The 60948-nt window shown below is 42.4% G+C and overlaps 1 protein-coding gene across 4 annotated transcripts; it reads right to left on the bottom strand.

Annotated features, from left to right (window-relative positions):
- Positions 1-9932: 9932 nt before the first annotated feature.
- On the bottom strand, positions 9933-36696 carry TRIM67 (tripartite motif containing 67). Of its 4 annotated transcripts, none has more exons than XM_044448601.1 (9): positions 36564-36696; positions 35940-36446; positions 35746-35903; positions 25334-25429; positions 24190-24312; positions 22339-22449; positions 21402-21555; positions 11228-11385; positions 9933-10079 (listed from the first exon to the last, which is right to left on the bottom strand). In XM_044448601.1, the coding sequence occupies exons 1-9, from the start codon at positions 36694-36696 to the stop codon at positions 9933-9935; spliced, it is 1587 nt and encodes a 528-aa protein (XP_044304536.1). The 4 variants fall into 4 exon arrangements, with proteins under 4 accessions (XP_044304536.1, XP_044304544.1, XP_044304552.1 ...); XM_044448609.1 differs by having other exon boundaries at positions 11228-11373; XM_044448617.1 differs by lacking the exon at positions 22339-22449.
- Positions 36697-60948: the final 24252 nt, after the last annotated feature.

Below are 60948 nucleotides of genomic sequence, written 5' to 3'. Positions count from 1 at the left end.
GGCACCCTTCAAGTTTCCCATTCCCAGAACCCTTCCAAATATATGTAATTAAAAGAAAGTCCTTGGAGCTTGTCAGGGCAGGCCTCTTCCTCTCTGCTTCTAGCCCTGCAGTTTCTATCCCTCACCCCTTCAGTTCTCTCTCCTCCTCATAGCCCTAGCTTGGCTCTTTCTGGCACACGCCTCTCTACCTTGCATTTGGCTAGCCAGACCTCACTGGCAGCTGTCATGTGACTTGCCACTTCGCTAATTTGTGATGGCGCCCACAGCCATTTCTCAGATTTCAGAGAGAATCAGGGTCCTCTGCTTTTGATTGATAGTAAAACAATTCTGTATGAAATTGCCATAAAAAAGAGTAGGAATCATAATTTAGAATTCACACACAGAAAAAAACACAATGGATTGGAATGCCATAGTCAACAGCTAATAGAATTAACAGAACAATTTATGCTGAATTGCTATGTAGTAATTTCTACAAGATTGAAGTTTTATCATTTGACATTTTTTATGACTGAGTTATTTGAAGGCTTAGAGAAATTAGGAGGGATTACATAGATTGTTAATGAGAGTAATATTCAAATAATCCTGACAAATTGAGACATTGACTTATAAACTGCAAAACACATTTATTGTAAAGAGGTGAATAAGTCTGTAGTTATTTGTATTTCAGTCCCCTCTGACTGCAGTTTACCACCCTTCCCCTGCCCCACATTTGTAGCTAATTTTAAAGTGTCCATGAACATAACAATGCCAGAATAAGCTTGCTTGTCTTTAAGGACTCACAAGATTCTTTGCTGTTATTGTTTCAATTATACAGTGTGTCCACATGGCTAATGAAGTGTTTTATAGTTAAATACCAGGTGATAAAGTTTACTGGTGGGCTGAATAATGGAAAATATATGCACTCTAATGAATAAAATGTCAAGAATCTTCAGTAATTTTCAATATTTTTAATTAAAGAGCAATGGCTTGGTTCCTAAGATAAATTAACATAAGGAAATTCACAGTAGGTCAGTTTCCTCTTCTCATCTTCATCCTATAGCCACCTGCTCCCCCTCTACAGCTTTTCCACAGCCCCAGGCTGCTGGAGGAAGGAGAATTGGTCTAGCACTGGCAGAGGCTCATTAAGGAGACCAAAGGGATTGCAAAATAGGACACACCTTTATTTCACAAGGTTTATGGTTTGTATTTTAATTATGAGGCTATGCATGAAGTACAATATGATATGGAAATATGATGCTTTTGTTTCCATAGCAGCAAAATTGTTATCTTTGGAAACTGTCAAAGCGCCAACTTGCCTCCAATTAAAGGGTAAAGGGTAATGATTTAGTGAACTGCTCAGCTGTCCAAACTGAGTGAAATTTGTAGGCTAAATGATGATGGGCACATCATAGAAAAAATTAGGAAGAATGGCCTTTTCTTGGTTAGTGAAACAAAACCATGGTGTTGGCATTAATGTTTTCAATTTGCTTGTATCTGACATTTGTTTTGTGATATCCTATGATTTCTCTTTTATAAAGCCGAAGTATAAAACATTTATAAAGCTTTTGTTTGTGTTTTTATACTATAATATGAATTGAAATTAATGTGGAAAAATGTGTTTCCCCTTGCTCTTTCTACAGAATAGCTTTCCTTGAGATCTTGTGCTCTTTCACAAAATAGGTTATGTGCCCAAAATCCAATATGCTTAAAAACACATCCATAAAATAGGTTTCTAGGACAATGAATGTCTGTTGCTATCCTGTCAGAAAATAATCATGGCCGGAAAGCAGCATAGGCCATTTCAAAATATTCTAAATTTAGTACAGATTAATATTATTACTGCTCTAAATCTAATCAGGATTTTAAAGGGGCACGGATAAGTGCTTTTGATTTTTATTGTTTTCAGGAAATACTACTCTCAGATGTTTAAACATTATTCATAATGTTTCATAAGAGAAGAATAAAAGGAAACATTCTTATTGACTTTAGTCACTTTTGAACAAGTATCAGTTAGTTTTTCCATCCTATAATGGAATGCAAACTGGTAAGGATTCTTTCCCAGCTACATCCTTTTATTTGTGATCCTGCTGTAACAATGCAATATGCCAATTGTCTAAAATAGTTGCCATTCATCTTTCCATTCCCAAACTGACTGGTCAGAAGGGACCAGAATTATATATTTCAGTCCAAATAGTGAAGACAAGCAACTGTATGTGATTTCGATCTAACAAATTAAAAATACATTTTTAAACTTCAGATTTTGAATCTAGTGAAAGCCGGGGCCTGATATACAAGGTTAAACTCCCAGATCTGGTGGAGGTAGGGATAGGAAGGACATATATCATAGTATAGAAGAGTTGGAAAGGCTCTATAAGGCTATTGAGTTCGGACTCCAAGTTAAAGCATCCCTTATTTGGAACCCTGCACTGAGATGGGAGTTGGACTCAGAGGCCTTATAGGCCCCTTCCAGCAATACTAATCTATGATTCTAAGCCCTGAGCTTGGAGCTAATAAAATCCAAGTTGCTTGAACTAGCCCTGATGAAAGAGTTTGAAAAACAAGACCTGAGAGTAGAGAAAGACTCCTAAAAATACTCTTCAAGAATCAAGTGTGTGTTTGTTTTTATACAATGGGCAGGGAGACCTTGAGGGCTACATGCAGACAGGTTTGATGGGATATACATCATGGCTTTAATAATGAGCTGGAGTGACAAAATGGCTAAGGAACTGAGCTTTGAATCAGGGCATCCCCACTTGGAATTACTACCATAAACTCACTCAGTGGTCTTTGAGCTTTTCTGTACAAGATCATTAATTGAGATTTGAGCTCTACAAAAAGGGCTTCTTTTCCTGCTTTTCTGTTACACCAACAGTGAATTGCACTGTGCTATAGCACTGGCGAGAAGCTACCTTTTCTTCCACTTTCAGAAAGAATACATCATTTTCTCCACTCGAAGAAAAATCTCAAGAAAGTGATTTTAAGAAACAGAAGTGAAACTGGAGAATCACAGGTGATGATAGCTGTAACAATCATTGCAAGATGTTGCAATGATCGCAATTATTTGATGATGTGAAGTGCTCTGAACACTTGACAGCACTGCACAAATGCACAATCAGTGGGGCTGTGCTTATTTCCTCTCTTTCGCTGAACTGCCTCTGTGTCGCACGATAAAGCAGCACAGTTGCTCCACAGAAAGACAGTACCCCCTTAGACGAAAGCCAAGTATAGTTTCACATTTTCTCCACAACTGAAAACAGACATAGGTAAGCTGGAGAAGATTGCGAGGTACAACAACAAAAATAGAGGGCTCTGCTTTAGAAGCATAGCAGATTATTATTATTATTAGAACATTTCTATGCCGCCCCTTGCCGAAGCCTCGGGGCGGCTTACAACACAATAAAATACAACATACAAATAACAATATACAATTAAAATTAATAATATAAAATAAATAAAAAATATAAACGATATAAAAGAAGTTATAAAAGAAAAGTTATAAAAGAAAAGAAAAGAAGTCGCCCTGGCCAGATAAATAAGTAAATATTGTTAACAATTAAAATGACGTTTAAATAAAAAGGTCTTCACCTGGCGCCGAAAAACAAATAACGACGGCGCCAGGCGGACCTCTCTGGGGAGCGCATTCCATAGATTGATGAAAAGGTTAGACTAGCGAAGGAGTGATTCAGACTCTACCTAGCCAAGCTCACCTCCAGAATTATAGCTTGATTGAAGATACAAGTGATGGGAAAGAGAGCGAGTGCTGAGGATTCAGCACAGTCCGTTTACATGTCCTTCTTGCTCTAAATATCAGTATCCTTCCCTCTCTTCGGTAGAGGCCGACATTGTCCCAGTGCTAATGATGCTGCACTAGCATAAACTAACCCTTGCAAATATTACTAGCACAGCATGCCTTCTTTAAAAGAGAACTGTCCCTTCTCTGCCACTGTGCTGCCAAATTTCAGATGCAGATTGCTCCTTTGTGCTATTCTTAGTTTTTGTCAGTAAAAGAGTAGGGAACCGCAGGGCCAAATCCTGCCCTCCCTGGAGGCTAAATCGGGCCCTCCAGGGACCCCTAGATGGCCACAGCCCTTCCCCTGCCCTGCCCTCTTTCCCCTGACCACTGGATCAGTGATCACTGGTAGTTTCCAGGCTTTTGTGCAGATTTTCCCTCATTCTAAATTACTTTCCTAACCCTTAATAGCAATAAGCTTTAAGGGTAACGTTTACTGTCCCTCCAAAACTGAATTTGATCCTTGGGATGAAAGAGATTCCCTCCTCATATCCCTAATGGCCTTGATTTGTAAGTAAGTGGGTACAGACCCAGGTCTAAAACAAAGTATATGCCAAGGAGCAAAGTATATGCTAGTATACCACCCAGAAAGCTTCAGCTATGGGGCAGTATGGCAATGAAAGTAATAATAATTGTGCCCAGATGTAAATTGCCTAGGGTATTATAATAACAATAATAATTAAGCTGAGATGTATAATGTCCACAAACATCCAACAGGTCAATACAGCAATAAGCCTCTGTTTCATGAGAGAAGTTGGCATACACTAGAATTTTTGATGCATGTTCTAGAAATTTGGAGAGGGATATTCACCAGAGGTCTTCTTAATTACATGGCTCTTGAGGAAAATGCAGGGAATGTCATTTATTAGGAAAATAAAAGAAAACTTAATGTATGCTTACCGGTTGGTGTGGGAATTACAGTGCATGAACCAGCTGCGATTATTGTCAACATACATAGCCCAGGCCTTGTCATCTTTTCCAAGCATCATATCTTTGACTACATTAATTCTAGCAATTCCAAAGGCTGGATCAGGATGGTTATCGTAGCGATCTACATGCAGTTCCCAGTAGTGGACTCCTTTTGAGAAAGCTGCTGTGCCCAGAACAACACGATCGTCATAGCTGCTGCAGGTGGCAGTCTGGTTATCATTTGAAAGGACTATGTCCCTGTGAGCTGAACAGGGATCAAATGTAAACCAGGCCACTGTAGAGGAAGAAAGATGCTACAGGTTAGAAGGGTACAACAGCAGGACCTGGTTCGTTACGTTTCACCCAGAAAAATCAATGCTGAGCTATAGGCAAAGAAGGCTGCCCTGAGTTCCATGAAGAAAGGTGAGCTATAAATCGGCCAGATAAATACATCACACTTAACATCCATTGATCTCAGTAACAGAGAGCTAAGCATGTTCTACAGAATCTAGGAAACATTTCAGACAACCAAACTATCCCAGAGTAAATGTCCTTCATTATCTTTTGCAAGTGTAAGGAGAAAATTGCCCACATTCTCACTGCCAAGGTGTGGCAAAACATTATATGGTAAAATGTTCCTTGTATGGGATGAAAAGTTTAGCACATAATGTGAGGCATCTTATATTATTCTCAGGCTGGCAGGGGCTGCTTGTTCTTTTCAATGAAAACTGCTCTCCCCCTGCAGTATAAGCTAAGTGTGGAGTGTTGTTGAACTGTGCTAACAAACCATGGCTTGTTAACCATAAACAACCTTTGAAAGGAACCCATGGTTTGTTGTTGAGTTGTGAACTGTAGCTAGTTTACCATGGTTAGTTATCTCAGCTAGCTTCAGACAACACAACAAGCACTTATTTCAAGAATAATCCTCAGTTTAATGGCAACCCACACTCAGCTTCTGTGTGTGGATTACCATGTTGTCTAAACTCATTTACTGCTGTTCTCTGTTAAGGAGTTGATAGTCACAGTTTAGTGCCTTCCGTTCATAGCACTAAATATCAGCAGGAAGAATGATATATGGATGAACAGTCTGGCAGGAGGCACATATCTGCTGGAAGATTTCATCATGGCTTAGCAGTCACATGTGTAGTATGATGCAGAACATCCAAGCTGTGCCACCTGAATAACAAACAGTTCCATACTTGGAGACAGGTTTTCATCTTGCACATTCCTAAATTATGAATAGCAATAATTAAGTTGTAAAATATTCCTCAATTCAAACATGCATATTGTTATAAAGTAGTTTGTTTCATAAATGGGAAGGTTCATTACAAATGAAAACTATTCTCAACCAGGCATTTTAAAAAAGGATCTTTGGAAACAAATATTTTTTTCTTGACATACTCCAGCAGCATTAATAATAAAGAGATAATGAGTTGAACATGTGCTTTATGATTCATGAAAGTTAAGTATCATTAATCAAGATTAATTTCTGTGGTTGCTCATATGGATAGCAAGTGTAATTACATGGAATGGAAGCATGAATTAACACCCATATTTTAGAAGGCATTGTTAGGAAATTATTTCCATAGAGGTAAAAAATGCAATTAACTTCTGGAATTCATCACTGCTATAAAATGTGTGTGTGAGGGGTGGGGGGAGAGTCTGCAAAAGCAACGGGCCTCTCCCTCTGTGATCCACTCATGCTGCTGAGTTCAGATGTGCTTTAAAAATGCATGAAATCTTAGAGGACGTTTCATTTCCCTTTGCTTTCAGACAGTCACACCAGATTCTACTAAAAAATAATCCTGCCAGATTTAAAGTGACAGCTGAAATAAATATCACCCACATCAGATTTCAGGGTATCAGTCCAAGAATGCACTTGCGATAGTCAAACATGAGTTGCCTTACCTACGCAACTTCCTTGTATGTAGGTTCAGCTGTACACAGCAGACCAAAACCAGGGGGGAAATTACTAAGGGAAAGGGGAATCCATTTGCACCAAGGAAAAGCATCAAAAATGGAAGAAGTACATGCAGCAAAAGGTAGAGGTGCTATTTCCCATTTGGCAATGTCATTCTCTGGCTATTAAGTGTTAAACCGACAGTTTTTAGTATCCTCCACCTTGTTGACCCTTTCCCAATTCCCAAAAAAGGAAGTATCTTCTCCCCTGCAACCTTTGGCCACTCCTTTTCAAGCACTTTCTGCTTAGTAACTGTGTTGACCTGACAGTTCTAAATTAAAAAAAAAATGAAACTCTTAGGAGGCAGCTAAATGGGACCAAGCAAATGGTGCCCCGTGGGGAAGGCAAAAGTACCACTGGTGCTAGCGCCCAATTCACTGCACCCCATTCTGCCACCTCGAAGCATTTAAAAGCACTGTAAGGAAATGTGCACATTTTGGGGACAGTGGGAAATATATGCAAATTAAAGGCTGAGAAGTAAATGGCAGGGAGACGTGCACACATTAAAGGGCTAGGAAGTAAATGGAGGAGAAAGTGTGTGCCTAGAATAACTGAGCAATGCAACATATGCAGGAGTGCTCTCCATTTTCTTCTCGCTCTTTAATACGTTCAAATGTGCAACTATGCCTTTCCCGGCATAGTTGCAAAATTTCCCAGCATATGCATTTCCCATAACAATTGTGCAAATTCTGCCCCAATTTATTTTCCAGACTTTAGATTTGTGCACATTTCCCATTGATCTAGTTCCCAGTCCAAAAAACATGCAAATGTTCTCTTCAATTAACACACACACAGCCCCCTCCCTCCCCCCCCCCCAGAGGGTGGCCAAACAAGATGAAGAAAATGAGGCATCAATAGCAGTAGTATTTTTGCTTCCACCTACCCCAACTGGACTTCATTCACTTCACCCAATGCAGCCACCTTCTCAGGATTAAAAAAAAAAAAAAAACTGTCACGGAATTAGAGCATCTGCATGAGTAACTGCTCCAAAACCATGTTGCAAAAAGGGGTGGGACAGCTTCCTCTGCTTCTGGAACAACTGGAGTCAGGGGAGGGTTTGACAAATGGATTATAGCGCTAAGTGTCAGTTCAGCCCTTATCCACATTGCCTACATGCTGATGTTGCTCCATGTGCCTTTTGGAGTGCTTCCTGTCCCCCACCCACCCAGCCACCCACCCTGCATTGCCAGTACTTCTGACTTGCATCGCTGGGTCCCTTCTCTCCTTTCCTATTATTCCTCCCCCAGCCCTTCCCGAGTATATGCAGGTTAGCCGGTAGGCAGCCTTGCCTTGTCCATTGCCTTATATGTTGCCTGCTCCGCTTCACTGCTCCCTTTGACAGCTGAAACATTTGAGGAAATTAACGAGGCAAGGCTACAGCCTCCGAGAGCCAGAAGAGCACATTCTGTAAAATGATAATCCTTCCATAAAATTGCAATCCTGATTGTGCATCTGTGAGGCTCTGATTTTTTAAAAAATGCATGGAAATGAAAAAGGGAAACCACTGGAGTAGGTAGAGGGCTGGGGTGAGAAGACAAGAAGGCTGCTGTTGCAGAGTCCCTGGGATGTGTGCTGGAGCCAGCCAGAGGATGGAGGGAGGAGGAGGCCAAGTACAACTCACAGCAGGCCTGATTGTCTGTCAGGCCTACCGCAGGCTGGGCCATGAATCGCCCACACTGTGTAGCTTGTTTCAGGGGTGGCTTAGCGTGATGTGCAGACCTGTTCTTTGAGATGAACGGTGGTTGATTTGTTTAAAGAAAGTTCCACAGAAATGTAGTTTAACCCAGAAATTGGTGACAGATTTGAAATTTTGCAGGCCATACCTCTCCCCATAAAACACTGACATTAAACCTACCAGAATCCATTAGCAAATCTGGCAAATTACTATTTTACTATTACTATTTAAAGCTTTTATATCCCGCCCTTCACAGTGTTTCAGAGAGGTGATACAATAAAATAAATAAGATACAGCATCAAAACTTACGCTGAGTAAAATCCAATCTTAAAACTCGATTAACATTTAAAATAATGGGAAAATAAAAAGGGTTTGGCCTTTCAGAGACTTTCTCAGGCTATGCTGGTCCTTGCCGTCAAGATCCCAGGCAAAGTGCCAGAGGCACCCATGTATCTTGCTGCGATGCTTTTGGAGGCTGGGGATGGCCCCAGTGTTCACTAGATTTCACTGCACACACACTTCCTCTGCCTCTCACAATATGCCATCAAAGTATACAATACTGCAGAATACTGTGCATACAAAGCACAGCCTTGCCAAAGCAGGGGAGGGACACGGATCACCAAAAATGAAGGCCAAAGAGAACACCGTTTTCATATAATGTGCACATGCTTATATACCATTATCAGTATAAATTCTGAAATAATACTATCATTTTAAATATACATCAGCTACATCTCACTATAGCGAGGCAGACTGAGCAGGAGACTTGGGTGCCTTCTTGGTCTAATGTCCATGTGCTAATGCTTGATGGAGTATTTCAGGAGCCCTGCTCTCCATTTTTATCATTCTTTGACTAAAATCTGATTCGGGCTGGGAAGACCATCAAAATAGAGCATACCTTCTAAACTGTCTTCTGCCCACTCTTTGCTCTTTCTAAGGTAGAACCACCTTGAATTTTGTAGCTTAAAATGTCATTCGAAAACCCAACTGAATCTGGAACGTTCAAGCAGATACCAGGTATAATTAAATCTCTAGGTTCACCTGGCGCTGTTGCTTCATTCTTTTCGGTGTCAGGTGAATACCTTTTTTCCCTTTTTATATTCTCAATATTTTAACACTTAATTGGTTTTATCTTTTATTTTATCATTATTTATTGGATGCAGTGTGTTGTGTGTTGTTTGTTGTGTTTGGTTGTTTTGTTTTTTGTTTCTTGTTTTTGTAAGCCGTCCAGAGACTTTTAGTATTGGATGGCATATAAAAATATTAAATAAATAAAACACAGATGAAGCACCTTTGATCAGACATGACAGTGGAGATGCAGCTTTGTATGGTGTTCGCCATCCCAAATAGTGTGCTGATTGCCATATGAAGCTGGGGACTCATCTGAAACCTGGAGTGTAAATGCCACCAAGCCCTGACCAAGTCTTTTTCTTTGTGAAGAGAGATGCATGGAAAAAAGCAAGCTGGATGATGATGCCAGGAAGGGGGTGGGTTTCAGAGGCAGAGCTCCACCCCCTGCCATCATCCAGCTCACCAGATTGGTTCAGGAGGAGAGCCAGACCCAGGAATAAGCAGAGTTCAGCACCCTGCTCCAGAAGGAGCTTCACACATTTCTGGAGTCACTCACCATCAGAGGTCTGTAAAACAACAGTCTTGCTATATGGCCCCACTCCTGAAGAATTAAAGGCTTTGACTCTTGCATTGTAGGTACTGTTAAAATGAAGACCATCGATAGTGCACAGGGTCTCCTTGCCAACATACACTTCCTAAACAATAGAGTTCAAACACTATTTTTAATCAGAGGTCTCATCATAGTTTCAAACATAAGTCACATGCAATTTCTTTTGCAGGAAAATGGTTACTGTAAGAGTCAGCAGCACAAAGTCAAAGTAATACTGAAAAGGCATCTGTGATTCTCAACAAAGTGTTAAAAAGAGATGCCTTCATTCTCTGCTTCCATCCCTAGAATGGCCGCTTTCATGTTACATCGCTAAAATCAACAGCACCTCCAAAGTACTCCTATGTAGGACAGCACAAAAGAGCTCCTTTGCTCTGTAAAGTTGCAGGTAGATCTGTTTAAGCAGTAGTTATGTTTTGGCATATCTATTGCCCCAGCACATATTTATAAGAGGAGCCCACAATTACTTCCAAAGAATGTATTCTGAGTAATTTATTCCAGCCTCATGTCTCCTCTGCAGTACATTTCACCAACAAAATGCACGTATTCATTGAGATGCTCACTCCTGACAAGACTCTGCTTAGCTACTTCTGCTCATTTAAGCATGAGTACCCTTTATTAGATGGATAATTATCACAAATGATAAATGGATTCATTATTATATGTTTTAATGTTGCTGTTTACTTAGTTATCATATTTATTGGACCATATCCACGGTTGGTAATTCATCAGCAACAAACACAATATGCTAGCTGGAAAGATGACTAGTGTAATGCAAAGCTGGCACAACCAAAAATTAGCCAAAAGTGCCACATTTGGAACAGGACAGGTAAGCAGAGCGCCTTTCCACTTATTTCAGAAGCAGCTGAATATTGCCCCCCACCCCACATGTTATCATTAATTATGTACCACTTATTAAGAGTATCATTTATTAGAAGGATCATTAAGAAGAGCAGGGAATGATTCATTAAGGATGAGAATCCTGGCACACTCCGTGTATTTTGTTTGTGAAATGGAAACAGAGAGCCCCATGTAATCCAGCCCTCCGCCTATTCCTGCACTCATTCCAGCCAAAAGACAATTCCTGCCCTTGGGTTGGGGATTCTTCTGTGATGGTGGAAAGCGTGAATTCAAAACATTTTCAGTTCAATACTGAGTAGACTCTTAGTAGGACAGGCTTTACAAGCGATTGCCCAAGAATGCCAGCCACAAATCAACAGGGAGAATCGGTCTCACTCGGAATTGGCCGCCATCTCCATCATCAAGTTCCAAGATGTACCCCTCCACTGGGTTGTGGCTGAAAGGAGGCATCCTCCAGGCCAGGGTCACACTGTTGTTTCGGGTACAGCACTTCTCCAGCTGCAGCAGCGGGACCGGCGGCACTGAAACAGAAACTAAGCAGAGATTAGTGCAACTCTGCCCTTACCCATCAGGCTGTGCATGCAACTGGAAGGCTCCAGAATCACAGCTGCAGCTCTCTCACCACTTAACCCTCTGGGGACTATTGTGGACCAGCAGCCCAGAGGATGGGTGCCAGCAGGTGGGCACTCTATCCACAGTGGCCGCAATCTGAACTCAAGGAACTGTTCGTGGTGCTGAAGCGATCTGGACTGCGGGGAGTGTTCAACACCAGGAAGGTTCAGACTAAAGCCCAGAGCAGATTGCTTGATTTCGACACTGCCCAGTAGCAAAAACTGCAGCACTCCACTGACACTGGCACTACAACCTCCACTGCTAAGGACCAGAGTCTTACGGCCAGTTCAGACTCCCCTGCCTTCCTCTCCTCTCCAGAGTTAAAATCCAGCCTGGGTTCCCCAGATAGCCACCCTCTTCACCTGCCCAAGCCTTTTCCTACTAACTATTGTTTGACTGTCTCCCAGCTTTTTTGCCCCCCCCCAAAAGATTGAATTACCTCTCCTCAGACTTGTAATAAGAACTTTATGCTGAAGTGTACCGCATTTTGCCCACAATCCTTTTGTACCACTAGAATACAGCCTCCAAGAGCATCTCTGCAGCAAAAGTTGTCCAACACTTGTGAATCGTGATGAATGTCTATGTCCATGTGAGGTTAGTGGGGCTCCTGGTCCATTACAGCTTTTGTTTTGAGTTTAAAGTAAGTTTTCCTTGGTGGTGGTCCTGACTTGGGGATTGAGTTTCTCACCACAGATAAAAGTCAAACAAAGCTGCAGTGGATTAGAAATCCCACTGAAAGAGGAATCACCAGCCTCCCTGGCCATATCTGGTAAAATGCTGAGCAATGAAACTTCAGCCAAGCTGTGATCCACTGGCGTCATGACACGTCGGATTTGTTTCAATGCTGCCTTGGAACCCTTCTTTTGGATTTTCTAGCTTTGGTGTTTGCTCAGCAATCACTGTTCACCCAGTAACCCACATCTTAAAAGAATGCTACTGAAGGTTCATAGGGCTTAGCAGCAGTGCAAAGCTAAAATGAACTTGGCTAACTTAGACCCTTGATTGTGATCACACACACTCTTCTGCTGAAGGCAGTTTTGATTTTGCAAATAACTGGTGCAGCACTGGGACTTCCTAGAGCAGGGCTTTTCTTTCTGGCTGGAAAAACATCACCTTGTGATACTGAGCATGCTGGCATTTCTGTGGCATAACTAAGTATGGTGGAGCATCTTTCATGTTTCTCTCTCGGATAAAATGTGGCACAAAGCTTGTTTCATGTGTCCAGAGACAAAATCCTCACTGATTATTGAATTTCGTATGTAAAGGTGAATTTCAGATTAAGATGGCCACTATAGATATGGCATCCTCTTCCTAGGATTTTATTCTGTGAGAATAGTGTGTATGGAACCTGCCTTAAAAAGCACACCCCTAGCCTTGGAACAAGGCCGCATTAGGTGGAGTTTCATTAAACCTAAAGCCTGGTCTTAGGAAGGAGACATGTCAGAGCAGAAGTGCTGCAGCTGAAGCTGTCATAATATAGCAGAATGAATCTATCCATGTAGACACTTGGACACCCATGCAATAGTAACATATTGGCTCAAGAAGCAATGTATACGTTTACAGACAGCTCAAATCATGGAAGCTGAAAGAAGTACCTTATTTATATTGCCTTTCCTTACATCTCAGTAAAAGAATGGGTCAGGCTGTACTATCAGGAACTTTCATATGCATAAATCAATGCCTAATTATGTGTTTGTGTCTCTAAACACTGCTGTGTTAGGCTGCTATAAGTCTCATGCTTAAGTCAATTGCAAAATTCTTTCACACTGAAATCGCAGACCAGGCCCTGAATGTGAGTCATTTTAGGGACAGATAGAGCTGTGTTGGCTCTCTTGGCCACCTGAGGCAGTTGTTGTGGCTTGTAATGTTGCCTACAGAGCACCTATGGCTAACAAAATTCTGCAGGTAATAAAATTCAGGGTGCAACTTTTTTTAGCAGACATACTGCCTCAAATGTGCTGTAAGAGAGGCATCAGAGCTTGACCCTCCAGAGTCCCAGTTTGAGATCCCTGGAGCCTCATAGCTAGTCAGCTAGCTATTGTGAGCTCTACTGTTAAATCACCAATAAAAAGGTTGCAAATATCCAAATCAGTTAAGGATTATGTTACGTACTAATGTGCCATTCAAACACTAAGTCACAACACCACCCATGAAAGTGTTTCTCAAGGAAAGCTAAATAAACATTTTCTTTCCCTATCATTTGCTACTGATGCGAATAAAAGTTTAAAAGGGAAGGTTATGCTACCAGTAGCAAGAAATGTATTCGCATGTTTCTGGGGCAGGATGACCTGAACATCTGCTTTATTCTCCTTAGCACAGACACTGAGTAGCTACGTACGGACAGATGTTCACTTCTTGGTGAGCTGTGCAAGCTCAGTAAGGTTGGATAAGGAGGAAAATTCAGGGTTTAATAACAACAGCAACCCTCAAACTTCAACTCATCACTGACAAAATGCATTATGCATTTCAGCTTAAAGCTATCTGGTGTAATTAATTATTAGATAATATGAATTATTAATTTAAGATTAAAGTGAACTTCCCTGAGCAATCAAATAATCTACAGCTCATCACAAAACAGTGTCCCCTGTCTCCATTCTCTAGCATTTTACAAGCTATTAGCTGGCCCCTTCTCTTATGCCCAGCTTCTGACAAATCTCACAACCTTCAGCAATGACATGTACAGAAATGCATCTCTCATTCAGTTAGGGGGCTACAGACATTGCACAATCTGTTCCATCTATGTTTTGAGGACAGTTGGATGCCTTTCATTCTGCCATCTGCTCATTAACAGCATCGGATTTTGCACACATGTATTTGTATGGATCTGTGCAAATTCATAGTTGTGCATTTGGACACACACAAAAATCACAAATTCCACTCAACCCATGCAAATCCTCTCCCTATCTATCATGTTATGCTTTCACCTATGGAGGAAAAGAAGCATTTTTAGTCAGTGCTTTTTTATTTTCTGTGTTTTCCTACAATTAAATTTCAGAAAGTCACAGAAAGTTATTAAAAGAGTTTAATAACTCTTTTAATATTAAAAGAGTTTGCAAGTCCACAGTGACTCAGGAAAAGATGGTCCACTGGAGAATCGGTGGGTCAGATTCTTCAAATTCAAGCTCATTTGAGTCTGTTCCTGATTTCTCCCATATCCCTACTTGCAACAGAGGGCCAGCTCTCTCTACTCAGGACCATCGCCACCCTCCAGAGGGGGTGCTGAGGGAAGGGAGACAGCTAAAACCTCCCCTGCACAACTCCCTACTGGCACCCATTACATTAGCATGTGCCCTTCAGAAAAGCAAGCAGTCAAGGAGTTCTCTTATGGCACACTGCTGCCACTAAACTACTTTTCCAAGTTACTAGGACAGGGTGCTGCATTAGCTGTGGCAGTAAGGAATTGCTCACCTCATTAAAACTGCTTCACCCCGTTGGATCAGGTTGCCTCTCCTCCCTATTCACTGCTTGTCCTGATGAATCCACCCCGCCCCCTTGATTATTTAGTGTACAGAGAGACAGGGAAACAGAGCTGTAAGTAATACATTAGCATCACGCGTACTCTCAGAGAACTTTGCTATGCAAGGCTGTTTATCTGCTGGATCTACTTTTGGCTTCATCACAGAATTATGAGCCAAGCAACACACAAAGAGCATTTCCTTTCCTAGTTTTCTGCTACATAACCTCTAGGTGGTACAGTGCTATAGCAAAAGAAAGAGCACCCAGAAATACATAAGAAGAAATAACATTCTGTTTCACTTCTTTCAATAATACTGTACTTGCCCTGCCATGCGCAAAACACCCAACCCAAAACCCTCACAATGCTCTTTAAAAACAGGATCAAAACGGGAAGGATACAGTGTTGTCTAAAAACCCACAAGCAATTGTGTGCAGGGAATAATGGATGTACAATGACTGCCTCATACAGAAAAGCCCAGAGAGAGCCTGCCCTAGCCTGAGAAGACAGCAGCAGGTTTGAAAGTGAGATGTGGACATAGATCCCAGCATTATGCATGGCAAAGGGGCTAGAGATTGTTTCTGAAGAACAAGGCTAACCTTCAGGATGAATAGAATCTCTGTTTATGGCTAATAATTACAGGATACCCACTTCGATGGAAACAGCATTACCCCTTCTGCAGAAGAACCATTTTAGTTTCTAAGGGATCTCTGTGCTGTTCTCTGTTTTAGTCCGAATTGCTATGTTGCTTCCATACAGCAGTGCATATTGCACTATAATCTCCTATACTTATTGCATGCTTTTATGCCGTGGGGCAATGTTTGAGTGGACACACAGGCAGAGCATTCTCTGTGTGGCATCAGGAAAACCTCTTTCAGGGCTTTGGAACCTGAATTTGTGCACAGATGCAATCAGTGGCAGCAAATGCAATCAGTGGTAACAAAACAACAGTGCATCCTGCTCCAGCCTGGACGCCAAACAAACAAATACATATTCTCACTTCCAGGACACATCTTCTGCTTCCATAGTGCCGGTTGAGACTTCTGCAAAGTTGCACAGAGCAGCACAGCTGAACAAGTCTGCGTTTGCAGGAAATTATTAAAAGGCTGTCTAATTGTTCACAGCCGTGCTGGTTATGTACAGATTGAAACTACCATCAAAATGTTTCTAAATAAATGACTATCTAAATGGCCAGGTCAAAGACGACTGGGAAATGAAAGGGAGTGGTTGTTTCCTTGCTACTCACAGACCCACCAAAGGTGAAGAAGAAGCTGAAAGGTTGCCAAGCTACTTCTGCCTGTTGAAATTATGCCCATATTCAAATATAATAACAGATAGTCACTTGTCAACAGTGCAAACACACCACAGAGCAGGGCCCACCATAAACCATTCAGAAAGAAAAAAAAATCAGAACCAAGAGGCAGAAACTGTGGGCACACAGTGAGCAGGCTGTGGCGTTCCTGTGGCTTCTGAATGAGGAGCAAGTTAAATGAAGATGGAAAACTGCTAACACAGAGATGGGCCATACTGAATCAAAGCTCTTTCTCTAGCTTTCCATACACAGACAGAGTGCAGAATCCACCAAAAGTTCACATTCAGCATTAGTGTAGGAATGTCCCCTGGTTCACGCAGGGTAGCAAAAGTAACACAAAGAGTCCGTTTCCCTTGTGCTAGCCTCAGATAAGCTATCAGAATCTTTACATATGTAGGAGGCATGAGATCTTTTTGAACTAAGATAGCCTACTTACTTAGGAGTGGACCCCATTGCATTCAGTGGGTCTATTTATGAGTAGACACACATAGGATTGCCCTGTCAGGATTCACCTGATTAAAGATAGTGGAGATTGTTCCAGATTCCAGATTGTTCCAGGTTGTCATGTTCTGAACTCTGGTGCACGAAGCTCATACTATACAGAGGTACCAGACAAGTACTATAATAGCAGAAGTCCAGATGGGGTGGTCACTATTTGATTAGGATCCAATCCAGTCCTCAGTCTTCACCAAAGTATGAAATACTCTGGCTAAAACTCTCTATCTCACAGTCTAACTTACTTCACAGGGCTCTTGTGAGGATAAGACAGGGAAGAAGAGAATCTTGTCTCTTCAGAATTTGGATGGCGGTGGAATAAGGGCGTAACCAGAAAACAATATTCACGTCTATGCTGAGTGGGGCTCTAGTTTACATGTGATTGCTATAATGAGTAATCTAAGCCCTGGTTAGGAGAAAGATAACAGCAGGGTGTTGTGAGGTAGACTCAATTCTTTTATCTCATGTCTTTGCAAATCCACCCTCATCTGTAGCAAGACATTGCTTAGGGTGGTGTTTAGAAGAGCACTGAGATTTCACAGCTCTGTTAAATTTCTCTTGTACTTATCCAAATGGGAACTATCAAAAATGCTTCTGGCAGTGGCTTCATTACTATAACCCATTTAGGTCAAGACACAGTACCCTGTTGGCAGGCAGATTTTTGCCTTTAACTACTCATTTAAATTCAAGCATTTTCTCTTGCCCCTCCAAGGATTTAACCATCAAATTAGCTGACCTAATTGCTTTAGATTGAACCTTTGGAACTCAGAATTAAGCCTACTGAAATCAAATGAACTTTGGCTGAACAGAACTCAGAAATGTATAAAACATTTCTGTAGAGGTAGATGCCAAGGGCATTCAACTATGAACCATGAAATTCTCACCAGCAAAAGTCTTCTTGTCTGCAATTTGACCTTATGTGTTTCATCAAAGAAAATTCACCCCTTCTTGCCTTTCAATTCCTTTAATTTCAAATTTTCTCCTTTTGTTCCTGCACTGATCTTTGGCCACACTTGCATCATACAGATTCAAAGAAGCAGGATCAAAGAATGATCAAGGGATAGAAAAATACAAGGGACAAATGGCCCAATGACTAGAGTGAACTTAGTCCACATGTAGTCAGTATAATGTGCTGGGCACCATTTCTCTTACTGTCATTAACCACTCATACTCCAGGGAGGAACTGTAGTTTAGTGGCGGAACACAGGCTTAGCATGCAAACATCCCAGTTTTCATGCACAGCAGCTCCAAGAGGCCTAGGAAGAAATCCAGCCTGAAACCCTAGAAAGCCACTGCCAGTCAGTGTCTACAGTACTAGGCTAGATGGATCGAAGGGCTGATTTGGTAAAATGGCAGTGACTGGAAATGGCTGTTCTCCCTATTAGTTCCAGAAAGGTATATATTGCACTATATTAGCTTTCCCCAGCTGGGTGTCATCCAGATATTCTAGACCAGGGGTCGGCAACCCGTGGCTCTGGAGCCGCATGTGGCTCTTGAATGCCTCTGCTGCGGCTCCGTCGCTCGCATCACAGCTGCTGCCGATCCGCGGCCGCCGCCAGCCGATCCACAGCCTGTGCCAGCACAGCGCTTGGATAAATCAAAGAAAAGAAAAGTTTCTGAAGAAAACCAAACGTTTAATGATACTTGAGTAGATTCATTTGCTTTTACTGCTGAGGAACTTATGGGGTTTGCTGTTTAATGCATGCAGCCCTTTAGCACTGACTTTGACTCTGCAGGAAGCTGTTCTCCTATTCAAAATATATGAAAGGAGCCCTACTAGTTTATAATGTAAGATTAAAAATAATAGTTTTTAGTGACCGAACAAGAGCTGCAGCTAAATCATAATGAAGATATACATAGCATTAAGGTGAAAAACGATATATGCAGTGTTATCTTCATTTTAGATGCCAAAAGGGCTTTGCGGCTCCTGGTGTTTTCTTTTGTGTGGGAAACGGGTCCAAATGGCTCTTTGAGTGTTAAAGGTTGCTGACCCCTGGCCTAGACTAAAACCACCATGCTTGATACTTATGTGTCCATGCAGGTTGGAGCTATTGGGAGTTGCAGTCCAAAACTTCAGGAAGTCACCAGGTTGGGGAGGGTGCATTATGGCATTACAGAGATTTGGCTATTGGGCAGTATAGAGGTATAACAAATGAATACATAAAATAATAGAAATATAAAGGCATGGTGCTATACTATTCTTTCACTTTATATTCAATCAACAAAAAATTTGCCACTTTAAGACCAGAGCTGAGGCTCTCTCATGCTAGCTCAAACTCACAAAGCCAGGAAATGGGAAGCTTAGGCTGATGCCTGAACAGGTATGTTCCATGATCATTGCTAATGCTCCACAAGTCAAATATTGTGTTTGCTGACAACTACACCTCCATGCACCCTTTCCTTTGGTCTTAAGTCCCAAACCCACACATGCTGGATGGAGTGCCCTGGACCAGCAAATATTATCCTGATTCTGTACAGCTGTATAAAGTATCTGAAATTACTATATTGCTAGAAGGATCTTGCTTTGAGTTGAGCCTTACCCATTTGTTTCTTGTAAGCAAGCACTGATCATGGAACATATCATACTTTACAATATCATTACTGATCATACATACTGTCTTCATATTTCAGTTCTCATGCTCACATGACTCCTCACTTTCTTCCTAGCTTTGCATTCAAGCACAAATTAAATTTTGGAGAATTAAAATTCTGTGCATCTAAAATGTGAATGCTTTGCAGTGCAAACCAAGGCACATTTAGCCATAAAAATATCTGTCAACTTCCAGACATGCTCCCTGGGGAAGGCTGGAAATTGTAGGGCTTTTTAATTTTGTTGAAACATGCATAGGATTCTGAGTTTAGACTTGACAAACTTTGCCTTGTTTCGATATTGTTAGGATCAACTAGGGGTTCACATAAGCTGTCAACTTTCAACTGCTGTGAGACTTTCAATAACAGTTGTCGAATAAGGTCATATGTCAGCTATTAAATGCTGTCCAAAGCTAAAATGCTATATTGAATATAAATGCTATTTCACATCAGATATAAATACAAATACTTACACCAGCATATAGCAACCATTCAAATTGCCAAATACATGTAAAGACTTAGCTATCAAATACTATTAAATATAAACTTCTGAACTTAAAAACTAAAGAAAATATCAAATACTGAAATCATATATCATCTGATGTATAATTCTGACATCCAAAATAAAATGTTCAGATACTTAAGAGTATCTTAGCGAATATCCAACACCAAAATGCAGGCAGGAAAAAATTAATGTTCAATCTGCATTTAAAATAAATCTAGCATTAATTGCATCTGGAGGCATTTTTTTACCCCAGACAAGGCAAATGGTACGTATGAAAGGTCTTTTTCTGGCTGAATGTTTCAGCCAGGAATTTTCAATCAGCATAAGAGTGGCTTTCAGCAAGTACAGGTAATTAAAAATTTAATCTTTCCTGACACTATGCATTAATAATCTGCAAAACAAAGGTTAATGCATTGACCTTGTCTCTGTATAAAAATAGTTAGGTCTGTGTGCTTTAAACCAACATAATAAAGCTTTCCTTTACATGGATTTTAATATTCTGTTTGCCTTTCAGAAAAGACTTAGATGATCTGTACTTCACTATTTTATGTACATTTACATAGGGTCACAAAAGTACCCTGCAAAAGGATTCTTATGCAGATTGTAGCAGACTTTTGTTACACCAAACTTGTTTATAGAAATAAAATTGTAAAAATCAGGAGGCTGGAATTTGTTGATATTTTGACTAGGCATATTTTGATGAAGTCTTACAAGGCCTACACAATGTAGGTCTACTTCTGTATAAATCACACAATGGAATGTTAACCAGGGGGACTCCAGAGCACCAAAGAAGCAAGATAAAGAGCAAATTCATTTCTGCTCTAGATCTATATAATTCCATGCAGTTCTACCACACATTTCAGTCTGTAGCAATGTTTTTTTTAGTGCAATCCTGTACATGTCTACTCAAAAGTAAGACGCACTGAGCTTAATAAAACTGACTGTCAAGCAAGATGGTATAGGACTGAAGCTTTACAAAGGGATTAATCAAAAACAGGGAGAATAATTCTATCAATGGTTACTAGTCAGGATGACAATATGGACCCTCTCTGTTCAGCAGTAGGAGTCCTCTGGTTTAGGTTGTTGGCAACAGGGCCACTGGCTTCATGTTCTGGTTTGGGTTCTTTCTACCTCTGTAGAAAACAGAATACTAGGCTAGATAAGAGTTTGGCCTCATCATCCTAAAAACATAGGTTATGTTGGCAATTGATTTTTAATTACTGAACTTACTCATTTGCAGTGTTCACAAATGGAACAAAGCTATTTTTAAAGGTTGCAGCTATGTTTCCAATCTTTTTCACTTTAGAAAAGAGCAGATGGTCCCAGTTGGAAGGCTTTAAAAATATTCTCAGATATCTAGTGATGTCTAATATTATTGTCTGAGCTCATTAGGGTCATGGGAAGAGAGGCCAGTGATGCTCAACCCACCACAGAAAATGGCTTGCATCTGAATAAGAGACTTTCCATCTCTGAGGCCTGTCTCAGCCTCAGCCCTGCTGTTGAAATCCTGGCGTAAAAGAGAGCAGTTGAGAGCGAGAATAGAAAAGAAAAACAAAATCAATCTACAAAAGCTCACCCCTACATTTCATCTGAATGAAGTCCAGCTGATGAATTGACTGCAGCAAGGGTTCACTATCCAAAGTCAGATCAAATTCAGCTGACACTTTTGGTTCCAGAGCTCCTTTGACCCACTGCTCCTGAGACACTTGGACACGTTTGATTAAAGCATCTGAAATCTAAAAGGGAAGCAATTAACCTCTGGCCTTCAAATATACAAAGCAAGCTACAGAGCAATCTGTCTGAAGCAGGGGCGTTGTGAAGCACTGAAAAATCTGGGGCTCAGGTCAACAGGACTCAGATCTGCATATGTTACTTTATATCTATGTAGGCAAAATTACAAAATGCTTTAGAGGAATAATTTGCATTTTGCAGGACACAAACCCAGCCAATTAATTTTTCATCGAATTGCCTCAAATACAATAAATTATAGCATGAACTAATGCTTTGCCCAAACCATTTGAAATCTCAGATAAATATATATTCTTCATAAAATAGTTTTAACCTACACTCTGTTTCACATCATCCCAAACCAATGGAAAACGGTTTTGTCCTCAGCTTAATTACCATGGAGAGGAAGGTTTTGGTTGAGGGTGTTGCAGCATGTAGAAAGAAGAGAGTGAATTTTTCCCTTTTCAGCTGCCATCCTAGAAAAATGCTGAGTGAAATCAAAGGGGCCGGCCTACCAACACCTCTGATCAGAGGTGACTGTGACTGAAAGGCTTGTGGCCGCAGGACTCAAAACTGAGAGTTATTGCTCCAGCCTTTATTACAGCCACCAAGTCCCAAGACATCTACACCAAGCGGTAATTTCTTTTTCCTGTGTTCATGGAGAGGAATGGCACATCATGAGGAAATATGGGGGAAATTACAGAGATGGTGGAGTTAAAATGATCAGTTCAAAACAATGCCATCGTTTGTAAAAGTGTACTCATTTATCTCAAAATCAGAAGACAAAATACCTGCAAAAATCCAGAAGGATCATTTTCTTTGATTACTTCAAGACAATACTCCATGAGCCCTGTAGACTGACGCAGTTTCAAAGTGCAGTGATTTATCTGGTCCCATACAACCTGGAGAGGGAAAAGTTCTGCATGTAGTGGATGACAGTCCTTAATTCCACGGAATTAAGTAAATCATTTCAGAAGCAACCAGAGAAAGCAGTTTGTTAAGCTGCATATGCTTTAGCATCCATTTTGATCCTGTGCCATCCACATCACTGCCCCCCCCCCTTATTTCTTCTGCAATATAAATGTGGATAATTAGCTTGACAAGACATCACCTGCAGCAAACCTCCATTTGCAGGAGAAGTGAAATGTTCTGCACTCATTCCTGTTCACCACTGAATATGCTCAAGCAAATGGGTGTTTGTTTTGTTGACCTTGCAACCTCTGACTGTCAAACCCATGATCGAAAGTAACTAAATTCCAGTGGCTTAATCAGGAGTAGCTCTGCAGATTAATGCTACTACAGCAATAAATGAAGAACTCCAGATGAAACCTACACGCTTATTTTCATTAATTAGCATTCGTTTTTTCTAAGAAACATGCACTGTGCCTCTGAATATGCTGGGAAAAACACTGGAGTGGGATATTGCTCCCTTCCCCTACCCCTGGGACTTCCCAGTGGAAAATAGGATGCTTGTCTTCCTGGGCCTTTGCTTTTATCCAACAGGGCTCTTCTTGTGTTCTGCTCATAACTTTAATGGTGCCAATGAATTTGGTTAGTCTGTATTTTGCTTTAAGGCAACACATTCAAGAAATTGTAACCTGATTAGAAACTATCGTGAATGAAGGTCTTTGTGGTTGCAGGCACACAAGAGCCCAGAGCATCCCTCAGTTTTTATGGCATAGCCATGCTTTTGGGTTGATCACGACTCTTCTTAGGCTGTTCTTATTTACAGTGACTCAGAGGCAGGGGCATCATTCAGTACCAGTTCTCCAAACTCTGTCTGGGATGGGACTAGATATTATGGGGAAAGCACTGAAGTTCAACCTTTTTCTTCTCTTGTCATGCTAATGCATGGTCCAGGGACGTTTGCAGGGGGAAATCATTCAAGGTAAACCGTGGGTTCAGCCTTTCCTCTACCTACTCATTTCGCCATGCAAATACCCTTTAGAGCATTAAAACTCAACATGTTCAGACACTGAGAATAAACTCAACCAGAGGTAGTGAGAGGTGCATAGGGAGGGGGGACTTGCAGAAAATCACCTACAAGCACAGGATGAGTTAATCTGTTGGCATGGGATCTTCCTGGCCTACATTCCCCTCCTCCAAATTTACCATATAGCCTTGCATTTATGCTTATCCCAACAAATGTAGTTTCAAAACATTTGCCAAGATAACTTGGCATTTGTCTTCAGTCTAATGCACAGGTGGACCATTTTGGTCAGTGGCAACTGGTGGCCATTACAACTGGTTGGGCTGAGGCTGGAGAGTTATTCAATATTCTACTAAGATTGTTAGAGGATGGTGGAAGAAAGTCACACGTGGCACTCAGCACCTGGATGCCTACACTGGAGCAAATATACCTATTTGTGGGAGGAGTTCTCTGCCACAGCAGGTGAGGAGAGGCGAAGGGATGCTACCTCACAAAATGGCCTTTGGCATCCAAGGGTTCTGTCCTTCAACACCCATCCATTCTAGCCAGCATAAGGCAATGGCAAAGATTCATGGGAGTGGTAGTTCAGAACATGCAGATCAAAACACTTGGTTGCCCATCCCTGATCTTGTGTATCTTGGCTTGAGCTCAGGACAGTTTCTCAAGAGAGTCTGTGCACTAATGGGTAGTGCTGACGGAGGTGTTTGCTCACCTTTAGCTTGTGCTCACGCTCTTTGGTGACTTTTGTGAGCAGTTTTGCTTTCTGACGAGTCAAAGCATCCACCAAAGCATCACACTGAGCCACTAGACAAGCTTCATAATCCAAGCCATTTTCCTGGAAGGCAACATGAAAAAGAATAGAGAAAAGCTCATTTCTATAGTAGAACACTTTATTTATTCAATGGGTTGCTAACATTTCGTTTTTCTGTCCCTTTCTAAGGGGTTTAACTTTCTTGATTCTTTACAAGTTGCAGCATTAACAGCTTGCTGTAAAAGGTTTACCAGGATGCCAGAAGACATAGTTCACGTCCTCAGTTTGGAGAAATGTTACTATAAAACAAACTTAGAATTGATACTGGAATCCCAACTGTGATCTATTCTACAATCACCTAGTCATTATCTAGTGGCTATAAGATAAGATTGGATAAGACTGAGAGGAGGAGAAATATTATGTAACTGTTCCTTGAAAGGAAAAACATTGGGATATGAAGCAGCAGCAGGAGAAGAGATTAGGCCTTAAATGAACCAATTCAATATACACTGCTCAGACTAAAATGCCAATGAGAACACAGTTATCTGTCAAATGGGAGTCCTCAGCTCAGAAATTGCATCAAAGATATGTCTATATAGAAAATTCTGTACAAAAGTGTATATTTTGTACACTGTGTACAAAAATCTGTACTGATTTGTTGGGTTGCTTAAATTGCAGATTGCTGTGGAAATTGGATAAAATGAATTTAGGACCGAAGACATGCAAACGCTCTCTTGGGTTGCTACATATTGAACCTCTGCCAAATGTGGCGCTGCTCAGGAGAACTGGCCCCCCACACTGCACACTTAGTCTCAATATACAGGTACATAAGAAAAAAGGTGCTTCATCAGGCTTTGATGCACTCTGTTCTAGCACTGTTGAAATTTCAAAACAGTGATCAGTATACTCTCTTCTGCCAAAGCATGTGGGCCACAGCTTAGCACAGAATTAGATCTAGCCCTGGATTGTGGCTTTTAGCATTAGTTCAAGTTAAATCCTTAATCATCCCATTGAAATCATCCAGAAAGCTATGAAATATGCTTAGCCAATCATTTTTGTAAGGGCCACTCTACAAAATCCCAAGCAGCTAGAAGCTGGTAAGTACCTGTATCTGCTGTAAAATATTTTTCAGCTGAACCAGAAATTCTTTTGCTTCTTTTGCTTTATCCGAAATGCCATTTAGAGCCTGAGAAAGTTGCGCCTGTGAGAATGAAAGGTCCAGTGAAACAAAAGATAAAATTATGGTTATCCTTTACAATTAATACTTAAAATACTTACTTTCTATCTTAAGCATTCCAACACTTGCTAGAATCAGGATTTTATTTAAAGAAAAAATTCAAGAGATATTAACTTTCCAAATTCTTCTAATCAATGATTATTTTTGTCCTGTTGACACTGTAAGGCATTAATCCTAAACTCCTGGGGAGAGCAGGTGAGGGAAGCACTGGATTGGATGGGTGGTGAGGTACGGTAGCCAACTGGCCACTTTACACAATGCACAATGTACTGCGTTATGACTCATGATTTGCTATTGTCATGTGAGAGTATGGCCACAGGCTTGCAAGAATCTGCACACCATCAGCTATCTGGAAAAGAAATGTTTACCATTCCTGCAGTTTATGGTAGCTTCAAAATTTGGAAGATTGACATCAGTCTCATTTTGAAGAACAGATAAATAGATTTATTGAAGAATGAGCTTTGTTTACTGTGTTCTCAAATAATACGTTTCAAATGACTGCTAGCCACGTATCTTCTTCTATTTGTTAGAATAGCTTTGTTGGTTGATGTGTCTTCATGTGTATACAATACGGTCCTCTGTTTTAAGGCATCCTCTATTTGATAGGCTGACCAGTCCAAGAAGCAGGAGCCTTTAAGTAGCCCATTGGCAGAGTGACCACAGACTTAGGAAAGGATACAGCTCATCTGGTCAGCCTTCTCCACTATGGTGAGATGTTTTGCTTTTCTATTTAAATTATAGCTGTTATTTCTAAATTTACTCCTATACATGTCAGTTTGCATGTGCAAATTGGCATCTTCTTTTATCCTCTCTTTTTGATAATAATGTTCCTCTTTTTTGGGGTGGGGGGGAAGGAGTAAATGGCTACCCAAGGGGATGCCCTTTCACTGGAAGAAAGTGGTTTCTACCAGAGGCTGCCCTAATACTTCAGTGGAAAACTCACTGCCATGGCAACTCCAACAGGACAACTCAAAGGTTGACGTGTGATGTCCTGATGCATGATTATGGGTTATTTATGGCTTAAACAACCCATAGTTAACCTGACAATTTATTGTCAGGTTAACTCTGGGATGTTTCACCCATTGGGCAAGGTATCCCATTATGATAACCAACACTGGCAATAAGCCACAGTAGTTGATTGTTTCCCAAACAACCCATGGTGCCCCTGACCAATTGAGCTCTCTGTGGGTCGTCCCCCCCCCCCCCCCTCCCCCCCCCCCTTCCCACCGGGGTGGGGGCAGTCGGGCCGAACCACCATTGTCCCCCCCACCTTCCCTGATTTCAAGCCCCAACCCCCCCCCCCCCCCAATCACAACTGGGGATTGCTGAGTTGACAGCTGATGCCCTCCAAAGTGTGTTAGCAGTGCTCTGGAGAGGCTGCCACTGGTACAACACTCCACATCTTTTGTAGTACATTTTTTTAATCATCTGTTTATCCTGATTTGTGCAAATGTGCGCTTGTGTGGCTTCCCAGATCCAAAATGGACACCCTCACTGGGACAGTGTCCAGGAAGGCATCTGCTGTCAAAGTGCACCCAGGGAAGCTGCAAAGATGTTTATTTTTCATTTTGCTTTTTCCTGAGAGCAAAAGGCAAGCTGTTAATAGAAACTAAAATCAAAAGAAACCAAATCAAAGTGATCTATTTGCTTGTGAAAGGTGGTGGCCAGCAGATCACCCCCTCCATGGCAAGAACTTCTACTGATTTTGTGTTTTTGTTGCTGTTGTGGCCAGACTTTGTCAGACAGCCCATGGCAAGCCACCAGGGTGAGCTTGAAAAGAGTGGCAAGGGGTTTTCCTGCTTTTGCTTAGCTGCTCATTCACTAATTCCTAATGCTCATGATGGAGAGAGTTATCAGGACTGCTGAACCCACAGCCTATGTGGGTACAAAAATCATGAGACTCTGCCATGGGTTGTCATGGGGGCTTGTTGCCCATGAACAAGCTCCACCTGCAGGACATTCACAACCTGGACTACATGATGACCCACTGTGGCTTGGCTTGCAAACCATCCAGAGAGGTTTGACTATTGGGCAGTGCTGAAATAAATGCATATATAAATAAACAGGTTGTTGTTTCATGAAAACCATGTCATGGTGTCCAGATTCACATGTAACACGCACAGCCTCTGAATTGGCTGACTGGAGGTGGATTGTGCAAAGCTGCAGTGACTTGCACATGGCATGCAACCCAGTTAATCATGGACCGATAATTAACCCACAACATATGTTAAAGGTCACATTCACTCACAGGACATTCCATGGATACTTTACAAGCTTTTCCCTTTCTGTACCAGGCCTACAGATAAATACTGTCCTTCACATCACACAATGGATGATGGAATAATCTATTAAACCAGGAAGGCAGAAATGCAGCATTAATTTGGACACCGTTCCCTTCAACAGATAATGTCATCATCTGTTAGACTGGGTGGGTGCCAAGGGTGCTGTTCTTTTCCCAGCTCCTCTAATGATGACAATTTTAGCAGCAGAATAAGCCATTGCTAATGTTTCCCCCCAGGATCAAATCACACATGACTCTAAAAGCATCTTTGAAACTCACGCTTTCATTTTTTCCCCGCAAACTAATGACAGCAGCCCCTCAAGACCCAGTCCAGATTAGCACCATAACTCAGGGGGTTTTTCCTTCCCCTTGAACCATTTTGTCAGTGAAATTCTGCCCTGCTCAAAGCTACTGTTTGCTACTATTTTCAGACTTTGCTCCCAAAACCCAATTCTTGAATGGTGGGCTAGGTCAACCACTAGATACACGCTGCCTTTTGTTTTGCTTTTCCTGATATTATTTTCTGCTACAATCTTCTGCCAGTCTGTTGGCTACGTACTATCACAAAAGAGCTAATGCATCTTGTAGTCTGCCAGGAGCTTCCTAGAAAACAAAACAGCTAAACAGCTGACTACAACCTTGTACATTGCCATAAACTTTCTTTGCAGCCCACAAACACTTTTACAAAATATTGAATGGGTTTTCCGGGAAGCTCAGTTGTCACATTGCATGTGCCATTGCCAGAGAGCACAAGTCTGTCAAATGTAAGCCCCACTGACTTACTACCAGGTAAGTGTATATAGGATTGCAGCCTAAGAGTACAATCTTATGCCTGTACAGTCCTATAACTCCCAGCATTCTTCTGCCAGCACTGTAGGAATTTGTTATGCCTACACACATGTAGGATTGCACCTTAAAGCAATTAATATTTCCTGGCTGAAGCTATTTCCCCCAGATTTTTCTTAGCCACTTGCATCTGGCTCCATCAATAGCATCACATGCAAGGAGGGGCTCCCCACTGATTTGACAAAGCATTAATTCCACTTTCCTTCCTCGGATAAGCATTCATTGTTTATTCTGTCTGTAATAGCAGCAAAGGATTAATATTTATTCATATTGATTTTCCTTGCATGAACTGGTCATTGATTGCAGCTTACAAACTGCTGACTATGGGAGGACTACTGAGGCCGGCTTTCTACAGCTGAGAACCCGTCTCCAAAGAATGCCGAGACGTGGCTCATGAAGGCAATTTTGCCGGCAGCGCTGCCATGCAGGGACGATATTTTCTTCCACCTCAGTTGCTCTTCCCTGTTTCCTCTGAACTTGGCTGCAATCCTCATGGTAGCCAGAAAGAATTGTATCTTGAGCTCACCAATATACTGCCCTTTATTAGGACTGATCCTGATAAATTAGATATTACAGGCTGCTGCTTTTTGTACGTCAATGTGTGCATGTGGACTCAATACACACACAGAGAGGGATCAACACCCCACCACAATGAAGAAGAGCTCTCATGAGCTTGGAAACCATTGAATTATTACATAAATTGATATTGACATGGCTTCTAGGGAATGACTTCTTGATTTTCTCTATTGCAGGGGTGGGCAACTTGTGGCCCTCCAGTTGTCCTGGCCTACAACTTCCATCATCTCTTACCATCAGTTATGTTAGATAGGGCTGATGGGAGTTGTAGGCCAAAACTTCTGGAAGGCCACAAAGCCAGCCATCAACTCTCATTCCAGTAGAATAAATGACTTTGCAGTAGCAGAAACAACCAAGTGCCCGAACAAAACAAAGTGTTGGGAGATCTCTGCTAACACCATTTAAGATTGTGGAAAGGCACCATTGGATATTCCCCCAGGTTGCCTACCTGCCATCTATTGAGTGTTCTCTTCTTGTAAAATTAAATATTTCAGAACTCAGCCACTGCAATCTTTGCTGATGCTATTAATAAAAGTATGTGCACCATCCTTCCGAATCTGGTGGCCTCTGGATGTGTTGAATTGTAGCTTGTGGACAACTTTCTTTCCCATGGAAGAACTGTGCACACAACTATGTTCTTTGTATGTTGGTTGGTATTTCTAGAGCAACCACTCTCACTGCTTAATTAATACATTTGAATGGTGACGTTGCTTCTGTGGCAAGTGATAAAGGCTCTGGCTGTTAAACACTTTCTTCCCTTATTTTTATTGTGAGCTTGGAATTCACATGAAAGTGGTCCAGGAGCCATTTGGGATCTTTGTACCATTGTTTAAGATCCATAGATCTGGTCTAATTTGGTGTTCTTGGCAGAATCTTCTGAATCCCAAAACTGTATCTTCAGAGGCTGCATTATTCAGACTATAGTGTCCGGAAGTGGATAATAGGCTACAGTGAGGTTTCTCATGACAAAAGTGTCTGCAGGACATGGAATTCCTATGCATGGAATTATAAAAGATTTTCCCTTGCTCATTTACGCCACCCACTTACTGCTTATATCTACATAGCAAATGTGCATCTACTTCTTCAATGGCTTCCAAAAATTTCAGGAAGTTATTTCAGCAAAGGAAAAAGACATATGGGCAGGAGGAGGGATCCATTTGCCAAATCGTGGTAACGAGCATATGTTCCAGATGGGTGCCTGTGTTCTGTCCCCTCCCACAACCATATCCATGCGAGAACCCATAAAACCTGATGAAAAGAGTGACCCAGTTCAGCCAATCGCACTTTAATTTATGTTTTAGTCATTAAAGGCTTGAAAGGCTATGAAGCAGGGAGCCTCGTGGCAGGCATAAGTCACCGCAGCCAGTTTCAAATATTAACATACAGTTTACTTGAGAAAGAACACACAGCGAAGCTGCGGCGCATCACACTTTCACCCCACCAAGGATATTGCGCATGGATAATGAACGCTTACAAGAGCACAAGATAATCACTATTATCACAAAAATCCGATAATTGTGTGTTTCACTTTATAATCTCTTTCCAGTATTTGCAACAAAAGCATCAAACAGCATCGGAAAACACAGCAATTCTTTCTTGAAGCAAAGTAAACTTGCAAGTTACACAGACTTCTGGCATTCAATTTTGCAATTAAAATAGAGAAGTTATGTGAAATTGTGCCTTGATCGACCTATCGTTTTATGCTAAATGCTTTAAAAGATTGTTTTGATCTACTGTTATTCAAGGTGTAATTTAAATTGTTGATGGCTCCTCCCAAATATCCTAGAATATCATTGTTTTTATGAGCAGCCTGCTGAATGTTAATCAGTATTTTTGCAATTTATACAGCATTACAAGGCCCGATCTCATTTGTCATTGCAACATCCTATCCCACTATGATATCCCAATAATTGTTTGCCAGTGGGCTCTTTGGATTCTTTGGAGCCCAAAGAGCAAGAGGGAAGTGAAATGAGCTCTCTTGCCTCCTAAACTAAGTGTTCAGCATTTGTATAGTGCTGTGTAGCTTCACATACATTATGTCAGTAAACATTACAGCAATCCTGTAAAGTAGGACAATACCATACTCCTTCATTGTAAATGCACCTGCTGGAAATGTGGTGAGCTAAAATGAAAAATGGAAGCCTAGTTATAGGGTGCTTCCAGATTGTGCCTTTTTTGTGCTATTGCCCTGCCTCATTTGTGGGATTTTACAAGCTGTCCAGATATTGTCATCTGCCATCGACAACCCTCCCATGTTCCTCCCCATTCTTGTCTGTCTTGTTCCATATCACCAGAAATCCTTTAAGGAGAGCAAGGCAGAGCACCTGCAAGTGCGACCATCAGTTGGAAACAATTATAGTCAGGTGAAGACTGAAGCAGGAAGTTCCTGATCCACCCGTTGTGGTAGGATCCATACTTAATCATACTTAGAGCAGACTTATTGAAATCCATGGGTCTTAAGTTAGTTGTGATTGTCTTAGAATCCCACTCATTTTAGTGGGCCTCCTCTAAGTGTGACTAAATTTGATTTCACCCTATGGGTCTTTGAGCCACCACCCTGCGCTAGCTTTCAACATCCTTTGCTATGAATTGCACTCAGCGTTCTCAAACCTTTCTCATCCCAGATCAGTTCCTGTTGTTACATTAAGCAAAGAGTCCTGCTGTGCTAACATCAAACTCCCTATATATCTGATGGAAATTTAGGGGATAATTCTGTTATTCATTTCAATTAGAGTCATACCAGGGGAAATACAGTGGTACCTCGGCTCACGAACGCCTCAGTTCACGACCAAATCAGGTCGCGAACAAAATTTCATTAGAAAATTGACTCAGGTTGCGAACTCCGCATTGGGTGGCAACCGCGATTGCGGCCATCTGCCCACCCCACCCCGAATGGGGAGATGCCGCGATCATGCTGGGTGCGGGGGCGGGGGAGATGGCCGAGATTGCGCCCGTCTTTCCTGCAGGAGCGCAACCGCGATCTCAGCCATCTCCCCCCCCAGCATGATCATGCTCATCTCTCCCCCCTGTGCGCCCACATTTGCGCCCATCTCTCCCCCCCACACGCCCGCAACCGTCTCTCCCTCCCCCAGTGTGCCCACAATCACGCCCATCTCTCCCCCTCCCTCCCCCAGCGCGCCAGAATGACGGGCGCGTGCAGGGATGACAGGCATGATCGCGGTCGTGCTGGTGGGGGGGGGGCGGGATGGCCGCGGATCTTTGTTGCTCTTTGTCACTTTGCTTCACATTTTTCTGATTTAAAAAAATAGTTACAGAACGGATTAACCTTATTTACAATGAACCTTATGGGGAAATTTAACTTGGCTCATGACCAATTTGGACCATGACCAGAGTCCTGGAATGGATTAAGTTCGTGAGCCAAGATACCACTGTACTGAAGAATTCTGCCCACGTGTAAGAGATAGTGTTATCTTAATATTGCAGTTATTCTCAAGTTGCTTGCAATTTTGCAATAAAAAATGGGTTACTGCAAAATTGATGTCTCTGATTGGAATAGTGTGACTGTATCAATGTATTTATAGCCAGAGTGTAGTGGTATAGCACATGTTTGTAAAAGAACCCAGGCTCAATTCTTGGTATCTCCTGGTGGGGCTGGAAAAGAGCTCCATCTGTAATCCCGGAGAGACAAGACTATCAACATAGACCAGCCTTCCCCAACCTGGTGTCCTCCAGCTGAGTTGTACTACAGCTCCCATCATCCTCATGTGGCATGGCCATTGACTGGTTAAGAATATGGGAGTTGTATTTCTCTGCATCTGCAGGATGCTAGTTTGGTGAAGAACATAAGAGCCATGCCATTTCTGACTGAGGGTCCATCTAGTCCAGCATTCTAGTCCAGTGTGGCCAACAACCCCCCCTACAGACCCCCCTACAGGACATGAGTGCAACGGCACCCTTCCAGCTGCAGCAAAACCAGTCCCAGGGGCTGCTGTACCATGCATAACGTATACATAATTTAGCAATAAAAAGCACTTCATCAAAGTGCAATATGAATAATCAATAAATACTTGGTTGGCCTTGCTTCCCAGCAAAAGATGGATGGGCTTAATTGGTTTTCAGATCAATTTCAAGATCATCATGTTCTGCTTAAGACTAAAGAAAATATAATTGGATCCAACTTAAATCATTCTAATACTATACTAGAACACTACCTCCCAGATAACTATCAGCTGTGCCCCTTTAGTGAGATAGTAAAAGTCAAATAATGTTGTTCAAATTCTAAAGCTTTATTGAATGTCTAATACTTGGATGAGCTGCAAGTGTTAAAAATTAATAAAAGAGCAGGAGGAAATACTGTGCATGGACCAATCACTTATTTCTAATCCTTTCTCCAAATCATCCCAATTATTTAACAGAAAATTATTTATTCCATTCCAATCCTGCAATTAATGGTTGTTCTTGATGATCAGAAATGGACAGATCAATGAATGTTCATCTGTCAACAGAGATAATTGTATTTTTGCATGGACTAATTTGCTTGCATGCTTTTAAAGGGTTGCAGAAGTCCTTCTACAGGAAAATTGTTGCAAGTACCTTCCTCACAAAATACTCTATTGATCAAAGCTTTTCTAAAAATCAGATACACAGAGAATTAAATAAAGATAAAACTCAAATAAAGACAGTTAGAAGTGCAAAGACTGGATAATAAACATTTCAAACAAGAGAAATGAAAATGCCTTGTAAAATATGATGTTCTTCATCTGGTACTGCAAAAGGCTCCAGGTGAGCCTCTTGCATATCCATTAGAATGAATGAGACTTAATGTAATAATGGATCATTTAAGTCCCATTTATTTCTAAGGGTCATCACAGCTTGGGAATCCTCTTGGCGTCAGCTTGGTTACTTGAGGCTCAGGTGGCCTCAATGACATCAAGGGATTTCTACCTGCTTCTACTAGCCAGCCTAGCTACTCCCTTATCTGGACAGGAATAGCCTGGTTTCACTTAGACATGGGTTGGTAACCTGCAGGTTAAATTACATGGTACATGGAGCTGCTCTTAACAATTGCTCAGAAGCTTCCGTTTAGCATTGAAGTTTAGCAATTCAGACTAAGAACTAGGCCAATAGACCAAGGTCTGGTAACTTCTCGTTTGGATTACTGCAATTTGCTGTACATGGGGCTGTCTTTGAAAATGCTCTGGAAACTTCAACTGACCCAGAACAGGGCAGCAAGACTGTTGATGGGGACTGGCTCATGAGAACACATTATGGCAGTCCTCTTCCAGCTACACTAGCTGCCAACTGAAGTCTGGGTTCGATTCAAAGTGCTAGTATTAACATTCAAAGTCCTTATATGTCTTGGAGCCAGGTTATCTGAAGGAGCGTATCATCCCATATGTACCTACCTGGACTCTAAGATCATCTTTGGGGGGGGGGGGTCTTTCTTTGGGCCCCTCCACCAAAGGAAATAGGATGCATAGCTACCAGGACAGCCTTTTTGGTTGTGGCACCTCCTGTGGAATGCGCTCCCCAGAGAGGTCTGCCAAGTGCCTACTTTGCATTCTTTTTGGCACCAGGTGAAAAACTTTTAGTTTCCCAGCAGTTTAACCATTTAATTTTTTAACTTTAATTTGAATGTTGCATTTTTATCCTGTAAAGCTGCCATGCCTCTGCACTGATTCAGTTGCAATTGCTGTGGTTTTGTTGCTTGATATTAAATTTTGTTGATTGTGTGTTTTAAACTTTTGTTAACCTCTCAAAAAGCCTCAGCTATTGGGCAGTTAAATAATTAAAATGGTCCAAGCATACAGCACTAATTTTGGCTCATTTGCATTTGCTGACTGGATGCTTCTGAACCCAATGCTAGGTGGTGTTTTTATCATATAAAACCATACATGGCTTGAGATCACATTGTCTGAATCTAAACTAACATGAGCAACAACTGAAGTCTTGTTCCAAGTATCACCTCCAAGGGAGGTTCAGGGGGTGGCAATGAATGAGAGGATCTTCTCAGTGGCAGCTCCTCAGCTGGGGAATGAACTCCCCACTCAGACCTGCCTGGCACCAACTATATCATCTTTTCAGTGCCAGGATAAAAATTCCTTCTCCCAGGCATTTAATGGCATTTATGAGTATTTAAGCCATGATGGAATATTTATGGCAGTTGTTTTAAAAGGTCTAGTTTGTAATGAAATTGTTTTAGCTGCCAAACTGTTTTTAAGTGTTATATAATGGAAAAATTATCTTTTTGTGCCCTGTGCTTTCTTTTTCTTTTTTTTTAATGAAGAGAGCTTTGACTATTGGGTGGGGGGGTATAGAAATAAATAAATAAATAAAAGTGGCACTAACGTTGGGCACAACCGCTGCAATCTAGAGCTGAGTATTGGCACGCTCAACATAGTCTTTCTGAAACTAAAATTAAACGGGGCTAAAATTTTGTTAAAGGGGTACTTTCCTCACTGACTTCCGGTACTTATTTAATCTCTAGCACCCAGCATTCTGATTGGCAGGAAACTTTGAGCTGGTGGCCATGATTCGTTCTACTTTTCCCGGGAGTAAACGCCAGCAGGGCAGGCGGGACGAAACCAGCAGACATGGGGCGCTCCCCCTGGCTTACCTTGTGCTGCTTCCACATGGCTCCTAGGGCCTTCACCTCGTGCTTGGCGTGCTTGCCTTCTTCCAGGCACTGGTAGCAGACCGGGTTGCGGCAGGTTACGCAGTACATGCTGTAGTTCTCCAGCTCGTGATCGGTGCAGGTGGGGGGCTTCCGAGCTGCTCCCGCGGGCGCCTTGCCCGCCCCGCCGCTTGCGCCAGCCGCTCCGCTGGGGGCGCCCTGCTGGCTGGGCGGAGGCACCAAGCGGTGCTTGGCGAAGGGCCCCCGGGACGGGTGGCACTTGACCTGGCAGGCCGCGCAGTAGAGCACCTCGCACTGCTCGCACATGACAGCGGCCGCCTCGGGGGGGCTGCGGTCGCACAGCTGGCACTTGGCGGCGGCCGAGACGGCGGCGCGGCCCTGCTGGTAGCGCTGCACGATGGCTTCTAACAGCCGGTTGCGCTGGAAGCCGCGCAGGCCGCGGTGGTCCAGCGAGGCGCTGCGATGACACTGCGGGCAAGTCAGCGAGGAGCTGGTGCTTCCTCCTCGGGGCGCCGCCGCAGCTGCCGCCGACGAGCCCGGAGGAGGCGGAACCAGAGGCAGAACCCGCACCCCGTTGGGAGACTTAAGGCTCGGGGTGTAGGAGCCGTAGCCGCTGTCGGTCTCGCTGTGCAAGCTCAGCTTGTCCGCGTGGTCCGCCCCGCTCCCGCCGCCGCCGCCGCCGCCGCCGCCGGCTCCCCCAGGCCCGCCGGGCCCGCATTCATAGTCGAGGGAGGCTGGCCCGGAGGCAGCCCCGGGCCCTGGTGCCGCCGCAGGGCCCCGCGGATGCAGCATGGCGGGCAGGTGCTGCTCGGTCTCCGGCGTCTGCACGGCGATCGTGCGAGCGCAGGGCAGGCAGACATTGTGCGAGCAGGGCAGGATGATGGGCTCCCGGAAGAGCGACCCGCATACGGGGCATTTGAGCTCTTCTTCCATGGCTGCCGCGGACCTCTTCGGGTCCGAACAGCGGAGCGGGGTGGGATGGAAGCGATCAGCGCGAAAGCGGCGGGCAAGAGCCAGGCAGATCGCTGCTCTCACTGGCGCCCTTTCCCTCCATCTTACGCCTTCGTCCTCGTTGCTTCTCTCCCGCCGCCGCCGCCGCCGCTGTTCCTGCAGCTGGAAAGATGTCGGACAGGAGTCAGATTTCAGCACCTCGGCAAGGTGGACAGCTCCTAGGCGGCCGAGGTCGGCGGGTTCAGCACCGCCGCGGAGATGGACGGCTTCCCCCGCGGGGCGGCTGCGGCTCGTTTCAGCACCGGCGCGGTGGACAGCTCCCCTCAGCGGCGCAGAGGGCCGAGCGCTCTTCCCGGCGCGCAGCTGCCGAGCTCCGCGCTCGCGGTAGCGGGGCTGGAGGCGGCGGCGCGGGGCGGGGGTCTCTCCGAGTCTCTGCAGCTGCTGCCGCAGCGGGACTGACCTTGCCCAGTTGCAGCCAAAGAGATGGAAGACGGCTATTGTTTATTGCAAAGGAATTTCCTTGCCCTTCGTGTGTGCAGTTAGCGTGGCAGTCTGCTCGCTTCAATTTCCATTGCACAGATTCAAGGAAAGGTGGGGGAGGGAGAGAGGTGGGGGGAAAAAACCGTAAAAGGGGGCGGGAATAGGTTTTTCAGCAAATAGGTGATCACTTGCTATGTGACTGAGAAGAGCGAACGAGCTTTATTTAAAGAGAGATGTCTTCGTAGGTTCGGTTTCTGCATTAAAAATCCATTATTTATACACAGGACTGAAGTAGAGGGGGGCTCTTTCTCTTTTCCACTCCTCTCTCCCATAGAAGGAAGGGATGTTGAAACTGAGGAAGCTTGAAAAAAGAGAACAAACCCTAAATATGAATTTTCTCTTCACATTCCTCGTCACGCTAATCCATAAATTTAAGCCACCAAAAGAAAAGAAAGCAAAAAAACCTAAACCCCTCTTACCTAGAAGAATGAAACATAAGATCTTTAATAATATATGTTTCATGGACTGAGTTGTGATTGGGTGGTAGCATTCCATACACAAAAAGGATGATGTGAGAAGTGCAAATAGAAATACAGCACTTCGGTAGCAACCAAATCCAGATTTACTTCAAAAATAAATGAGAGTTGACAGCTGAGTGTTTTGTGAGTTGGAAATAACTATCATTACAAGAAAGCACTAGCAGTGGGAAATCCCCATCTGTTTCTTCTTTCCTCTACATTTGCTTAGGATGATGGAAAGATGGATGACTAGCAGGGAGAGAGAGAGAGAATAAACAGCCATTAATTTATGACTTGGGACAGATCATAATGGTATTGTAACCCAAGTATTCATGATATAGAAAATAAACTGAATAGCCTGGTTCAAAAATCTTTCTACTGATCAATAGTCTCATCCTTTGATTTTTGTTTTCCTTTGTTTTTGTTTGGTTTGCTTTAGTTCAAGTTAGTATGGATGCTTTGCACATACTTGAAAGCTCATAAAACAAACATGAAAGAGAAGCGCAGCAGCATAAAACCAGAATGGAGTAAAATGTTGTTGCAGATACCACATACTGCTGTTCTTTTACATCTGCCGCCTAGATCCAAAGACACTGCACTCCATATAGGGCAAAGGGGCAAAGAAGTCCCTGGAATCCAAGGAACAAACCTGCAACTGCATGGTCTTTTCAGGACATCACCATCCCTCCCATCAGTTCATGACAGGTCACCATGAGTGTATCTGTGGACAGCAAATGGCATTTTCCCAACATCTTATGAAATGACTGACTTCTCATGCATATTTCTGCAACTATAGCATCAGTATGATCACCATCACTCGAGTCCCAACAGTTCCCAGAGTTTCATAAACAACTCACTATGGTTCAGGGAAATTGTGAAACTCAATAGCATCTGCAAAATGTCTTTTGGATCACAGCTCCTACCCAGAGGCTGTTTTTAGAAAACTAGTGTGTCATTTGGTGGCTGGATGAAACAAGAACGGAAAAGAATCCTCAACTTTGTTCGTCTGAGAAGTTAAGAAAACATCCAAAGGCAGCAGTTGCCCAAACAATCACTTGAGTACTCCAAATTTCTCAGCAGTCTGTGCCTGAGACCAGTTTCAGTTCTTGCACAATTCTTATTAATACTGACATAGGTCATACAAAAGCTATTCCAGATGAACCGTGTTTGAACTCATTGTGAGAGCTTTCCTTGGCTAGAGAGTCTGTTTCAACAATCAAGAACTGATCCACAATGCTTCCACTCACCCTGAGCATCCTCCTACAGAAGTCACCACAGAGCAGAAATGTGCAAACTTCTTGAGCTGTGGGCACATTTAACAATTGGGATAGATGTCCTGGGCAGCACCACAAAATGGCTCTCATGGGAGGCATAGCAAAGTAACTTGCCCAAAAGACTGAGTACAATGCACAGGTCAGATATGAAGCCAAACATGTAATTGGGATCCACCATTTTCAGTAGCTATTTCATAGGAATCACCACTGCTGGTAACACAATGTATTTTTTTTAAGTGGGAGTGGTGAACACCACAAAAAGATCTTAAGGGCATATTGGTATCTATGGACAGACAATACGTTGCCTAGCCCTGCTATTGAGCACTACCATTTGGTATATTTTTAAACATTACAGAAATGGGCTTTAGAGTAGTTTCCAGCTGCTTCATAGTCTCATTTTGCATCATTCATCCTATTTCATGGCTTACAAGTAACATTCCATTATTAATCTTGCTTGTGTACCTATTCACACACAGTTTGGACAAAACTGTAAAGCGTTGCTGTACAGAGCTAAGAGCCATAGTGCATGGCTATTCTGCTAGCTATTTTTACAGAAGGGCAACATCCCCGATGATTTCTAATGCCTTATCCCTGAAGCAACTCATTCTCCAGCTTCTAGCATGCACTGACAGTGGCAACTGAGAATGCAACGAGGTAAAGAACCATGCGGCATTTAATTAATTAATTAATGTCACACCCTTTTTCTTACCTCAAACTCAAAGCGGGTTACATAATTCTCTTCCTGCCCTCTATCTTATCCCCACAACAACAACCCTATGAAGTAAATTGGGCTGAGGGTCTGTGACTGGCCCAAAGTCACAGACTTAGCTCCAGGGATCAGCAGGGACTAGAACCCAGATCACCTGTGTCCCAGTTCTGTTCTCTTAACCACTACATCATGCTGCAGCACATTTGCCTCTTATAGGATACTCATCTCCCTATTCCAGAGCTGCTGCAGAGATGGGGCTGCAATCATGGAATATTTATAGCTAAATACACTTACTTAGAAGAGCAAGGTAACAGTGCAGCCGCACTGATTTTGCTTTGTTTTTCCCTTTCCAGAGCGGGCAAATGCGACTTGGAAAGCAATGAGGGCACTTCTTACCCGTCCACAATGTCAGCAATAACACCATTCTCCTACTTGGGCAAGCAATAGCAGTCCTTTCCAGGTTCCATCTTGGCAACAAGGTCAAGCCATTAATCCTGAGCTTTCAGATGTTTCTGCCAGAAACTCATTAACACCAAGTCCTTCTTTTGAGAAATTTCTCTGAACCAGACACAACTTCTGCTCGTTATAAATCTCAGCTCTGTTTTATATAGCCCAAAAGATGGGCTGCCTGAAGCACAAGGCAAATTTTAGGTTCCATAACTTAGTACTGAGCATAGGGAAATTGCAAGGAAACAAATGGAAATTAGGGGGAGGCCTGGTCTGAAAGGCTGAATGACCATAGGTTTTCTGCCCTTAAAATATTCCTGTTCATTGACTAACAAACTGGCTCAGGACTACTGGGAGCTGTAGACTTTTTAAAAAACTAAACATACATAAACTGTGTCTGCATTTATCTGTTCCAGAATAAGTTATGTATTTATGCTAGAATAAATTGCATGTTTGTATTGAAAATGTAGAAACATGGAATCCATTTTTTCTGAGATTATAGTAAAAGTAACTTTCTATTAACAAATATTTTAGTAAACAAAAGCATGGACTACAACAGCATAACTCAGAACTCCAAATGTTGGCTAAGCACATGGTCCACACTGCCTCCCCATGATACCACATCATGCCACCACTCAAAATTTGCCAAAATGCACAGTAGTGGTGAAAAGTGGCAGCAAACTAGAAATCTTGTTGGCCACACCCCACTGAATTCCATAGGGCACCAGTGGCAATAGGAAGAACACAGGTCACATGTGGGGCCTTGATCTGAGATGACCCCTTGATATAGGCCAGGGGTCGGCAACCTTTAACACTCAAAGAGCCATTTGGACCCGTTTCCCACACAAAAGAAAACACCGGGAGCCGCAAAGCCCTTTTGACATCTAAAATGAAGATAACACTGCATATAGCATTTTTTACCTTAATGCTATGTATATCTTCATTATGATTTAGCTGCAGCTCTTGTTCAGTCACTAAAAACTGTTATTTTTAATCTTACATTATAAACTAGTAGGACTCCTTTCATATATTTTGAATAGGAGAACAGCTTCCTGAAGAGTCAAAGTCAGTGCTAAAGGACTGCATGCATTAAACAGCAAACCCCATAAGTTTGTCAGCAGTAAAAGCAAATGAATCTACCCAAGTATTATTAAACGTTTGGTTTTCTTCAGAAACTTTTATTTTCTTTGATTTATCCATGGTTGGCCTGGGGGGGGGGGGAGCTCAGTAAATCAGAGCAGGTCCCCCCAGATGTGAGATATAGGTGTGTTTAGTGACTGATTAGCAGATAAACAGTCAAGTGCTGTGAATTGTGACAGGTGCAGCTTTTAACATTCAGATGAAGGAGATTACATTGGGACAAAGAGAATCCTTTCAGCAGAATCCTTTCTTTTAACATGAGGGCCTGCAGGAAGCTTGTTTAGCAGAGGAATGTAGAGATTTACTTAACTAGCTGATTTATTTAGCTAGTTAGCACTGCTTTCCTGAGTGGAGCTTTGAGCAGCAGATCGGCGGCTGTGCCGGCGCGTGTTTTGAGCGACAGAGCCGCAGCAGAGGGGTTCAAGAGCCACGTGCAGCTCCGGAGCCACGGGTTGCCGACCCCTGATCTAGGACAAAGAGCCATGCCACTCCTCTTATGTCTTCTCATGTGATACAACTTTATGAATGCTGTTAACATACACTAACAAGCAAGAGATTTATTTCCAGATTTCTGATTTAATGAGTAGTCCAATTGGAAAAATGGAAATTCCTGCAACTTTGCCTTGTCCTGCAGTAAATCTGGGCATCTCACAGCGCATGTGTTCATAGTTTACAACCTTGGATGGGAACTTATGGCATAATGAATGCATGTTGGAGAAAGCAGTCTCTCATGCTGTCAAGAATCCTTTTTCTATCTTTTATTTTTGTGTTCCTCATTCAAGGCTCTTTCCAGAGGTTTGAAAGGTTGGCGTTATACATTTAGGCCTTGGCAGAATGACAGCTGAGGGGGCCGCAGTATAGCGTGATGCACTCCGCTGAATATTCGACTTGCTTATTTCACTCTCCAGAGCTTTTGTTTTCAGAAGTATTCCAGAGACCGACTGCAGCCTCACTCAGACGACTGAGCTGATGATAGGAGCACTATGGCAGACAGTGGAAGATGAAGAACTTTTCCCCTCTTTGGCAAGCAGAGGCACAATTATCGTTCCATTAGGAATGCAGAGGTGAAAGATTACCATCCTGCTGTCATGTTTAATGCCCCAAAGGGCCAGGAGAGAAACTAATGAAGCCAAGGAGGACAAATGGCCTTCTAGCCTAAGAAAATACTGCCTCTAATTCCCGGGAAAGAAGTTCTCCTATTGAAGAACCTGGAAGAAGATTTCTTGCAGTTACATTTTTTTTAGAGCCTAAAAAAACCTATTATTCTTTCTATCTACACACTGAGAGAGCACATTAAGGAATCGAACCTAGTATTAAAAGGGGAGAGGTGATCTGTCTCTGCAGCCTGCTCAAGGACAAAGCTTTTGGGTTGCACCATGTGAGTTGTTGGCACTGCTGATTCATCAGAGCCACAATGAATTAATCTCTGATTAAAGGTTGAGCTGAATAATCAACCCAATTAACTGAGTGACGTGTGAAGCTTCACACTGTACAAAAGGGGAAGGGGAGCTGAGTGGGAATAACTTCCCTGAGACCACCCACGAAATCCAGGGCAGAGAAAGGGTTTAAAGTGGAGATGCCAAAGGTGCAGGCTAAATACAGTCCACTTGAGGTCTCATTCTGGTCCTCTGGGGTTTCCCAGATGGCCAGGGCCCCTTCTCTTGATCCCATCCATATTGTCTCGTGATTTTCTGGCTTTTGCACAATGTTTTCCCATTCTAAAAGGCATCCAGATGCCTTACTTAAGGCCTAGTTACTAGCAGTTTTAACTTAAAGAAAGCTGGTACAGTATTTGGAGCTCCATACCTTATTTCTTTGGTCCTAGATTTTTGCATTCAGTCCTATCCAGTACCAGAATGCAGCCCCTAACAAGCTCCACATCCTGGATTTAAAGGGACTTCTTTGTTCAAGAATGATGCTATCCATTATTATCTCAAATAAGCATCCCAGTCTCCAAAGAATTCACAGTAGAATAACAAAGAAAAAAGAAAAAGTACATTCAGATGACAATGCCCAAGAGTATCAGTTTCCTATTCTCACAACTTATCAGCTCTCTTCCTAACATTGCATTCTTTAATGCCCTTTCTAAATCTTTGGGCCACTTCCTGGTGGGTTTTCTGATTAATGTTTCTTTGTACAAGAAATACACACTAAGTTCTCAGAAAGCAGCTAAGCTACTTCTCCTCAGGTAGCACAATTCATCATTCCAACAAAATATTCCTGACCACTGTCTTTAATACCATAATTTCCTAGCCAGAGTAAGAATCTGATTCATTTCCCTGCTTTCCCCATCCCTTCTTCTCTTACTGGGTTAGCAGTGCATTTCCTGATACAATGTGAAGGATGTGAGAAAAGGCAAGGCTTTGTGTTTTGTATATTACCTTCCTTATAAGAACGTGTATGCCCTCTTTCCTGTTTTAGAAAGAACCTTTGATGCTATATTTTGCTTGTTGGTTCCTCTTCCAGCCAAAGCTTTGATCCCAAATCTCTGAGCTTGGTTCAATAAAGAGTTTTCTATTGTTAGATTAGTGCCACTAGATGAAAGTCACAAACACCAAGACAATGGAATTTAACAAAAGCCACAGGAAGGAAGAACAAAAGGGGTGGGGAATAACTTCCATTTGAACAAAAGATCAAACATACAGTAGATACTTTATACACTGCGAGCCACAATAGAATGACCCTAAGAACCTGGTTTTCTTGCTCAGTGCATTTTGCCCTTTATGTTCCTTTCTTGTTATCTGCTTTCTCTGTGGGAAGGGGTTAGATCTTCATCCTTTTCCATCACATCTTACAGACTCTATTTTCTTCTTATTGATTTTGGCTTTTTCTTATTCATTTCTTCTCAATTCATGCTGCTCCCACTCCCCTACTAAGAATGTGAATTTAAAATTTTCATAATTGCAATCTTTGACAAAACCCAAGTTCCAACATGCACATTTTGTGGGTACAAATCCTTATGGGGAACTGATGGGCAAAGCAGCAATTTTAGGGCAATTCACAGAATCAGTTGACAGTATGGGACTTAGCTTTATGTATGATCATTATCACAGATACATTACCAAAATTATTCCTTCTTACCATATCACTCATCAAGGAAAGCATTTGGCCGGGACAAATTTAGGAAGGTGGTCCCTGAACGTGGGTCTATGATCCTGGCTATGCATTCAGAACTGTTGGGTTGCAACGGTTGCAACTTGACTGGAATGACAGGACTCCATTCTAGACCCAAGAAAACAATGACGTCATCTTTTCCAAAGATTCAGACATTGCATATCCATCCATTTACATAATCATCTCTGGATCACCTCTAGCTGACTCTGTTGTCTGCTGCCTCTTTTACACAATCTGCTATGTCTTGTCTTTCCTCCTTCAGTATCACTTGAGAAATCTGAAATACGCTTTAGTTGCCCACCAAGAAAGGGTCCAGACAGGAATATATTTGGCTGCATGTTAATATAGGGCTGCTTTGCCCCCCTTCAATGAAAATCTAATTGGAAAGAAATTGATTTCTAATTTCAAAGTCAATTCTGCTTCTGTCCTCATGTTCAGCTGGAATCCGACTTCCTCTGTCTTGAGCCCATTCCATGTCCAGTACTCTGGGATGTCAGAAAATGATCTCAGCCTTCATCTGTGTGGTAGCCTTTGAAGTACCATATTTTTCGCTCTATAAGACGCACCTGACCATAAGACGCACCTTGTTTTTAGAGGAGGAAAACAAGAAAAAAATATTCTGAATCAAATGGTTTACTAAACTATTTAATAAACTATAACAGAATACAGTAATACCATATTTCAAACTTGTAAAGTGAACAGCAGTCAACAGTGGCATTAAGAACCATCATCACTGTCATTAACAAAAAAGAGACTTTAAAGTTCAAGTACTCTTCTAGTTTTCGTTGAACCCATAGAACTCACCATCACTAGAGTCAGAATTTATGAAGCTCTGTTGTTCACAATCACTGACATCACTTTCTTAGTCAGTAGTGGAATTATTGAAGGAATCCACAATCTACACCAGTTAGACAAGAGCTGCTGCAGACAATTCAATAACAAATCTAAAAAAGCCAGTAATGTCCACGCTGCCCTACTAGTAAATAATAGAAAAAAACTTCTGACAAAAAATGAGATATTGTACGGTAAATCAAACACACAGCGGACTAAGTAGCCTTTGAAGAATAAACTTCATACACGAAGGTAATGCTGTTCAAATATCCACTGATCCTAAAAAAAAATGTGTCTGATCAACTAACAGATAACTGATCCATGGAAAGCTTCCTGATAATCACAGGCACATTCCCCATCACTTCCCCATGGGCTTCATTAAAAGACGGGTTGCCATTTGAAAACACACCGACCTGTGATTAACAGCTCTCACCTGCGCCGGAGGAGGGGAGCGAAGCAGGGCGCGCCAAGTGTGCTGGCCAGGTGGTGCCACGTGGGGCTGGCAGCGTGCCAGTGGTGGTCTTCTGGGCGGCGCGGCGGCGGCGGCAGGTCTTCCCAGGCGGTGAGGGTGAGCAGTTCCTGGGCAGTGGGGGTGAGCAGTCCGTCTCTCCGTGCAGCCGGTGGGTTAAAGCCCGCGGCTCCTCCTCCTCCACACCGCTCCCCCTGAGCGGCACAGCTCTCACCTGCGCCGGAGGGGGCGGGCGGAGCAGGGCATGCCGAGCGCGTGCCGGCCAGGTGGTGCCACGTGGTGCGGGCGGGCCAGCAGCGTCCCGGGCATCAGGCACACACACATTCGCTCTATAAGATGCACAGACATTTCCCCTTACTTTTGAGGGGGGAAAAAGTGCGTCTTATAGAGCGAAAAATATGGTACTTGAATAGCACTATCATATCTCCCTTCAGTCTTCTCAAGGCCAAACATGTCCAGAACTTTCAGTCTCTCCTCATAGGACTTTTGTTCCCAGTCCTGTGATCATCTTTGTTGCTCTTCTCTGAACTTTGTCCAGTTTGTCTGCATCTTTCTTAAACCGTGGTGTGCAGAACTGGACACAGTACTCAGGAAGAGGCCCAACTAGCACTGAGTAGAAAGGAACTGGCACTGCATGTGATTTGGAAGTGATACTTCTGTTAATACAGCCCAAAGTAGTATTTGACTTTTTTGTAGCTGCATCATATTGCTGAATCATATGCAGCTTGTGATCTAAAGTTCCAAGATCCTTCTCTCTTGCAGTATTGTTGAGCCAAGTATCCCACATCTTGTAACTATACATTTGGTTTCTTTTTTCTAGGTGCAGAACTTGGCTTTTGTCCCTGTTGACTTTAATTCTGTTGTTTTCAGACCAATGCCTAAGATTGCTTCAAGTGTTTTGTTTTGTTTTGTTGTTTTTTGTGAATACCCTGGACTGACAGAAAGACAAACAAATGGCTCCTAGGTCAAAGAAATCCAGAACTTTCCCTGGAAGCATAAATGACAAAACTGAGGCTGTCATAGTTAGGGAACATCATGAGAAGGCAAGACTCCCTGGAGAAGACAGTGCTGCTAGGGCAAGTCGAAGGCAGGAAAAGAAAGGGAAAAGCAAATATGAGATGGACTGACCCCATAAAGGAAGCCACAACCTTGAATTTACAAGACCTAAGCAAGACTGTCATGGATAGGGCATTCTGGGGGGCTTTCCTTCCTAGGGGCTCCATAAGTCAGAGATGATCTGACAGCACATAGCAACAATAATTTTTGGGCATTCCTGGTACCTCTTCATCCAAATAATGAATACAAATGAGCTCAGAACCAACCCCTGCATTATCCCACTTGTCACTTCTCTCTAATCTTAGAAGGTGCCATGGAGAAAGGTGCCTTTGAGTCTGATTTGGTACCCAAATGTGGATTCACCTGACAGGTGTTCTACCTATCCCACTTTCACCTAGTTTGCTAATCAGGATGTGAAAGGGCACATTGTCAAAAGTTTTGCTACATATTATGTCCACAGTATTCCCACAAACCACCAGGGAGGTTACTGTAATGTGAACTGACCCTTGGACTCACAGGGAGCCAGGAAAGGGTTAATGCTATTATGGTCACATGTTATAAATACAGTTCAGCAGGAATCTGGTGTCCAAGGTCCTGAGAGTCATCCTCTTCCCTTTGAGATGCATTTTGGGGAGTTATCAGAAATCATGGCCACAGATAACTAGTTAACAACCAACACCTGGAGTAGATGTTTGGCCCCAAGAACTGTGAGATGCGTTATCATCCCATGGGTCAGTCAACCAGCAGTGCAGGGGAGGATAAAGACCGGGAGCCCTTTGTTCTCCTTGGGGGATCCACACTGCTGCCTGCTACCCGTGTCAAAGAATGCTATGAACCCAAGTGCACCCTGCCCTAGTTGGAAGTAGAGTTTCTGTGTCGAGCTAAGCTTAGGGTTAGTTTTGTTGTTTTCTAGTCTGGATGGGCCAACAAGGCCCTGGGATCAGGGGTGCTTGGTTGGCTGTGAATTGTACTATTGCTGCTTTCCAACTCTCCTCTCCTTTCCCCTTTCCCCTTATTTTATCCCTTTTAGTCTGAATGTTTTAGCACCCTCCATCCCTATGTGTTATCTTTTTAATAAACTTGTTTTGTTCCCCAGGCTTGAATCCAGTGTCTGGTCCAGGAATTGAAAGACCAGGGAAATTCTTGGCAGGATTTTGCCCAGTTGGCCAAGAGAAGGGGAATCCCCAATGGCTTTCCATTGCAGTTACCCAATCTAAAAAAAGAGGTCAGATTGGTCTGGCAGGATTTATTCTTAAGAAATCCATGTTGGCTTCTAGTAATCTCTACATTGTTTTCAAGGTGTTTGCAAAATGACTGCTTTATGATTTGCTCCAGAATGTTCCCAGGGACTGATGCCAGATGACATGGCCTGCAGTTCCCAGTGTCCTGCTTTTTCCCTCCTGTTTGAAAATACAGACAAAATTAGCCCTCCTCCAGCCATCTGGCAGTGGTTCTGAGAGGACTTTGGCCAGTTCCCTTATAACTCTAGGATGAAGTTCACTGGGCCCTGGAAATTCAAACTCATTTGAAGGTATTCCTCGTTGATGGGGACCTTACCATCCCAAGCTGTTACCTGCCCTTTCAGCTTGTATTTCCCCTTTGCCAGGGAGGTTGTAGACCCTCTTTTGAGAGAAGACAGAAATTGAGCACTTCTGCCTTTTTTTGTCATTTGTTATCATTTTGCCATCCACACTGAATATTAGAACCACCATTTCTTTCCTCTTTTACTCTGCACATATCTGAAAAAAGCGTTTTTGTTGCTTTTAGCTTCCCTTGCTAAACTCAGCTCATCTTCAGCTTTAGACTTCCTGATGCCGACCCTGCAATTCTGTGTTACTTGCCTATACTCTTCCTTTGTAGTCTGGCCCTTATTCCACTTCTTGTACATGTGCCTTTTTCTTTTCATGTTATCTTTACGTTTTTTTGTCAAGCCACATCAGCCTCTTCTGTTGTCTCCTACCCTTTCTTCTTATTGGAATAATTGTGTCTTTACATTTTTTTAAATTCCACCCATCTTGGACTCCTTTTCTCATTGTAGTCATTTGCCATATGACCTGACTTATCTTTGTTCTGAGTTTATCAAATTTGGCTTTCCTAAAAAGCCTTTTTTTTTTTTTTTTTTTTTTTTTGCTGCACTTGGCTTTTGTTTCCTTTTGCTTTTACTTGAATCAAGAATTTGAGTATAGTCAGGAATTCCTTGGAGGGACTGTGTTTGCCAAAATCTGTAATCCAACAGATATCAGGGAAATCAACACCCCCTCCCCCATTTCCACATCATGCCTCCTTGAAAAATTGGCAATTTAATCTCCAAAATGTCATTCTCATTTTTTCCCTTGGCTGGGTGGTTGGTAGGAGACTCCAACTACCACATTCCTCTTATTCTTTGTCCCATTTATTTTAAGTGAGATGCTCCTGGTGGCTCTGCTAAGCTTATCCTCTTGCATTTCTGTGCAGAGGTATGAATCTTGAGCATACAGCATGGCTTTGCCTCCCTTTGCATCTTTGAACAAGTTATAGCCTTGCTAAATTCCACTCATGGGAGTTATCCCACCAAGTTTCACTTAAACCTATTAAGTCATATTCACCCTCCTGTATTAAGAGTTCAAGTTCATGCTGTTTCTCATACTTTGGGCATTAGGATATAGACCCTGGAGGCCACATACTTCATACTTCAGCTTTCTTTTGAAAGAAAGACTTTTTAAAATCCTATTATTGGGTGCTCTTACAACCACTCTGTGCTCACCCCCAAGTTTACTTTTCCCTCCCCTGTAGGAGTCAGTTTAAAGTCCTCCTGATAATTTCTTCATGCTATGGCCAAACACATTCTTCTCAGTCCTTTTGGCATGAATTCCATCCCTTGCCAGAAGTCTATAATCCAGAAAGTGTAGCCCATGGTATCAGAACTAAAACTCTGCCTTTTAATATTTGCAGGATTTTGTTCGACCTTTTGTCAGCAAATTTTGTTGAATGTGGAACTTCGCCAAAGTTTCAGGATGGTTATTTTCCCCCTTCCCTGCATGCACACGCAGGCACATGCCACCCTCTCCTCTCCCATATCTATGAACATCCTTCTCTTTGTGGCAGCAATTTTCAATATTTTTGAATACACAAGCCCTACTTCAACTCTCTGCACCACCACCTTGAGAACATTCCAACCCTGGGATCTTCAACACATTCTTGCCCTTCCTGACTTTTACTTTCTTAAGATGATAGATAGACAGACAGACAGACAGACAGACAGACATAAATATGGCATACTGTAAAGTTAGGGACGACCTTCTCGTGCCATCTTTATTTGAATCCTGTCAGGAGTTAGGTTTCCTTTATTTGTTTCTAACAACAGACAGTCTCTTTGCAAAAGAGCTCTTTATTTCTGATCCACAGCTAAGAAATTATAGCCACATGAAGATAAGTCTCTGTGCATGAGCAAAGTGATTCACTGAACCAAAACCGGAAACTACTTCCAAATCCCCTCCTTTTCAGGAACGGAGTGGGCCCCTCAGAAGAAGGGCTGGCCTTCTGGATCTACGCTAGAGGGGCTAGATCTCCTAAATCCAATTGGGTAGCCCTTTTAATCCATCACCGCATGATGAGGTCAAGGGACTGGAGTGAGCATTGGCCCATCTCGCCCTCTCCCTTGTCCCTCCCTGTCTGTTCACATGGTCTTCCTCAGCACCTGGAGATAACGGCACCTTCCACCCCCATTGCAATTCCTACACGTCCCATTTCCCAGCCATCACAGTCCCCATCCAAAGAGTTGTTACAACCCTGACTCTGGAAAGTGGACCAAGCAAAACTGCTTCTTCCATCCCAACAGATTCAAAGAAGCGGTGTGTTTTGGACTTAGGCCAAAGCTCTTCCTTGATTTGCTCTCAACTATATTTCTTCTTCTTTTTTTTTAAACATTTCTATGCCGCCCCTTGCCGAAGCCTCGGGGAGGCTCACAGCACAGAATAAAATACAATAACATACAAAAATAACAATATAAAACCAACAATATAAAATAGATAACAATATAAAAGAAGTCGCCCTGGCCAGATAAATAAGCAAATATTGTTAACAATTAAAATGACGTTTAAATAAAAAGGTCTGCACCTGGCGCCAAAAAACAAATAACGACGGCGCCAGGCGGACCTCTCTGGGGAGCGCATTCCATAGATTGGGCGCCACCGCAGAGAAAGCCCTCCTCCGAGTACCTACCCTCCTAATTTCTTTCATGGAGGGTTCCCAGAGAAGGGCCTCTCCCGCAGATCTCAAGGGGTGGGCAGGCATATATGGATGTAAGCGCTCCTTCAGGTAACCAGGACCCAAGCCGTTTAGGGCTTTATAGGTCATCACCAACACCTTGAATTGGGCCCGGACTTCAATGGGAAGCCAGTGAAGCTGACGGAGAACTGGAGTCATGTGAGCATAACGCCCAGTGCCCGTCAGCAGCCTGGCAGCTCTATTTTGAACCAACTGAAGTATCCGGACCGTCTTCAAGGGAAGCCCCACGTAGAGCGCGTTACAGAAGTCAAGGTGGGAAGTCACCAGCGCGTGTGTCACCGTCGCCAGGCAGTCGTACTCCAGGTAGGGGCGCAGCTGATGAATCAGCCGAAGCTGGAGGAAAGCGCTCCTCGCCACCGCTGTCACCTGAGCTTCCAATGAAAGCTCCGGGTCAAGAAGCACTCCTGAGCTGCGGACCTTGTCCCTAAGAGGGAGTGCAACCCCAATCTCACTAGTTTTAGTCTCACTAGTTTCCTTCCAGGAAAATGAATGTTTTGTGACATGTGATACCTAACATGGCAGCTATTTTTTGCATGGACAAGCCCCACTGCATGGCAGTCATTTTTTTTAAAATAAGTTTTATTATTATCATTTTCTATAAACTAAAAAGAAGAAACTAAAAACATCAATCATCAAAGACATCAGACCTACTGGGTCAGCCCCCCATTTTTTTTTAAGCAATGCACAGATGTATTCAAATCTATGCATAGTCCCATTTTTCTAGCCAATAATAAAAAGTTCTAGGTTTGATAGAAGTCTGTATCCTCTTTCTCCTTCAGAGACAAAGTCAGCCTGTCCATTTCAGCACAGTCCAGAATCTTTTTTAAAATCAGTTCATCAGTGGGTGGTTCTTCCCTCCTCCAATGTTGGGCAAATACAATCCTTGCCACAGTAATTACATGTAGAATCAAATACATTGCTTGTTTATTAATATCATCAGACATAATGCCTAATAAAAAGACTTCAGGTTTAAATATTAAAGATTTTTGTAACATTTCCTCAAGTCATTTATGTATTTTAGTGCATTGCAGTGATTTTTGTGGGAACAACTATGGCATACTCTTAACACTCAAAATATGCCTGCTATTTGAATATATGAAATGCTTGCACATATTATATCAAGTGTAGAGTTCAGCTACCAATCCAAGAATTCTGATCCTGTCCTAAACATAATGTCAAAGTTGCTATCAGAATTCTTGGTTGTTTCTGCTGTCTCTATAAATCATATTCTCTGAACTGGTTTCATTGATTTAATTTTCTAATCGTAAGTGCAGCTTGGACTTTTGATAATCCCCAGAGGTCAGCAGTATTACATGATGTGGCCATGTTTATGCTTCATCCCACAGATTGGTTTCTGACTTTTCCCTTTTATCTTGTATAAACAAGACATATAGAATGCAACTGAAAGGCAAATAATTTTTTTACATGAGGCTGTTAGTCTGCTGTATCTACTTCCAATTTCATTGCAGAATTGAGATAACCACCCAAACAGCATTTCTTCTTGTTTTCTCCTGCATAACCTCCAATGGCACTTAGCTATCACAGAATGGCACACTTACATAAGCAAACAAAGCATTTCCTTTCACATTCGTGGATAATACTGCATTTTCCCTGTTCTTAAGCAACTTGCCAAAAGTGTTGTTTAAAAACAGAAGCATAACTGGAGAGTCGTATCTTCATCTAAAGAACCCATAAACAAGCATGAGCAGGGAATGAGCATACAATAAATGCTTCATGTGGAAAAGCTCAAAGAGCAATGAATCTCAAGCTGGTGTCCAGGGAGGACTCACTGATTTGCCTTTTTAAAGGTGAATTTCCAATTTGGTTATGCATCGTCTTCAAAGGCCAAGATATTCCCTTTTGAAAGCCAAAACTCCAAGGAATGACTTATTTTAAATAAAACACTTTGGATTTTGCCTTTAAAAAGAGGCATTGACAAAATGTTTTTTTTAACTATAAATTCTTCATTTAGAGAAATAGAGGTGTCCCTCAGACAACACAAGAGACCATGGTAGGATTAAATCCTACTACAAGCCATGGCTAGTTGGGGTGGTTTATAAGCTTCCCCAGAGTGGTTTGGAAGCCACCCTGTGGAAAGAGTGCTGAGTTCAAACCACGCAACCACCCTGGCCTCTAAACCTCTCTGCCATAACATGCTGTATGAACCCAGCCAACATACACATGGGCACCCCGTTGCTCTGATTATGACTGGCTTGCTCAATACACAGAACAGGAATTCAGGGAAGTCGCTGTGATGCTCCTGTCTGTCAGAACAGATGAGTTGTGGTGGGAGAGACAATGCTGGCCACAGCTGTAAAAAAAATGCCCCGGAACTTTAACAGATAAAAACTGATAATCTTAAACATGCTTTGTGAACTGTGCTGGTGCCTGAAGCAGGGGCTGTTTTACAAGGGGGGTACAGAAGGGCAGTTACACATAGAGCAGTAAATTCAGACACTTAGCAGCACAACCATTAGGTGCTTCTGTTGAAATGACCGAGAATCATACAAGAGTATAGGGGAGTATTTATCTATTATACATTGGTATAAGTGATAGGCAAATGTACACTGACTGGTGATATACATTGTTAGGAATCTTAACTATTCACCTTAATATGCTTTTAAATCCATAGCAGCAACAATTGCTTGAACCATCAAATATTTGCCTATTAATTCAAGCCAAGCTTTTAAAAGAATCTCTTTTTGGTTTGAGTATCTGGTAGGGGAACATTTCCTTTACACTGTTTTTCTATCATTCTTGTAACATCTGGTGTCCTTGCATGGGGTGAAGCATGTAATCCTCATGGAGTTGGCTCAGATTAAGTAGTTGTTAGGGGACAAATAAGGATTTAGCACTCCTGTTGCTTCTTCATGCTCAGAAGCCTCCGCAAAAGTCTGTACTCAGATAAATGCATAACTTTAGCCTTATGAGTTAGACCTGCCACACACACACACACACTTCATATGTGATTGTCCTATATAAGTAGTTTTATGTATTCCTCTATGCCAAATGGGTAATATTGCTACCAGACGATGCTGTAATGCAACATAGTGCAAAATATCCAGGCAGGAAAATAGGGAAGCGTCTAAACTGCCTTAAGACTGCTGATCCCATTGTGATTACCAGGGAAAACAAATGCACTACGGCATCTGAGCCCTATAACAGTAAAATGTTTCAAGTATAGCAGTGCAGGCAGGATGGACCAAAGAAGCCATTAGATGATCTGCAGAATATGGCTGCCTAAGGCCATAAAATGAAACCGAAAATGCAATTCCTTCTGCAGATCTAGTACTAGCACTGGTGCAAACTGTAATGCGCCTTGCCACAGCTAAAAGCGATTCCCGTGTTTAGCAAAAGAGCTTCTCCCTCTTTCAGCCCCCTTCACCATGCAATCTTCTCGCTAAGAAAGCAATAGACTCAGAGCTGCAATAAATATCCTGGATCCTGAACAGCTAAAAAGCTCTCATGATGTCATGCAGTAGAGCTGCTGGCAGTTTTATTTTATTTATTCAGTACGCTTCTTGGCTGCCTTTGAGACTGCGGTCTTTCCAAGGTGGCTTGCCACATAAAACTTATGATTCTGTATTGATATACCAAGTTCAGAAATTCATTTATCAGTTTTAAACAAATTTAGAAGTGAATTGGTTAAAAGAAGCTAAATCCAAAAACTTAGCAAATATAACAAAATCCTTTCAGTTAAAAAGCAAAAGGAAATACATAACAGAGCAACAGCCCTCCACCCGCTTTTCTGGGAATAAGCCCCACTGAACTCAGCATGTACTTCTGAGTAAACCTGCATAGCCCTGGACTGCAAGTCCATAAAACCCTTTTTAAAAGAACAAATTGAGCCAGTCATATATTTTTTGGGATGCAATTCCATAGGGCAGGAGCCACCACTGGAGAGTAATATCCCCAGTGCCCACTGATCTGGAGAGAGTGAATGAAATTTTTGACTTTAACACATGGGAAGGTTCACAAGGATTTAAGCATTCCTTCAGGTAAACTAGAGCCAAACTGCTTTAAGTCAAAACCAGCCATCATATATTGCAGTCCTGGGTAGTAGCTCAGTTTACATGCTGGGTCTTGAGTGTGTTACTACAGTGTTACAGTAAAGCAGCCACTTTAAAATTTGGGTTAGCATCTTACACTCATGTCCCTTTGCTCAGTTGATAGGCTTTGCTTGCCTAGTGATGAATGTATTTTTTTCAATTCTGGTACTATCCAATGAAGTGAGCCTAAAAGCTAGAACTCACATAGATATTTAAGTGATCTAATGAAGAAAAGCACTTGAACCATGTCCCTACATTTAGGTGAAAAAGAAGGTATTTCCATTAGTCAGAAAAAGTGAGTTGTTATAAACATCTCCTTTTTTCAAAATGCTTTGCAGATGTTACTGGGCTGTATAAGTGCTACCTTAATCACACTGGTTCCTTGTGTGCACTGCTGATCCTATGGAATTCTAGCCAAGGCATTTATGCTACAGCTCATCTTTAGCTTTCAAACTGCCTGGGTACTTAATTGATAGGCTTCCCTGCTAAGGTACTCCCTGCCTTTGGTATCTCTGTAACTCCCGATACTGCCATCAAAGAGCATTTCTTAAAGTTCAGATCTTTCCTCCCTCCAATACACTGGATGCCTTACAGGGTAAGAGTTACGCTGTGCCCATGTTAAAAACGTTTCATTTACTGTAATACTTGCCAGAAGTAGCAGAAAATGAACAAATTGCTAAAGGAAATGGGTAAGAGATTTAATTGCCGTCAGACGCCATTCTACCTGAACTGTGTCATCCGGCAAGTTGCTTGAGAATTTTCAGATATCCTTGGATACATAATTCCACTACAAGGAAAATGTCTTTTCAGGTGAGAGGATGGGGAAATGGGTAGCTTTAAGAAGTGCTGCCTGTACTATGTGCAGCAATAAATGATGGCTCCAATGTCAGTACATCATCATCATCATCATCATTATTATTATTATTATTATTATTATTATTACATTTCTATGCCGCCCCTTGCCGAAGCCTCGGGGCAGCTTACAACACAATAAAATACACTGAAATACAATGGAACATAATAAATTACCATTAAATACAAAAATACAAAAAATACACTGAGTTACAAACATAATAATATAAAATTAAAATTATCAGTATAAAATAAGTAAATAAATAATATAGGAGAAGAAAAGAGAAGGAAGAAGAAGTTGCGCCCGGCATTTCGGCCTGTGGTTCAAGTGAACCGTTGATGGTGCTGAACCTATTTGTGGGGGAGAGGGCTCGGCACACTGGACAACTTCTGAAAAGTTCAGCCTAAAACATGGAGTGAATACATCACCCCACTGACATTGGAGCCACTAGTTATTCAAGAGGGGAAAATTAAAAAGCAAAAACATGCACCCACACAAAGGAAAGAAACCTGACCTGACCTAGTATTTACCATGAAGCAGTGGACTAACAGTGATCTGGCAGATGATACAGAATGCCTCCTAAGTCTTCTAGGGTGGCCCTAGAGCAGTGATGGAGAACCTTTTAGAGACCGAGTGCCCAAACTGCAACCCAAAACCCACTTATTTATTGCAAAGTGCCAACACTACAATAAAACCAGAAAACTGAGGTTTTAGTTTAGAAAAAACAACTCACAGCCAGTCCAAGCAAATATACATATATATCCTTGGCAGTGCACTGACCGGCCATGCGAAAGCTTGGACGAGTTGCAGCTAATGAGTCGTGGCTTGTGACGTCATCGCCTAGCACCGCTACTCCTTTCCGAGCATGCGCATGGCCCCTATGTGCACTGTTATCTGATGCTTGGCTGCTGGGCCGATGCTGGGCCGATTTGGCTACCATGTCAACAGAGAGGGCTCGCCACCACTGCCCTAGAGTATAGCCCTATGCTCAATAGAACCAACTGTGGCAGCAGAAGTCTACCTGCATCATAACAAAGAGGTGTTGAACTTCAGCCCACCTGGAGTTTCAGTCTTACCCTCTGGGGTCCATCAGATGGCTACACCTCCTTCCCTGGTCCCACCTCCTTCCCTTCAACTGCTGACATTTGATAGTTTTCTGGCAGCTGCCCAACACCATGCACACTTCGAAAATTTTGAAATGCCTCTCCTAAGTCTTAGTCACTGACAGTACTTCCACCAATATAGTCTAGACATCTTGCCTTTTGTCTTCGGCCCTACTCCTTTTACCCTCAATCACATCCCCAAGTGGAATGTGCCCCCAAAACTTCTCTGAAGCTCAAGTTGAAAGAGGTTTCAACTTGAGTCAAAGGAGATTCAACATACCTGGTACCCCTCTGATGGCACAATTATTCTATCAGAGTATTTTCCTTCTGGTGTAAGGTTGCTCATGACTCTGGTTTGTGGTGGTGGTTGTTACTTACCATCAAGTCATCTCTGACTTATGGTGACCCTATGAATGAAGTCCCTCTAAAATCCCTGACAGGCCTGTAAATCCAAGGCTGTGGCTTCCTGTATTAAATCAATTCATCTCACAGTTGGTTCTCCCCTTCCTCTTCTGTCTTCAACTTTCCCTAACAGGACTGTCTCCTCCACTGATTCTTGCCTTCTCATGATGTGCCCAAAGTATGACAGCTTCCATTTTGTTCCTTTTTTTCTCTATATTCACAAAGTTCACCTCCAGAATCTTGTTTTGAATGCATCATTTTTCTCATGTCAGCTTTCTTCACTGTCTAATTTCCACATTCATACATAATGATTGGGAATATAATGGTGTGGGTCATCTCCAGTGAAACGTCCTTGCTGCCCTTCCAAGTCTCTGCTTCTTCTGATTTGTTGGCTGCAGTCCTGCTTTTGCACTTATTTCTTTCATCTCAATTCTTCTTACTTCTCAGGAGTCATTGCAATTCACTGCTGCTTCCTGCCACTAATATGGCATCATCTGCATATCTTGAGTTATTGATGTATCTTCTGCCAATTTTCCCTCTTTCCTTCTCTGATCCTGGCCCAGCTTCCTGTATATGTTATGCATACAGATTGAACAGATACAGAGATAAAATGCACATTTGTCTGATGTCTTTGCCTATAGGAAACCATTCAATATTCTGCATTCACAACAATTACTGTGGTGTAGCCCATGTGAGGCTGCCTTTGAAAATGGTTCAGAAGCTGTTTTGAGCACAATGTAGCAGCCAGATTAATAACTGGGACCCAGAAGTCCAAAAATATAAGTCCGGTTCTGGCCTGCCTGCATTGACTGCCTAGGCCAAGTTCAAGGTGCTGGTTTTCCCCTATAAAGCCTCACACAGCTTTGGCCCACAATACCTGTCAGAGCGCCCTCCACTGTGATCTATTCAGATACTACATTCACCCCAGGGGTCTCCCTCCAAGTGCCAACACCATGGGGGGCTTGGAGAGTCACAAACAGAAGCAAGTCTTTCTCTGTGTGGTTGCCTCCCCATCTTTGGAAGGATCACCCAGCAGTGCCATCTTTTCAGACCAGGTTAAGACAGCCCTTTATGTGGAGGTCTTTAAAAATCTCCTTGGTTATCCAGGGCCTCAGGGACAATCCAGGTGTTTTTTTTTTTTTTTTTTTTTTGGCTTTGCAGGACATTTTTTCACAGTATTTTAAAGCTTTTTAAAATTAATTTTAATGTTGTTATTTTTAAATGATATTTGTATTGCATTGCTTTGTTTCATGCATTGTTGTAAACCACCCAGAGAATGTGGTCTATGGGGTGGTACAGAAATAGAAATAATAGAAATAGAAGTAGTAGTAGAATAATAGAAGATCTGGGAGGTAGGTCAGGCTGAGAGACAATGACTTACCCATTGAGCTCATCTGGGACTTTTATCTCCTAAGTCCTAGTCCAACACTCTAATCAAATATTAGAGTGGCTCTTATTACTTAGTAAATTTAGGATAATTTATGTTATAGCATTTGAAATACCAGGAGACTTGATAACTTTGGCATTTAGTGTGCTTCCAGCAATATACTACATTCAGCAGGAGTAGAATAGTCCAGGTCAGGGGCAGTAAACCTCCGGCCTTCCAGCTGTTGTTGAATTACAACTACCGTCACCCATGACTACTGATCATGGTGGATGAGGCTGGAGTCCAACTATGTTTAGAGGGCTACAGGCTCTCACCCAAATTCTAGAAGATTATAATAATGGTTTGCAGTGTAGTTTCCAGGCACAAGAAGATTCAACTACATGGGCAGCTGCTACAGTTGCCTCCATTTTAGTGGTGTAGGCTTTAACAGACAAAAATGGAACAGGATCTATCTTTCCTGGTAAGGGATTGCTATGAAGGGAAAGGGAAAGCTGTCTTGATACATTTCAGTTTGTAATTCATTTGTTAAAGGCACCTGCATCAGGGAAAAGGTGCCAATTCCAGCAAAAAGAAAAAGAATGCATAGCCCAAGGTCACTCTGGATGTTATATCTACAGCAGTTTAGATAAACTAGGATGCTCCATACTCTCAGCTTCTATCTTCCATCTTTTTCTTCCTTTCAAAGTTGCCAGCTTTTGTTACTGAATTAGACTTTATAGCTATAACAGTAATATTGCTCATAAATTTAACAGATGCAGCTTTTCTTGGCGGAGAGATATAATCGCAGGGAGAGCTTCTCATGGTGCATTTCTGCTCATCTTACAGCTGTTACAAGCACAATCAGAATCCATCAGGGGACAAAAGGTACTAACAACTGCATTTTCATTCTGCTCTTAAGGAAGTTGTGGTAATACGAGCCCCATGGGGCTATGAAATGGAATTTCACTTCAAAGCCCAACTCAAAGTTCTGGTCATTACTTTTAAAGCCCTAAATTAGCCTTCTCCAGACTAGTATGCTCCAGATCTGTTGGACTGCAATCCTCAGAATTCCTCAGCCAGGATGCTGGGAGTTGTAGTCCAACACATACAGAGAATGCCAGGTTGGTAAAAGCTGCCCTAAATGGTTTGGGAGCAAGATGCTTCAATGGCCATCTCCTCTCATCATAACTACCTGCTCAAGTTGGGGTGGTCAGATGCAAAAGAAGAGTCTGTCTTCCTGTTCCTTCAATAGTTGTGACGAAGATGGGATTTCAACAGAGATAAATTATAATTCAAACGTCACTTGCCAATATTCTGCATTCTACACTACCTTAACAAGCCCAGTTATTTTGATATAGCAGCTCCAGAAAAGCTGTTATAGTTGGAAAATAAGTAGAAGAGGGACTCTTCTATGGGTCTGGGGCTCTGCATCTCTTAGGTTTCCTTCAGTCTCAGAGCCTCTCACCTTTTCTTCATGTTATTCCTTTGAACCAGGAAAACTGAAACTCTTTTAGCCCAAGAACCAAAATCCATTTTGAAGAGGTTCTTAGCAACTGCATTCCACTTGTAGGCTGGGCTGCTGCTGAAAGGGGATAAGGTGGGACAAAAATACACACACCCCACAGCATATTTTAGTTTAAAGCTCACACTTAAGAGTTCACAGTGGCTTGTGATTGATCTGTGGATTGCTGCTGAAACATGAGTTAACCTCACTGATACAGCAAACTGTGGTAAACAACTCACATTTCACAACACTGCAGCAACTATGAGTTATGACTTGTTAGGGCAGCCGGGTTCAGACAACACATCGTGGATGCCAGTCTTATGCCTAAACCACTTATACCAGGTGTTAGGAAGTTTTAAGCTATTCTACCAGAATGGGAGGCAGTAGGAGAGGGTAAGCATGTGGGACTCTGGGTTATAGTGACACAGAGCTCCTTAGCCCCAGAAATATCAACATTCACTATAAATAAGAAACTCAATAAGGGGACTGCCCAGTTTCTTCACAGGAGGTGTCATTAGTAGGGAAAGGAAATCACAGAAAGAGAGGTATTTCGATCTTTTAGGACGGGTGAATGAGAGGAACTTCATAAAAGCCAAGAATTTGCCATATGATTGGTGATCAGCGAAATGAGGTGGAGCCATCTGCAGAAATCT

The sequence above is a fragment of the Varanus komodoensis genome, unplaced genomic scaffold (assembly GCF_004798865.1).
Source record: "Varanus komodoensis strain SLA01 unplaced genomic scaffold, ASM479886v1 scaffold1, whole genome shotgun sequence".
In the NCBI taxonomy this organism is placed as follows: Eukaryota; Metazoa; Chordata; class Lepidosauria; order Squamata; family Varanidae; genus Varanus; species Varanus komodoensis.
This window is presented reverse-complemented; position numbering and strand designations above follow the sequence as displayed.

Bases quoted from the DNA above. Each gene is read 5' to 3' on its own strand.
- TRIM67 (XM_044448601.1), bottom strand. From the start codon at position 36,696: ATGGAAGAAGAGCTCAAATGCCCCGTATGCGGGTCGCTCTTCCGGGAG. The intron at 35,904-35,939 runs GCGCAAGCGGCG...CGCCCGCGGGAG, and splicing joins CGCCCCCAGCGGAGCGGCTG to CAGCTCGGAAGCCCCCCACC. The intron at 21,556-22,338 runs GTATTTTGTCTT...CTTCCCTTTTAG, and splicing joins ATCCTTCTGGATTTTTGCAG to ATTTCAGATGCTTTAATCAA.